This window comes from Misgurnus anguillicaudatus, chromosome 19 (genome assembly GCF_027580225.2).
Source record: "Misgurnus anguillicaudatus chromosome 19, ASM2758022v2, whole genome shotgun sequence".
NCBI lineage: Eukaryota > Metazoa > Chordata > Actinopteri > Cypriniformes > Cobitidae > Misgurnus > Misgurnus anguillicaudatus.
The window spans coordinates 538,177-610,265 of NC_073355.2; the positions used below are offsets into that span (position 1 = coordinate 538,177).

General features: G+C 39.1%; 4 protein-coding genes across 10 annotated transcripts in view; all 4 read left to right on the forward strand.

Annotated features, from left to right (window-relative positions):
- The first annotated feature begins 21,317 nt into the window (after positions 1–21,317).
- notum1a (notum, palmitoleoyl-protein carboxylesterase a) lies at positions 21,318–35,411 on the forward strand. Its single transcript, XM_073856783.1, has 11 exons — positions 21,318–22,018; positions 24,732–24,784; positions 24,938–25,033; positions 27,430–27,490; positions 27,576–27,634; positions 28,036–28,138; positions 28,225–28,411; positions 28,858–28,960; positions 29,041–29,188; positions 29,267–29,314; positions 33,362–35,411. The coding sequence occupies exons 1-11, from the start codon at positions 21,690–21,692 to the stop codon at positions 33,663–33,665; spliced, it is 1,491 nt and encodes a 496-aa protein (XP_073712884.1). The 5' UTR covers positions 21,318–21,689; the 3' UTR covers positions 33,666–35,411.
- A 2,099-nt stretch (positions 35,412–37,510) lies between these two features.
- On the forward strand, positions 37,511–59,646 carry pycr1a (pyrroline-5-carboxylate reductase 1a). 4 transcript variants are annotated; one of them, XM_073856789.1, is made up of 8 exons: positions 37,511–37,787; positions 44,018–44,090; positions 54,478–54,548; positions 54,644–54,823; positions 56,244–56,461; positions 56,545–56,641; positions 56,732–56,895; positions 59,292–59,646. In XM_073856789.1, the coding sequence occupies exons 2-8, from the start codon at positions 44,024–44,026 to the stop codon at positions 59,455–59,457; spliced, it is 963 nt and encodes a 320-aa protein (XP_073712890.1). In that variant the 5' UTR covers positions 37,511–37,787; positions 44,018–44,023; the 3' UTR covers positions 59,458–59,646. The 4 variants fall into 4 exon arrangements, with proteins under 4 accessions (XP_073712890.1, XP_073712891.1, XP_073712889.1 ...); XM_073856788.1 differs by lacking the exon at positions 37,511–37,787 and adding an exon at positions 43,692–43,921; XM_073856787.1 differs by lacking the exon at positions 37,511–37,787 and adding an exon at positions 43,695–43,925.
- LOC129426661 (myeloid-associated differentiation marker-like protein 2) lies at positions 37,794–39,554 on the forward strand. Its single transcript, XM_055183114.2, has one exon. The coding sequence runs from the start codon at positions 38,111–38,113 to the stop codon at positions 39,020–39,022; it is 912 nt and encodes a 303-aa protein (XP_055039089.1). The 5' UTR covers positions 37,794–38,110; the 3' UTR covers positions 39,023–39,554.
- Positions 59,647–65,845: 6,199 nt separating the features above from the next.
- Positions 65,846–72,089, forward strand: part of iqck (IQ motif containing K) — a 12,271-nt gene continuing 6,027 nt past the window's right edge. The window contains exons 1-6 of one of the 4 annotated variants that reach the window (XM_055183133.2): positions 65,846–65,897; positions 66,870–66,929; positions 67,050–67,147; positions 69,291–69,343; positions 69,444–69,521; positions 69,595–69,679. In XM_055183133.2, coding sequence (XP_055039108.1) covers positions 66,872–66,929; positions 67,050–67,147; positions 69,291–69,343; positions 69,444–69,521; positions 69,595–69,679 — 372 coding nt within the window. In that variant the 5' untranslated portion in view covers positions 65,846–65,897; positions 66,870–66,871. Of the gene's footprint in view, positions 65,898–65,930; positions 66,380–66,869; positions 66,930–67,049; positions 67,153–69,290; positions 69,344–69,443; positions 69,522–69,594; positions 69,680–72,089 lie in introns of those variants that run through there. The other 3 variants (XM_055183134.2, XM_055183132.2, XM_055183135.2) reach the window with 3 other exon arrangements.

Consider the following 72,089-nt stretch of genomic DNA (forward strand, 5'->3'; position numbering starts at 1 on the left):
AGTGGCTGTCTTTAAAAAGACACAGAGCTCTCACGTATCATTCTTTAGGGAAATCACTCTTTAGGTGCTCAGCTGATGATGTGCACAGGGAGAGACAACGCACACACTAAACTCAAAACAAAAAATATGCAGAGCAGTGGAATACTGCGAGCGTCCACTGTGTTAGTACTGCTTGTCAATCAACTTCAGCAACCGTTCCCAGAAGAGCAGAGAGTAGCTTCTCAGTAGCAGATAATGCCGGCTTTCGAAGCGAAAAAGCTAATTTCCATATTTGCACCTGTGGCTTATATACGCACCTGGCGGGGTGGCGCCAGCATTATGCAAATATCTCAATGCCAAGTTCATTGGCGTTTTAGTAGAGTACGAAGCAGATTGGTCTCTCTAAGCGAGTTCCCAATTCGTCGGTCACGACGTGACGTCGTAGTGACAGACTGAAAGGGAACTGAGTCTGTTTAATTTTAAAACAAAAACGGATTTTACTTGCGAAAATAAAGATTATAACAGCAGCACTCATCATAAGACCTCCTGCAGGGGGAAGTTAGGAAACTCCACTGTTCGACTTCAAGCTGTGCTGCAAGAACGACAGGCTGATGACATCAAAGTACCGCGAGGGTAAGTCGAGAGATTTTGGAAGAGTTTGCTTTCGAACCGCTCTCGCGGCATGTTGATGTCATCCGCTTGTTGGTTCCTATGTTATAGCATAAAGTCGAACACACGTGTAAATTATCCCTATTAGTGATGTACCAATGTTCAGATATGTTCTACTGAAAATATTTAAAAGTATCTTTAATGAGCATCATTATAGCCTGTTGGTTTCTGGTGTTTTGCATGAATGCTAGGGTATGGCAACTGCTCTCTGTGCGCAAAGTGATGTTTGGAGCTCCATTAATCTGTGGGTGAACGAGGATAAGCTATTTTATTGGTTGTTGCGTTAAGTCTAACCCAGATACAACAGAGCTATTTTCTGATTGGCTATTGTGTCGCCTCTTTCTTTTTTTTTTTGATTGGCTGATAAGCGGCACTCTCGACTAGAACTCCAGGGGAGACGGCTAGAGCGGTGCGGCCAGAGACAATTTGGGCGTTGCGGTATATTAAATATATGATATATAGTTTTTCTGCGTAAGAAATACAATGTGTGGTGGGAGTGCAAAGTAAATTAATAAAGAAAACGAACAAAAGGGTTCATTAGGAATATTCTCTATTTATTTTAATCTGAATGATGTGATGATATTGGGGGGGTTATATTAGCTGGATTGGATTTTTAAGGGGGTCATAACCCCCGTAACCCCCGTGCAAATTACGCGCATGGCAGAGCTATACGCAGGTACGTCCGACAAGAACCTTTACATAGTACAAAAAGAGGATCTTGTTCCGGATCTTATCCCTTCCGAATGGGTTTTTAGCACAGGGGGAAACATTGGATGCGTCCAAATAACCACACTTGCTGTCTTTGCACTTGACCACTTGACTACTTACATTACATTTTCTTGTATTTGGCCTAAGTGTTCTAGTGGGCGTGAAGATTAAGCGTGCATGTAGATTTATTCACCCGATGGACGTTCACGCCGCCAGCGATTCTCTGTAATCCTCAAGCGGAGGTTTCCGCCATCTGATTGGTTGCCGCGTAACGTTTCCACCTTGCGATTGGTTGCCGCCAAACCACGTCATAGCTCATTACCACAAAGTAATGTCAATCCATGTGACAGCAATTTGCACAAACATTTATTAGTTTTTTTTATTTAGGCTACTTAAAAAGTATATTTTAATTTTTTTCTTCAAATAAAATGAATACATGACAGGTTTTTCATTAGCATGAATAAATTAAGTTCATCTAAAAACAAAACTAATCTGTATATCTGTATGTTAAACTATTTCTTTCTGTGTCTTTGTCATTGTTAGATGTTGCAGGTCCGTGAACATTAACTGAATTTAAAGATTATACACTAATCTGAAACTTTCACAATCATCATTAATTTGCACCTGTAAAAACTAATGTTAAACTAATGTTCAGGGTATAATGCACGTCTTTAACTCTTTCCCTGCCATTTGACGAGATATCTCGTCAATCAAGAGAAAACGCTTCCCCGCCAAAGACGAGTATTTCCGTCTTTCCGCAATACCGCTATTATCCACTAGGTGCAACTTTTTAAAACCGGAAGTATTGCCCTATGGCAAGCTGCTGCATGTCCGTGTCTGTTTTAAAGATCGCTCTAAATGGGATCTCTATGAAAAGTCCGTCACAAAAATGGAATTATCTCTGCTTTTTGCTCAAAATGTGGTGTTTTTGCAGAAACCTACCCATATTCAAAAGTTTGAAAGCAGAGGGTCTGTTCTTTCATTTGGTATATTATATGTTTATATATTTGAAGAAGAACATTTTCTGGAAGGCATTAAAATTTTGTGAAAATCATGAAAAACGCTGGCGCTGGCTGGCAACTTTTTAAAAAAACGCTGGTGGTGAAAGAGTTAAAATTAACAAAGTTCTTAAGAATCGTGAGAGAATCGTGATCTTTATTTCAAGCAAAAGAATCGTGATTCTCATTTTATACAGAATCGTGCAGCTCTACCCACCGGGGATAAAAATTATATACGCACATCTCGGAGCATGCTTACACACAGAATCTAGTTGTAGAATAGCGGGACTACACAGGATCATCCCCAGTGTGTAAAGAAGTGTGTATTTATTATCCACAAGCAGGTTTTAAAAACGATTAGTGTTAATATAATAACAGCAAACCAGTGTTGAAGTTAATGATTTATTTGTGAGTTGTCTTCAAATTGGTGTCTACGCCTATAAATTAAAGCTCCGACAAAATGCTTGCCACAGCGCAATGGCTTATCTTGTGTTATTGGAAGACTTGACAAATCATCCATTCCGCCTGGAGCGCAACATGATCTCACAATTTTTCAGTGGCATTCTCACGGATCTCCGCATTTTTCCGTGGCCCTGCCACGGATTGTCTTTTCTGTGACATTCTCACGGATTGGTTACTTAACTGCTTTTTCCTATTTTCAAACCATTGTCACAATTGTTGCACTGATTTCACGTCGGTGTGCTGTGAGTCGTTTTTTGGCTGATAATTTAATGTCAAACCACTTTTTTATTTCTGGAAGTGTTCTCTCCTCATACCGCACTAACATGTTCCCATGCAGATGTTTTCATTTGTTAGTCATTCCTCCCGCACTAAGTGAATCAAACAGTATGTGTTATTAGGATTCAACCTCATCCACCAGTAACTCGATTTCTTTGTCAGTAAAGTTCCTATTTTTCGCTATCTTTGCCATTATTGCGGTGAGTAAAAAGGCACAACTTATAAAGGGAGGTCTTGTCACCATATACTGTATGGTCCATAGCCAGACACTGTTTTTCTCTTGTGTGTGTATTGGGAGAAACATAACTGATGATGATTGGAGTGTGCGAGTTAAGGGGGTGGGACAACCACATAGCTGATGATGATTGGCTTAATTTCCATCATTAGCGAACCGGAGGCAAAGTTCACACACAAGCAGTCCGACCCCGAGCAGTGTAAAAAAGTCTGAGCAACTTGGTCACTTAGTCGCTAGATTTAGCAACTTTCTATCGCTTTAACGACTTAAATTCAAAAAAGCGACAAGGACAAATCTAGTGATTTTTTTCTGCCGTGGTCAGAGACTTTTGTAGACTGACATGAAAACACGCATCATTAACTCTTCTCAACGAGCAGCGGCTGCTGCTGTACCCCATCTCAAACGAAGCACTGACATGCAGCCCGGTCATCGCGCAGCAATCACTCAGAATACACCAGCGACAGGACGATGGCAAATACAACAAGCTTAAAGGTAGCAGTCGCAAACACAAAGTATAATAAGCACTACTTTTCCATTGTTGATGTGAAAGGCATGAATGTTTGTGTAATGTGCAACTTATGCCCAGGAAGAAAATTCTCTCCACGTCCGTAGCAAGTAATTCTGATCTAATAAAGCACCTCACATCGTCACATGCTGCCACAAAATTTGTGGTTTCTCTTTAGTATCAATTTTATTTATTTAACTTATTTAATTTTAAGGGGCATCCAAGTTATTTGACATATTTGATTTTTTTAAGTAACGCAGTAATTACTTTCCCTGGTAATTAGTTACTTTTATAATGATGTAATGCATTTACTAACTCTTAGTTACTATTTGTGAGAAGTAATGTGTGTGTGTGTATATATATATGTGTGTGTGTGTGTGTGTGTGTGTGTGTGTATATATGTGTGTGTGTGTGTGTGTGTGTGTGTGTGTGTGTGTGTGTGTGTGTGTGTGTGTATGTATATATGCATGTGTATATGAAGAGTTTCGTTGCAAAACGAGTTAAATCCATTTTTTAACATTTTTGTCAAAACATGTTTATTATGATGTTATCATGTTATTATTTTGTTTTATGGTGCTACTTATGCCGAGTTCAGACTGCACGATTTTAGCCCTGATTTTGACTCGCCGACAGGTTTTGAGAAATCGCAGACAAATGGCCGAAATCACAGGCAAATCGATGCTCGTGCACGCGAGTGACAATCACACAGCGTGAATTATAAAAGACGCGTTCTGAGAGGATCGCCGACAAGTCGCCGAAACCCGTGAGATATTTGGCATGCTAAATATCTGGACCGGTCGGCGATTTAAAATCATGCTGTGTGAAATGTGTTTTGACTGACAATAACATCGGCGATGACCTACATCCAATGAGAGAGCAACATACAGGACAGCTGGAAGTTCGGGGAGGAGTCTCTCCAAACATTTCCTACTTCGAATGAGCGCACATGCAATTTGTATGGTAAACTTCTTGCGAGTGACCATTTTTAATAATAATCCCAGTCTCATGTGAGAACTCCGGTCTTGCACGCGTGACCTCGCGTTGTTTCCTTCGCGTCACTTCTCGCGTGCGTTTGGTTGTGAGACGTAGTTTGCGGACCGGGAAAAAGTTATCGGCGATTCTTCTTAGGGTAAAGTCATGCAGTATGAAAACCCCTGTCGCCAATCCATCATGCAGTCTGAAACCGCAGCGACTGAACCCTTCCCCAGATAATCACGCAGTGTGAAACCACAGGTGACCCGACTAGTTTGAAAATCATACAGTCTGAACTCGGCATTAGCTGTATTTTCAAAGTTATGAAGGTTTAAATCAAAACAAACCAACTGCAGTTGCATTGAAATTAATTGGAATACAACCAAAAAACGAGATTTCTGAACAATTTAAAAAACGGTGGTTCTCGTTTTGCAACAAAACTCTTATATATATTTCACGAGTTCACACTTACAAATAAGTTAGATAGATTAAATTAGTAAACGTATTTGGCGTGCTGTCCGGGGAGAGGGCTCTGAGCTCGGAAATGGGCCCGAACGCAGAGTATCCCCCCCCCGGTTTAAGAAAATAACATGGTGAGTGAGAGGAGACGGGGTGGTGGAGGGATTCTGGAGACTGCAGAGGATCTATGGAGAGTTAAACTGTGACTTATATATGTCTTGCCTTTGTGCTAATTGGGTAGATAAGATGATTACTGATGGTACTAGAGTTGATTACTGATTATATTCAGCTGGAAGTACTTAAGTGGTTTATTTGACATGCTCCTCCCGAACTATGTTAATAAAACATCATTTCACGAGTTCACACTTACAAATAAGTTGGATAGATTAAATTAGTAAACGTATTTGGCGTGCTGTCCGGGGAGAGGGCTCTGAGCTTGGAAATGGGCCCGAACGCAGAGTATCCTGAACCAGGAGTGGTTTATGGGAAGATTAATTCTGAATAGTGAGGAACTGGCGTTGGGTTGGGGTCCGCTTCTGGAGCCAGCTGTCTGAATTTCTGGAAGGCAAAACGTGAGAGAGAGTCAGCGATTAGATTTTTTGATCCTGGTACATGTTTAGCTGTTATAATGAATTGGTCACAAGCTGCAATCCAAATAAGACGTCTTAATAGTGGCATCATTGAGGGTGCGTGAGATCGGGTTTTATTAATACAATGCACAGTTGCTTCGTTATCGCAGTAAACAATGATGTTATTTGTGGACCATTCTTTACCCCATAGAAATGCTGCTGCAACGAGAGGATAGAGTTCGAACAATGCTGAAGAGGCTGAGAAACGGGTTTTGTCTAGAAGCTGCGGTGGCCAGGTGGATGCGAACCAACGACCTTGGTAAAAACCCCCAAAGCCAATAGAGGGGGCAGCGTCGGTGTAGAGTTGGATGTCGGATGGCAGGGAAGCTAAAGTTTTGTAAAAGAAAGATAATCCGTTCCATTGTTTAAGGAAGGTTATCCATAATTTTAGCTCCTCACGGCATTGATTAGTTAGAGATATTTGGTCTTCTAACCTGACAACGGAGGAGGCGAGGGAGAGCAGATGTGAGATGAAAGGGCGGCCTTGTGGGATTATGCGCATTGCGAAGTTTAGATGGCCGAGCAGCGAAAGAAGTTCTCGCTTAGAGCAATTTGGGTTGTCTAAATGCGTGGATGAGACCAGAATTATTCGGTCGATTTTCTCTTTGGGTAGGGAAGCCTGGAATTTTATGGTGTCCAGATTGATGCCTAGGAATTCGATGGACGTGTCTGGGCCGTTGGTTTTTTCCTGGGCGATTGGAACGCCTAGCTTGGAAAAAACTTTTTGGACTGTAATGAGATGCGCTGCTGGAATAGCATCGGGAGGCGAAATGATTAAGAAGTCGTCGAGCAGGTGAATAAGGTAAGGAATTGCATAATTGTTGGAGAGAATCCAGCAAATTGCTTCTGATAGCATGTCGAAAATCTTGGGGCTGCTTTTGCATCCGAAGGTTAAACGGACAGCGAAGTAATATTTTTCGTGCCATCGGACGCCGAATAGATGCCACCAATCTGGGTGGATGGGCATGACTTTAAAAGCCGAAGTAATGTCGACTTTGGCGAGCCATGCGCCACGGCCGGCGTTTTTTATTAATGAAATTGCTTGGTCAATGTCGTGGTAGTGAAGAGAAAATTCATCTAGCGGGATGAGGCTGTTTATGCTTGGGTACGGGGAATTATGCGGGGCAGAGAGGTCGATTATTAGGCGTTTTTTACCGGAAAATTTTCTTGTAGCCACTCCAATAGGGCTGATGCGAAAGTGTTCGAAAGGGGGGGTATCGAAAGGTCCGATCATGAAGCCTGAGGCAACTTCTTTATTAATTAGGTTGTCTACTGTGTCTGGTTCTATGAGAGCAGATTGGAGATTATCACAAATCATATTTTGTGAGGGGATGCTTTCGAGACCTGGTTCGAAACCATGCTCGAGGCCAGACAGCAAATATTCAGTAAAATCAGGGTCTGGGTGCTGTGACAATTCTAATGACAAACGTAAAATATTCACAGGAGTCGACAAGTAATTATTTGAATTTTTATTGTTACTTTTCTTTACAGGGCATATGGTGCGGGCATGAGCGCCGCCACAGTAATTGCAAATATGGAGAAATCGGCAGCGTTGTCTTGAGCAGCCGCCTGTATTAAAGTGGTTGCAGACCTGGTGATTTTTGGAAAAGGCTGAGGCTCTTCCGAAGGAGTTGAAGTTTGCGGTGGCTGGTCGTGGAACGTAGCTGGTTGATCTATCTGGGTTAGGAACTGAAATTGGTGGAATGGATGGATTTACCTGAGGGCATGATGTGGTGGAATGAGCGACTGACCTACAGACTGCGCAAGAGATATTTCGAACACCCAAGAAAATTCTGTTATGGAGATCTATGTCTAGTGCTCCCCAATATGAGCATTGATTCCACTGAGTTAATCGGGCGGCGCATTTGGCTGCGAACAGCTTGTGATAAGTGTAAAAATGCTATCCCCCATAGGATAAAGCGAGCTCAGCCACTATCGCAAGATAATCATTGAGCTCGCGCCTCCTATGGGGAAAAACAGCGCAGATGATTTCTGTGTATCTAGCGAATGCTATGCTAAATTCTGTGAATGACAGAATTCGGGATGATGGGGTGTTTTGTTTTTTTTAAAGTTACTGAAATATCACCGCAATCAATCTGGCGATTAGAATCAGATGGGGGTAAAAGAGAAAGTAGAGATGATAAATCAATATCTGCACCTGATAAGATCTCCGCTCTGATATTGCTGGCTACGGGGGGTGGTTCCGAAGCAATGGCGTTTGGAGGTATAGGCATCTGGGTAGCTGTAAACAGGGAGAAAGGGGATTTTGCCTGGGGAATCGTGTTTTGGGGAAGATAATCCAGTGTTGACAACTGATGTGATCTTGTGTCTGTTACAGCTGTTGGAACCTGGGAGGCGATCGGCAAGGACAGAGAGTGCTGAGGTGGAAAATGGGTCGACTGGGTCTGCGCCGCTAGAGGAGGCGTCCTCGTGCTAGGGATTGCTGTAGGCCATTGCTGAAGAGAAGGGTTAGAGGGAGGCTGAGGAGAAAGACCAGGGAAAATTGTCCGAGCTCGCGGCTCATGCGGAGGCAGCCTCACGACAGGAGCCGCGGGCCACGAACCATGAAGATTAGCAACGGGTTGCGCCTCCCCTGCCAGCGGAGGCAGCCTCACGCTAGAGGGGAGACGGTCACCGCTGCTGGCTTGTGGATGTGAAGGGATAGCTTGGGTAGGAAGATTTCGGGAAAAAGTCCGGGCCCGCAGCTCAGGCGGAGGCAGCCTCACGACAGGAGCCGCGGGCCGCGAACGATGAATATTATCAATGGGTTGTGTCTCCCCCGCCAGCGGAGGCATCCTCACGCTAGAGGGGGGACGGTTGCTGCTGTTGACAGGTATATCCGAGTGGGGGACAATACTGGAAAGCCCTGCTGAATGATGATGGGCTGGAGGTTGTGGTGTAGCAGCAATGGCATCTGGAGACCGCCCCAGGCTTGCTGAAGGCGCATTGTCCTTACCGCTTGGTCGACGCAGGACTGGTCTTGCAGTGGATGGAACCTGTATTATGGAGGTAGGTGGTTTTTTACCTTTACTTGTCTTGCTTGTAGTCTTTTTGGAGGTTTTCGATGGAGATGGTGTTTTAAAGGGGGTGCATGTTGACTGAAGGTTTGTGTATAAATCATATAGTTGTGCTTTGTTCATTCGTCTGTGGTAGTTGATGTCCGCGTTGGTTAATGCTTGTTTAAGACCTTGCACTGTCCATTTCTGTATTGCTGGAATGGTTTGCTGGGCCAGTGAGTAAGAAGAGGATGATGATGATGATGATGATGCAGACGGGGATGAAGATTTGCTTCTCATTGGTGGGGGTGATCGCTGTCTTTTCCGTTTTTGAGTGGAGTTGTCGTCTCGGATTGGCTGGCGACCACGTGCTGGAGACTCGGTGGTACTACCTGCTGGTGTAGCGGCACTCATTGGGGTTGCAGGCATAGATGAAGCATCCTGTGAGTAAAGAGATTCATCGTCTGATGGGTAAAGTTCAATCTCTGACATGATGGCTTTCTATTAAGCAAACCTGTTCTGGAGACTGCAGAGGATCTTTGGAGAGTTAAACTGTGACTTATATATGGCTTGCCTTTGTGCTAATTGGGTAGATAAGATGATTACTGAGTGCAGACCGCTGATGGTACTAGAGTTGATTACTGATTATAGACAGCTGGAAGTACTTAAGTGGTTTATTTGACATGCTCCTCCCGAACTATGTTAATAAAACATCATGAAGAGTTTGGTTCCAAAACGCAATAATGCCATTTTTGAAAAAAATTAGTTACTGCCAGAATCAGTATTATATTAGGTCAGTATTTAAAAGTAAATTCTTAATTTTACGCAAAATCCAATATCCGCCGTGTTATTCTGTCATCTTTTCTCCCTTTTTTCCCAAAACGCAATAAACGCCACTCCCCCTTTTCCACAGAATGCAATAAATCCGCTCCACAAATTACACGCACCATTCCACGCAATGTAAAAAAACAATGGTGGCACGTTGAGTACACGCAATCTTAGTTTTCCTCATCTACTTTGTACTTCATGATCAACAAACAAACAAAAACAAAATATTACTTTAATGGCATTGATAAACCTGTGGTGGTTTTCTGTGACAGGAAAGAAACGTAAGCCATCAACATCTAATAATTTCCTCGAGAGGCACTCGGGAGCCGGTTGCTTGTTCTCACATGACAGCATCAAGCTTCTCTCGTGCTTACACACTGACTCCAGGGGATCTTATGAGAAACTTTACATTATTTTGCTCAAAGTCAACGAAACTCGAGCAGGACCAAAACATTTTACAGCTGATCGCTGTGAAAAATGTTAAGCGACGACGTCAAGTATAACCGCAGCAATGACAGTGTTCTTAATATAACAAAGTAAGTGTTTTGATCAATGCCATTAATGGTTTTTTTTTATTAGTGTGTACAACTAGTCAACTAAATGAATATAACATGGCAAAGATGAATGCACATTTATACATTGATTCAATAAATTTAAAGCATTTTGAAAAAAAACTTGTCATGGATTTATTGCATTTTGTGGAAAAAATCAGTTTTTATAATAAATCTTTGAAAATCAAATTATGGATTTGAATTTTTTATGTTTTTATAACTTAAAGATGCTATGTGAACATTTGTAACAGAAAATAATGGTTTTCATCATGTCACTTTCTTGGTATAGAAAACATGTTTTTACCGAAATTTGTCAAAATGGATTTATTGTGTTTTGGAACCAAACTCTTCATATATATATATATATAAACATATACATACACACATATACATACATAGACACATACATATATACACACATACTGCACATATGTAAACGAGTAAGGAGATTAAACGGATTCTTCCGGTGGTCGTTGGTCAGGCATCAGCTGGGCATCACGTAGAAGGACGACTAGTAAATCAGGGATGGTCCGACCTTCACATTTACCGGAACTGGGTCTGTTTGTCTCATTTTCCTCGGGGTCGAGGACGAGACAGGGAGAGAGAGAGAAACAAAATCCTATTAGCGTAGGGGCCGTTCACATGTAATGCATGTGTCACACAGTGATGTGGTTTAAGTCAGCTCGGTTCCAGACAGGCTAACTATTGCTGCTTAAGTGTATTACCCATAGTTGAGGATTTAGCAAGTTTGTGGGCCCAGGGCGAGTCTATGTATGGGGCCCCCCATCTGATCTTTAAAACAGAAATGTGTTTGTATGGAATTTACAAAATATCTTAACATATAATATCCTAATGGTTTTTGTCATAAAAGAAGAATTAATCATTTTGACCATATGCAATTGGCTTTTGCTACAAATATACCCATGCGACCTATGACTTTTTGTGGTCCAGGGTCACAAGTAATTTAACCTCCTAAGACCCGAGCTTTGGTTTGTCTTTTTTCAGATTTTGGGGTTAGGAAGAACCAATAAATATATTAACCAAATATTTTTTCTTTGAACTTGAAGCAGTCCATGTTTGTGTACAACAGGTTCCAGTTACACAGAATTAAGTATTATGGTGCAAACAACAAAAAAATCAGGTCTTAGGAGGTTAAAATATAAATCTACATTTACATTTAGTCATTTAGCAGACGCTTTTGTCCAAAGCGACTTACAAGTGAGGTAAACAATAGAAGCAATTAAAACAACACAAGAACAGCAATACATAAGTGCACTGGAAATAGTCTCATCAAGTCCAGCACAGTATACATAGACAAGGGATTGTTTGTAAAAAAAAAATATTTCTAAAATGAACCCCTTGATTTTAATGTAATCTTAGATCTCGTTGTATTATTTGACTGTTTCTGTATGAGCATATTTCAGATGAAGCTCAAGTAGAGAAGCTCAAACCAGACCATGAAAACAAGTAGGTCTACCTTTAATAGAAGTTAGTGAAGCACTAACATACACAAGGACTATCAGTAGCCTTTGAGAAGAAAAAAATAAAATAAATAATTGCTGTGATATTAACTCTTTCGCCGCCATTGACAAGATATCTTGTCAATTAAGAGAAAACGCTTCCCCGCCAATGACGAGATTTTCAGTTTTTCCGCTATTATCCACCAGGTGGCGCACTTCCGCAACTTATACAACCCGGAAGTAGTGCCTCACGTGAAAGAGAAAGAACTCTGTGTATGTTTTAAAGATCGCTATGCATCTGATCTCTATCAAAAGTCCTTCGCAAAAATGGAATTATCTCAGCCTTTTGCTCAAAATTGGGTGTTTTTGAAGAAACCTACCCATGTTTGAGAGATGAGAACAAGAGAACTAATGAAGGTAGGATGAAAGATTTTTTTTTTTAAAGCAGATGGTCTGTTCTTTCATTTGATACATTGTATGTTTATATATTTAAAGAAGAACATTTTCTGGAAGGCATTAAACTTTTGTGAAAATCATGAAAAATGCTGGCGCTGGCTGGCAACTTTTTTTAAAAAACGCTGGCGGGGAAAGAGTTAAATTACAATGCAGTTCAATGTAATGCAAATAATAAAATAGATTTTAAATAGTCACTGGATTACAGCAGTGTAGACGTTTCAAAAGCACAAACAGAGTTTAGAAAAATCATCTATGTAAGCAATAAAGTACGAGAGACTGCTGTATCGTGAATAAGTAATGGCTGAAGGGCATCGTTACAACACTTGCCTCGAGTACCTTATTGCTTTTATAAAAGAGTTACAACACAATAGAGCTGCAACTAACGACTATTTCTTCTGTCGACTAATCTAGCAATTATTTTTCAGATTAGTCGACTACCCTAACGACTATTTTTATTATTAATACAGTGTTCTTTTTTATTAGCCATTTAATCTGTTGGATAATCTGTTTTTCTACTCTCTGTCTGATCTGACAGTCATTGTTTGTTTTATTGTATTTTAACACAACTGAATGCTATTTTCACATATTATCTGTTCTGTTGTCAGACATATAGGGGCGGTTTCCCAGACAGGGATTAGACTAGTCCTAGACTAAAATAAATATAAGAGCTGTCCAAACTGAAAACATCTTGCACTGACATATCTCAAAATACATCAGTGCCCTTAGTTTGGCCTCAAAATGCACACAAGTAATGTTTTTAGTAAGGCATGTTTGTTTAAACTAATTATATTTCCTAATTAAACTAAGGTCTAGTCCTAATCTCTGTCCAGGAAACCACCCCAAAGACTATTAAAATAGTGACTAAACATAACCCAATAACCTTGTGTTTAATCCAACCAGCTGTTACTTTAACTACTAAGTTACTAAAATCTTGATTTATAAACGAGACATCGCAGACAATTCTGCGCAAATTAAAGAATTTCCATTACACAGAGTTACTACAGAAGGCATGCGCGGCCATAGGAGAGACCTTTCATGATAAACTCGAATCAGTCGTCTTCTCTGCCAGTAACATCCAACGTTTACGTGAAAATGCAAGTACACAGAAGAATCCGCATGGAAAACACAGCCAACTTTTAATTCTTTCACTCAGTGTCATGTATGAGAGGCGCTGTCTAGGGGCTTCACGCACAGAGAGAGAGAGAGAGAGAGAGAGAGAGCGTGCACAAGAGAGGCACCACCGAGCGCTCACAACAATAAATGAAGCCGTTTTAAATGAAAATAAAAATGTAAATGTTGCGGCCATTGTTGATTTTGTGGCGCACACAAACAAATCAATGTATGGATAACACTGCCAGGAGCAGAAGCCGCCATTACGCGAAATTAATGTAAACAGCGGCGCGTCGATTTTCATAGTCGTCGTTGCAGCACTACAACACAATATTAAAGTAAAAAAGTATTAATGCAACTTTCATGATGTTAAATCAATAAAAGCATTCCCTCCGCTAGAAAAAATTTTTCACTGACTGTGAACAACAACAACGTTCTAATGTATAATATGCATGAAAGCTCAAATAAAAAAAACAAAGCATTCTCAAACTGATACGTGTGATTGCTAAGAGCGCAGAGATAAATAGAACTGTTGGGTGAAGTGGTCATAGCCGTGTTCTTTTGTGAAAAAAGCACAGCTATTGACCAATCAGAATCAAGGATTGGAACTAACCGTTTTATAAAAAGTTATAAAATATCAATGAGCCATTCATTGTTTGAATTACATTACACAAGACAAAAGTGGGAGATCTGATAACACTATATATACACAAGAGTATGTGTGTTAGAAACACGCTGGTATTGTCAAATCCGACTGTTTCAATCAGAGGATGAAAATTTTGAAACTTAAATTTAAAATCAAACTTAAATTATGACCCCTTTAAGATTCGTTAAATTAAATATGTTCATGGAATCACTTAGACGTTTTTTTTTTATTTCCCTTAAGCTGCATGCAATGGTTAATATTTCTTAATTTTATTACAGATATGTGGGATTTAAAGTGGATTAAGAACATCAGTGGGCCAAGTACACAGCCTTGTTGGACCTAAGTTAATGTGCCCAGTGCATAACTCATATCATTTGGAGAGATTGAGTTCTTCACAAATATGAACACAGTTTGTCACAGATTTGTGAAACTCAAGATTTCCTATCTGAGCATTCTACACAAGTCCTAGTCCAGGCTCTTGTCCTGTCCAGACTGGACTATTGCAATGCGTTACTGGTTGGACTTCCAGCCTGCACAACCAAACCACTAGATGATCCAAAATGGAGTGGCAAGAGTGGTCTTCAGTGAGCCAAAGAGGGCGCATGTAACTCCTCTGTGTGCATAAGCAAATGTCTCAATTTGCTGTCTGTTTAATCCCTTGTTGTCTATAGTCTAAAGATTTCTTTAGTGATCATTCCTTGCTATGAGGACTCGTCAATAGGGGGAGATGCAAGACGATATATTGTTGTACCTTATACAGATGTTTTTAAAAAAGTAATTAAGAGGCTTTTTGATGGAGAGATGCCATGCCAAGATGAGATGAGATCACTGATGAAGAAAGAGTAACATCAAAGCGCTCGGATTTGCATGTTCTACGAAAACACAGATGCTTATGGAAGCTGGAAACATGGATGGAAAATAATCAGGCTATGGAATGATGTCGTCTGGATGAGGGACATATCATCAGGAAACTGGCTGGACCTGGCACAGATGGTACACACTGGGCTACATCATATTACAGCACAACATCAAAGCAGGTGGCAGACTCTTAGAAAGGCCTGCATGAACCAGAAGCATTTATGACTGACATCTAACTGGCACATGGGCTGTACTGTTATAAAAAAAGTATCAACATGATTATTTTCTCTAGGATTACTCCTAATGTCTATTAGAAGATCATTCACAGCACATCTGTGGTACAAGTTGAAAAGTGACCTTTGCATTTAACCCATCCAAGTGATTAGTGAACACATGCGGAGTAGTCAGCAGCTATCACTGCAGTGATGCTTGCATTCGTTTGTTCTTAAAAGATTAAAAACATCAGTGGATCGCAACCTTTTTAGCCCTAAGTACCCCCACAGCCCTATCAGTAAGGCTCAATTAACCCTTCATCGAACTAAAACAGAGTTGTGTTTTAAAGACAAATAATTAGTCAATTTATTCATTCATTAGTTTTAAACATTAAAGTAACAGGGACTGACTGATGAAGCATGTTTATTTTTCTTGAGGTTTGAAATCAGGGATAGAGCTTAGGTTATAGCTCAGTCTGACATTTTTATGAATTGTCATGCAGTCATTTAATATACATTGATCTGCAAATAAACAAACATGTTATTACCAAAACTTGTCAGGATATCAAAAATGAAGGACCATAATTTTGCCATTAAATAATGACTAAACTTTAAGACATGCAGTGGTTAATTAGCTCTGAAAGTGTTATTTTTGCGACCTTATGCATTTGTAGAAGGTTTCTATTCAGAAGCAACATTTATGGGAGAAGAGCATTTAAATTAAGATGGCCAGAGGAACATATTCATCATTTGCCAAGCCATGCTGTGTTTAATTTGCTGGAGAAATGAGGAGTCACAAGTCGTTGTCACATCAGGTGTTTCAAAACTTCTTGTAACCCTTCATCTTTTGTCCTCCGGTTCTTCTTAGTGTACTTTGTTAATTTGTATTTCACCCTCCGCATTTTCATTGTGATGTCCGTGGTGCTGATCTCAAGCACATTAACTGAGGAGCACCAACTTATTTGTGACCCTGTACTAATTTGCGCTGCTCTTAGTAGATTGCAATGGTCATTATGGAAATGTGCTTATGTCATTATTGTGCCTGTGTTATTTAATTTGCGCCTTTGTAGTAAATCACCCGCAGATATTTCCGCTAAAATCGGCGCTTGCTTGGAATTGCGCTCTCACACCAGCTAGCCTCGTTTAGTAAATCTGGCCCTAAATATACGAAAATCTCAATTGAAGTTACTGATGATTCAAGTGTAAAAAGAATTGAAATTATTTTATTCAAAATATAAAGAGAAACAAAATGCGTTAAGACGTTCACTATAAATACAAAAGACATCACACGGGACAAAACAAGTAAGCCCTTTTAAAAACAATGCAAATGTTTGTTTGCGTCATTTGAAACTATGCTATGACAGTGGAAATTAATATCATAATTTTAACATTTTTTATATTTAATAAATTTTGTTTTTAGAAACAATTCAGGTTTATTGAAAATAGTCAGATCGTTCTTGAATTGGACATCACTATTGCGTTTTGGAGCATGCAGCGCATTTACTCACCATGGCTTATAATATTAATAAGATTGTCATGACTCACGGAGAGGAACAGGACCCAAGTGCAGGGGAAAGTGAACTCAAAAAGGGTTTATTAACAAAAGAGCCCACGTGGGGGCAAAAGACAAAACATTCACAAGACTAGATGACACACTAAGACAAAACCTCACAGGACTGACTAGACTAGACTAGACTAGACTAGACTAGACTAGACTAGACTAGACTAGACTAGACTATGTCAAACACACCAAACATCCAAATGAAACAAAACGATTCAGCACAGGACAAGATACACTGGGGCCTTAAATAGGGAAAACTAAACAAGATAACGAGGGAAGTTCAGGTGCGGGGAGTTAACCAATAATGAATTATTAACGAGGAAACAAGGGGGCGGGGGCAGAGACAAGACACTGCAGCACACTACCCAAGCAAAAGGCCATGTGCTACAACACAAAACATGGGTACCGCCACGATCCTGCCACATGACCATGAACAACTATGAATAATTATGACAGACAGGCAGGATCATGACAAAGATGAAAATGACATTTAAAGTGGTTATTTTTACAAAGATTTCCTCACAAATCTTTTAGGTCAAAGAATGAGTAAAGAGAGACATTTTTATTAAAAGTAAACAAGATCATCATAATCTTTTCCCATACCCCCTTGAGGTACGCGTACCCCTGGTTGGGAATCACTGATGATATGAGATTTATCTGTAGATAATTTTTAAGGATGGTTGTTTTTTATTTGAATAATGTTTAACAGATTCCGTAATAATCTAACTTTTTTGTGGAGTTGGCAAATAAAGCAAGAAAATGTAAGAGTATGTCTCATTGCTTTTACCGGGAAAGCCCAAGAGTCGTTTTGAATGGACTCACACGGGTTTCTGTGAAACAGAACACACACAGAAACACACACACGCAGGCCAACCAAAACACTTTTAGCTAGAAAATACAGAGGAGTGTAGGACTGGTTTCACTACAGCAACACAGGAGCCCATTTGATGTGGCTTTACTTAGATATGTCAGAAAATAAGCGACTTGTGTGAAAAATGACAAATACAAACAGGCAAATGGTTAAATGAAAACAGGATCTGATCTGCTGCTCTGCCTGTTTATTCACCCTAGACGTAGATCAACCGAATGTGATTTCATTCTGAATACCCACATCCACACAAACAAATTACCCCATATTATCCATACAAACAAATTAGTCATCTCTCATTTGAACCGGTATACAAGCTGTCAACTCGACTGCTATAATCTTTCTATGCCAGGGTACCCAAAAGGAAAGCTGCACGGTCTTGAAGTAGTTAGTCTTCCTTCTTCAAATGGGGCATCATCTGCAACCAATAGAGACGCTCTGCTTACGAAAGGCGAGCCTGTTTGACAGATGTCTCCTGATTCTCTTTACTCTATTGAAGTCCACTTCCTAGATGGCACGTCGTGACTGATGTTTATGGTCAAGGTTGTTTACCCATTCGATAGCGAGCGTGCAGAACGCAGTAATGGGGCATCTGATTGCTTTTATGCTGTATCTACTTTCACAAGCTCTAATACTCTTCAAGACAATCGGGCCATGTTTTTATTTGTCCGCGAATGGTAGTTAGTGGGATTTAAATGTCTTTTAAAAATGGTCCTATTTAGTAGGTTGTTGATTTGGCTTCACTGCTGACCTTTAACACCATCAAATGAAGAGTGAAAAGTATGCGTGCTAGATGCGTTCAGGTATGCCAAACACCTTAACCATACCAAGACTTTATAGTGGATCCCCGGGGGTGCCCTCAGAATTGGGTGTCACTTTAAAGAAAATGAAAGAAAGTTCTTAAGGAATTAGAAAGGTTTTATAGATGGTGATCCCCGCTTTGATCTTGGAATGAAGACCTCCACCTGTTCTTGATGATGGGAGCTGGAGTCTGTTCCTTTAAAGAGTCTGATCCTTCTTGATCTCTTTGATGTAACTTGACATAACAGTTCTAGCGAGAGGAATTTGATGAGTCTGGATGGGCTTCTTTGCTTGTGTAGAGATGTATGAGGCAATATGAGTCTAAGCAACAATGAATACCAATAGACTTGTAATAAAAGTCATACACTGTATAAGAGCATTAACATCATCCATTTTACCTACAATATGTTTTCTGAGAAAACAAACAAGAGATTTATCAGCAAATAATGCAAATACACCGAACCATTAAAAAGGGAGAGAGATACTGATAGACACCAGAAAGATATACATGTAAATATACCAACAAGCACTTCATTATATTATAGTAACACCAGTACAGACTGATCTCGTGAGAAATGACTGTAGTGTGCTTAAACGTGAATCAACATTATCCTATTGAAACTAGCAGTTACTTTAATAAGGTCCTTAGCGTAATTCAAACCCTGCTTACACCAAAACTCGTTGATTCGTTGACTTTACAAATATAATCGTTTGTTAGCCCTGAAATCAAAATGGTCTTAACAGAAATTAATTTTCGAGTTGTTCTAGCTTAGTCCACTAGAGGACAGTAAAGAAATGTAAAAAAAATCAAAGACCTTTACTTTCTTAAAAATAAAGATGTAACACGTTGCCATCATAGAGGAACCATTATAGCCAGTGTGGTTTACCTTTAACATCCAGAGAGATTTGATGTTGCTCAGTCTAAAGGTTTTTTCTAGTGATAAATATTCTGCCAAGTAAGGAATAAAAATGCTTTTTCTGTTAAGATGCTGTGACTGAAGGGTTCTTTGGGTGCTTCTTCGAATAACCTTTTACAGCACACATATTCATATTTATGTACGTTAAGAGCTGGTTTCGGCTCTGTGTCAACATGTCATTTGTTGTGGCTCAAGAGCGATCAATCTTTTAACATTTACTGCTCAAAAACAAACATTTATTATCATTTCAGCAACTGGCATTAAGGCGAAAGGCAATGCTTACGGATTTCTCTAAGTAAAGACATTATGATTTTTGAATGTTGGATTCACACACTTTCGTCTATGATGTATGGGAACTTAAGTGTGACGCTCTTGTAAGCAGCTCTGGCAGGCAAGAGTTAAACCTTTGAATCTGTGAAGGGCACATGCAACAGATCTGAGATGAAAGAGTGCCTTTGACTGTCACAGAGGTTTGGCTATACAGTAGGCAAGTGAAGCACTTTCAAAACTCTCAATTGAGTCAACTGGACCAGCGTGAGATACTTAAACATCTAGAGAAGATCTCCGAGCAGTACGGCGATGTCAGAGTAATGTTATCCCCCTACTGATACAGCAAGAGCCACATGCATAAGAACTAGTAGCAGAGGTAAAGATCCATCTGCCAGTGATTTAAAGGCCACATTACCAGAGATGATTTGCGTAATAAAAAAAGGGAGGTTTGGGTGAAAGTGACTAGACTCGATCAGGGACGGGCCCTGAATCCAGCACACGCTCTATAATCTGTACTACAAACATCTGTTTGAAGTTCCTCAATGAATACCATCAGTCAGTCCTGCTGGTGTGACCTCATGGTTACCATATAGACAGATACTGACACTCATTTAATAAACTCTCACATTATTATAACAAAACTTTACTACAATCAACTTTTTAATTTTATAGAAACGTCATTGTCATATCTACTTAAAGCCTTAAAACAAGTTGATCCAAGGTCAGTATTACAAAATCAGCATTTTACACAGGTCAGCATGTTCTTGCATTCATATATCTTTTGCATTATATCTTTAAGGTTTTAAGTACTAAGAGTAAGTACAAACACTTAAACGGTAAACTATGAGACAGTAATTGTTGAATTATCTGACGTCACCTCATGGTTTACAATGAACACACACACACACACACACACTATTATCAATAATAACTACTGCCACTTAGCAATGGCATGCATACATTTTAAGTGGACTCTGAATGGTCAAGCAACTCTTCGGAGGCACTCACTGTAGATTAGATGGACATCATGTGTTTGAGGGTTGAATGGATCTGCGTCTGAATGGAGGATTGCTGCTTTATTCTTTGTGTGTTTAGCATCTGAAGAGAAGAGGACTGGCTGTAAGTGACTGAATGAAACCACGCTGATGGGCGAGTTCCCCCGCTTTCACAAGTGAGAGAAAAAACAACAGGCTTGTGTCAAATCAACTGTTCCCCCAAAACCCTTTAATCTCACCGCTCAATGGCCCATTAATGATCGCCATGCATATTACACATTAATGTGACGCTTAATGAAAACATCACTGGAGAGACAGAGAGAGAAATACATTTTATGTATGAACGGATTATTATGAGATGATTAAAGCGTGAAGAAAAGTAAATGATAGCTTTGCCCTTATTGCATTGAAAGAGGATTGCTGTATAATGTGCAGGTCTGACTGCAGTAAAGGAAAGGTTTCTAAGGGGTTTCATAAGGGTGGAGGGGTGAAGACTTTGATCTTTAGGGGCCTGTCTACAGTCTCCATAGATAAAGGGCGTCTCTAATATTAACAACCTGAAACCTCTTCTCAAGTCAGATGAAAGTCCTGATAGTTTTCCTTTCATTGTGAATAAAGGTGACAGAGCTATGTAGGCCTAGCATAATAGTATTAAATAAATAAATACAAAACCAATAATGCATAGAAATAAAGATTACAGGCCAGTATAAGAGCGTGGCATAAATGACACAACAACAATAATTGTAATAAAATGTTGTGTCTGTAGATCCTCACAGTATTTTCTTGAGTATAATGTTTTTCCAGTGTATGAAATGTCTTATTCTCACTCTATAAAATCGCGCGGATTAGGAAACAGGCATTTCAAAGCCAATGAAAACTTACCACATCAAGTCAAATATCGTAGATCAAACAGACCAAACTATGGGCATTTTTTCCCCAATACATTTAAAGGACAGACATCGGTCTGTCTAGACCACGCCCCCTGTAGTGCTCTTGACTGTGATTGGTTCATGAGACACCGTTAAATAGGCATAAGGTGTCGAGGAAAGGAGCACGGTGGAGAAGTTTAACTTTCACTCACTCCCTCTCTCAATCTTTCTCTCTCTGTCTCTCTCTCTCTCTCTCTCTTTCTTTCTCACCTGTTTGTTACGTACCCCTACTACCTAACCTATCCTAACCTGTTGTCATTTTTAATGTCGCGTAACCGCGTGCGTTAAGTGCAACAGGTATTGCGGTGACAGTTGTGGATTTTGAAGAGCGCGCACGTGATGAAGATGATGAGTGTCAGTCACTGGCTCGTGATGCTTGCGCTGCTTGAGTGCGGGGCGCGCGCTGACGCTCGGAGGTTTCGGGGAGGTCGGAACCCGCAACCGCGACGCCCGCAGCCGTCCACCCCTCACCGGGAGCGAGCGGAGACCACCGAGAGCTTCTCACTGGACTTCACGGCCGTGGAGGAGAACATGGACAGTTTCATGAGTCAGGTGAAGAACCTCGCGCAGTCTCTGTACCCGTGCTCGGCACAGAAGCTCGAGCACGACATGAAGCTTCATCACCTGGACAACACATCCGTCACGTGCAACGACGGGAGCGCGGCCGGGTAAGATCAGCACTACTCACCTGTGCACAGCTTACCCTGGTAACCATGGTTACACACTCCGTAACCAACTTGCGCAGATACGCGGCTCTGTATTATTAGACACAATCATCTTTATTTAGTGTATTATAGACGATCAGGACATATGAAATATTGTAAGTGTATTGATTAGACCTGTAGAGATAACGGTCGCCGTGATTTCAAGTAAGATATGATCCTGGATAAACATTTTTTGTTGATCCTGGGTCAACGTTTTAGTCAAAGATACCCCAACCTACCCTTAACTCAATGGTGTTGATCCAGGATCACATCTTACTTGGTGTTATCACGTTCACCAGAGATAACTGTGTGTGTGTGTGTGTGTGTGTGTGTGTGTGCGTGCGTGCGTGCGTGCGTGCGTGCGCGGTTAAATGATGGAGCTCTGCAAACATCAGAAGCTTTTTTTAGTATAAACGCTTAAAATTTAGTATAAATTATTTTGTTTGTTTGTTGTTTTGCACCCATTTAAAATACAACATGCCGTCAGTGATAATGTCATCATGAATCATGAGACACGAGGCACATCATTACAGAAAAACACAAACTAACTTAAACTTAAGCACTTAGGTTAATAGGGAACAAAATTTGACCATACAGTACCGCACTTATAAATCCTTACACTGCACACATATATCACATACTGTAAATGATGAAATGATTTGGACAGCTGACCTCACCTGCTCCAGTATTATCCTCAGAGACATATTTGTATGTGTCATGATTACATTGTCTAATAGGATTGTATTCATAGGTTTAAAAACTTTTTATAAATCGTCGATTGTGAAATTGCATTATCCGTTCATGATGAAAATGAAAGATATCTGCCAGTAAGAAACAGCTGGTCAGGTGTTTGTTTTACAGAAGTTTGAGATGTTGGGCTCAGTTTGTACAATAGCTGAATGCCCTCTTGTGGATACAGATGAGATTGCAAAAAGCCATAAAGAAAACTGACCAGTTGAGCAATAAATGATACAGAAGTTTACATAAAGATAAAAAGACACAATGACTAAACAAGCAGTAAACGGTGTTTCATTCATGTACAGTATATGGCAAAAGCAATCAAATGATTTGTTCAACATTGGTATCCAGCCTCATCCATGTAACCGACTTTAAACATTATTCATCATTTATTCATTCAGCATGTAGTTGTTACTAAAGGTCTGAATATCTGAAAACTCTTTATTTGTTTGTGACATTATAATATACTTTCTTTGTTTGTATCTAAGGTTTATTTAAACAATGAGTCGATCAATGTGACTTGCAGAGTGATGAAGTCCAATGAATGACTTGCAATGTTATCTTAGCACAGGAATTTTTAGGATTGCAGTCAAACTTATATTAAATTTATTCAATGACAAGAATTAAAAGAGAATTAATGTGTATTTTAAAACCATATTTCCGTTGAAAAATATTTTGGAGGGATTTGATATTGAGACCAGTGGCGGCTCCAGAGATTTTTTGATGCAGGTGCTATGGGGATGCTCAACACTTAAGAGAAGGTGCTTTAAATTTTGGGGCGTTTCATTAAGGAGGTCGCATCGGACCACCCTTTATACACGCGTACACGCCCGCATTAACTAACCTATACTTGTTCCACGACTATGTAAAAGTATTCAACACAAGGGCTATAGATACAACATACATAAGCCTGCCAATGTAAACCTCTGAAAGTAATATTTCACAGTTCTGTCACAGTCTAGCCCTGAATACAACGGAGCAGCAAACGCAGGAACAGACACTGTGCACGCTTCAGCTTAAAATGCTCAGATCACGAAATCACACAGCCAGTTACCAACACTAGTGATGAATCAGCATTGTTTCTATTGTTGGAGCATCATAGGGTGACCATACGTGCCACTCCTCCCTGACCCGGACGCGTCCTGTCAAGGATTTCGTGTGCATCTTCTGGAAGTCGTATTTGTCTGCCGCATACGTCATAGAGGATTATTATTATTATTACAGAAAAACAACCGTTACATTTTAAGGTAAGAATGAAACTACGATTGTATATCTTATGTTTTTAACTGAATGGCGTATGCGGTCAACAAATACGACTTCCGGAAGACCGAAATCCTGGACAGGACGCGTCCGGGAAGAATGACACGTATGGGCACCCTATAAATGTAACAATGCAGAGCCAAGATTTGTGCTTTAACCACCAAATTAATTTAATTTGTAATAGCCAACAGAGGGAAAATCAAGCACTTATCATAGACGTCTTCACAACAAAACAGCATCATCAATGATGTTGACGCAGTCAAGGGTCCTCGTTCTCAACGTATTTATAGCCAAAAGATTACAGATTACTGGTCCTAGTGTCTCCACTGCTGTTCCTCGGGTAGTTAAGGTCAAAAGTTCACCGGGCGCTGCACCTCTTGGCCAAAGAAGATCACCTGTTTGGGCGTCATGAATATATATTGAATATATAAAAATATATTTTTTTAAATTATTATTTAATTCCCTTTTTAACAACATGAAAACACTATTCAGACATGACATTAAAATATAAATATAAAAAATTACAGACATTTCTTGGGGGTGCTGGGCGGGTGCTATGGATATTATAGCCGGAGCTACAGCACCACCTAGCTCCTCCCTGGCGCCGCCACTGATTGAGACGTACATTACTGTAAGTGTTAAAGTAATGCAGCTTTAATGTTGCTCTCTTTTATTATAGGTATTATCTAAAGGAGTCGAAAGGAAGCAGAAGATGGTTGATATTTCTGGAAGGTAAGTGAGATGCTTTCAAACAGCAGCATTATTTTCTCACAGCTGATGTGCACAGTTCAACACATCTCTCTCTGTGTCTCTCTTTTTTTCTCTCTCTCTCTCTCTCTCTCTCTCTCTCTCTCTGTCTCTCTCTCTCTCTCTCTCTCTTTGAAGGTGGCTGGTACTGTTTTAACAAAGAGAACTGTGACAGTCGATATGAGACCATGAGGAGACTTATGAGCTCTTCCAAATGGCCACAAACCAAGACTGGTGAGAAAAGCACAGACAGACTTTACCAAAGGTTTCTTTACATGTGTGCCTTAGACAGATGCATTCACGCTTACATTAAAGTACATTTGATCAGTAAGAACACTACAGTATGAACTCGTTCACTTGTGTACTCCTGAAATAATCTGATCTTAGACCTAGACAAATTGCAAATACCTGTGTGTTTTTACTCACATTGGACTTAATGACCCACTGATGTTAAAGCTACAATCTGTTTCAACTAAAAATGAATCACTTCATGAGTAAATACATTAAAATCATCAGTGTTTAAAAGTGTCTTCTTGCTTTAGCTCCCCTACAGAACGCAAATAAAGATATTTTCAATGAAACCCAAGAGTTTTCTGCCCCCTGGTTTAATAGTAACATAAATAACATGTTTAAGGACCAGAAAGGCAGTAAAGACATTGTAAAAAAAAGTCCATGCAGTTCATTACTTGAAGCGTCGAGAATCATTTTTGTGAGCAAAAAGCCCATAAGAATGAATATATTCCACTTGATATATATTATTTCTCTTCTGTGTTAAGGGTGTTTAGTTCTTTTTCAATAGGAGACGTGCAGAAAACGGGGGCGGTTACAGAGGTGCAAGCTGTCCACACACCGTGCCTGTCCCCTCAAAAAACTCTCCCTTTTAAGGACACAGCTCTTCACGGCAGGCACCATTGAACATAACCACTAAATGCTGCCCAAAACGCTTCCACAACACAAGAAAAGATGTAGCTGCGTACTGTGTGAAATGGCCTTTAGGCTCTGACAGATAGACTTAAGGAACTGAGTAAAAGCTCAGCATTACAAATCATGTTGTAAAAAGCATATATCTATTTGAATGATCTTTATTTTATGGGCACAGTTTGTAATTTTCGCCACTAGAGGTCACTAAACAACAACAATGCCGTAGCTTGAACGATGAGAGATATAGTTTTCACCTTCACTGTTGATAGGAATCAATCTGAAAGGAATCATGTTCATGGATGACGTAATGAAATACGTTTTATGACTTTTACATTTTAATGTAAGATCACAGTGTGAATTGATAGAAAGCAACGTGCTAGATGTACACATGTGAACACATAATAAGTAAGGAAAAATTGATGACGGGCTGTTGAATTATAAGTAAATAATGCACACCCAAGGTGGTTATGTCGTGGGTGTACATTATTTTCTTATAATTCAAAGGACCAGAGTCAATTATTCCTCTTTTATACCACGGGTCTGTTGAATGCTGTATTCTGATTGGCTAAGAAATGTTCCGTGGGCATGCATTAATTTCTGATAACCGCACACCTTACTTGTCAAATGTCTTAAAAATAGGCACCAGAGCGATGTTTGTGGTAACCGTGGTATAAGAGGAATAATTGACTCCGGTCCTTTGAATTATTTGAAAATAATGATGCACACCCGCATTGTAACGGCATGACGCAAATTGCACCTTGGGTGTGCATTATTTTCTTATACTTCAATGGCCCGTCGTCAATTATTCCTTACATACCACAGTTACCAAAAATATATCTCTGGTGCCTATTTTTAAGACATTTTTACAGGTTAGGTGTGCGGTTATTGAAAAATAATCAACACCCATGGAACATTTCTCAACCAATCAGAATAAAGCATTCAACAGCCCATATTGTGGAAATGACCGATCCACCCTGTTAGTATAGCCTAATGATGATGGGGTGGACATGTTGAGGTCAAATTTGCCCCTACAGAGTCTGTGAATGACATTTAGCAAATATATATGAATGATTGTCATTTTTTATTTAATTTTCCATTTTTTAGATCAGATTTACTTCCCTCTATAACCCCCTAACAGAGTAAACATTTGGTGCTTGACTAACCTATATGAAAAGTTCATGAGTTTTTATATATGCTCCTCTAAACAGAAATTAATTTCTATTTGAATAAAAGTAAAAAAACATGAAGAAAGCGTTCCTTTTTAAATAAAAAAAAGTTTTAGACTTGAAATCGAGTGACATTTACTATTATTAATATTATAACTTATACCAGAGACTTGTGTTACTGAATGGAGAGCCACAGGACTGATTTATTTGTGTATGAGTTTGTATTTTAGCACTTCTAGTTCACAGGTTTTTTGAATAGGGTTTTTATTAAACATGATAATGTTTTATTAAATATGATCATGGGTTAACATAAGCCCAAGATAGTTTAACAGTTTACCAGTCGTTTTAAGAGCGGTTGCTAACATAGTTGCTACATAGTTGGACTCTGCGACTGTGATGCCTAATGTCAACTTTTTTCTTGACTTTAAAATTGATAAAAGTTGTGTCCAATAAATTGAAATGTACTGCAGACTTTTGTACCCTATAGCATAGAGAAACCTTTGAGACATTAAAGAGATGCCATGTCTGATCCTCTCTCTTCAGGTACAGGAATTCTGTCTTCACTTCCAGAGGAAAATCCACACTGGTGGAACGCCAACATGGTGTGAGTGTTTATATCTGAAGATCATGTTAAACTTTAGGAGACTTTCATATCATGTTGAGCACAAATCTTTATGTATTGTTTTCAGGTTTATCCCGTATTGCTCGAGTGATGTCTGGAGTGGAGCCTCACCAAAAACAGATCAAAGTAAGACTCAATATGAGTTATATTTTTATTTCTCTTGTGATATTGACTTGTTAAAATCATGTTGTTTGATGTGTCAGTAATATTCACTAATACAGTGATTTTCACCTGTACTAGACTACTAATAAATGATTTTGATTTATTTTTCATTTGACAAACCGCGTCGTGTCACATATTAAATTGAAAGACACTGGCGGTTATCTGCCCGCTGTGATTCCCTCCTTTAGTGCTCAGGGTTTTGTTATGCAGGGTACTTTCAGTTGTTCGGCTTATGCGCCACTTAAAGACGCCTTTAATTTTTTGCATGTGTGTACAAGCAGAAATCATTTTTAATACATCCACCGAAAAATGAAGTGTCAGGTCAGTCCAGTATGGCTCTTATGAGCTGTTTTTAATGTGCACAGATGGCTATGCGTTCATGGGCTCACTCATCATAAAGGAAGTCATCAAAGAGCTGCTGAGCAAAGGTCTGGACGGTGCCAAGATACTGCTGTTAGCCGGAAGCAGGTAAATTCATATGTAGCACTTAAACAACGTCTTGTGATTTTGTGACTGATATATGGACTGAACACGTGCGTATATATGATCTATAGTGCAGGCGGCACTGGAGTTTTGCTGAATGTGGACCCAGTTTCGGAGCTTCTGGAAGAGTTGGGTCACACGAGTATCCAAGTGAGGGGTCTGTCGGACTCCGGTTGGTTCTTGGACAACAAACAGTATCGCTGTACAGACTGTGTGGATGCCATCAGCTGTGCTCCTACAGAGGTCATCAAGAGAGGAATCAAGTAAGACTTCACAGAGTACAAGACTGATAAATAACACGTACAAAGTCGCTACTGTAAGTAAGGGACCGTGTACGTCCAGCTGGTTGTTATTGCACAATAAAGCCTGATATGATGATCAGGACCTGGCGAGATCTTTTATCAGGCCGTCATTTTACACTTACAAGCGTCTGCCTGTACCGGCACATTACTGTACATTATCCCACTTATTACACAACTAATTAGAAGACACAAAATAATAATTTGAAATACTTTATTAGCCCATTTGTAACAAATTCACTTGTGCATGTGGAGTGATAGATTATATCAAAATATAAATAAAACAAACCTTGTGTAAAGGGGTGAGTGACCATAAAAACATCCTCCTCTTTCCTCACCTCTCTTATACATGATATGAAGATGGAAACATGCTGAGCAACATTTAATCAATTTCAATGTCTCATCATCAAATACTGGGGTGGTGTCGTACCCGAGCGCTGCCGACAGGCTTACGAAGGAAAAGAATGGAATTGCTTTTTTGGATATAAAGTTTACCCGACCATTAAACGTGAGTAGTCATTGGTTACGTTGCCTTGACAATACATACAGACATGAGGGAAGTTTTTAACTGGTGTACCTTTACTACAGGTCCTGTGTTTATAGTTCAGTGGTTGTTTGATGAAGCTCAGCTAACAGTGGACAACATTCATCTGACCGGTCAGCCCGTCCAGGAAGGACAGTGGCGTTATATTCAGAATTTAGGAATTGAGTTGAGGAGCACTTTGAAGGATGTGCCGTGAGTATGGCCTCATATTAAAATATAATATCTCTTTTAAAACTGTTACTCAAACTAATCTGGCTTTCTCTTATCCAGTGCCATGTTTGCCCCGGCCTGTCTTTCACATGAATTCATAACAAGAAGGTGAGCGATCTCTTTATTACTCATCGTTCAAAGACAAAAACGGATAATGTTGTCAATGTCTAGTTTACCATGAGTGGAAAATATGGGCTGAAATAAGGCTCAAAATGATTAACAAATACATGCATGTGTATCTGTGAACTTGAAGCATGTTACAAATGTATTTTACTATCCACAAGCAAGTTTTGAGATTTGAATATGTGAAATTTAGAGTTTAAATGAATGTGTATCCATTTGTACAAATAAAATTGTTTTATTTTGTATTCAATTATCAAAATTTGCGCATGCAAAAAAGGAGATGTGCATTTGTGGATCAGGTGACACGCGTGCGTTAATCCCGTTTTGTTCATTCTTTTATTGAGACTTTCAATATAATAGCCTACAAACAACTACCAATGAATGAACCAAACGGATGTCTTTCATTTTGTGTCCGCGAATTTTAATATTTATGTGAATCTGCATTGATTTGTACAAACAGAGACATGTTTGTGAATTCAGTTGGCATATTTCGTATCATTATTTCACAATTTCTGCACGCCACAAAGAGAATGTGCATTTGTGGATCAGGCGATGCGCGTGCATTCATCCTGTTCTGTTCATGCGAGTTTTGAGACTTTAGTTGCGTGGTTTGCATTGAAAGATCCATGAGCACAGCTGTGCTAAGAAAACAGTCACCACTAGGTGGCAGTCTTACAGAGTTTTACACACGGCGGTGAATTATGTTCCCTGTGTTTCCCTCTGTTACGTTTATTATCTATATATTTTAAAAGTTTTAAAGGCGGAGTCCATGATGTTTGAAAGCCAATGTTGATATTTGAAATCACCTAAACAAACACGCCCCTACTCCAATAGAATCTGGACCTTCTGTTGATAGACCCGCCCCACACATACGCAACCCGGCAAGGATGTCGGTTGTAGACACAGGGAACTACACTAACCTTTTCCACTGGTGGCACTTGCGCTACCAACTTTTTCAGTTACTGGCGCAAAATATGATTTGGTCGCACATATTTTTTTCAAGTTATATTAAGGCGCTCTGGATAATAATGAACAATAATGAAACTGTATTGCATACAGATATGCTTTTCATTTTACTTGCCATCTTTTAAACCACATGCCTTCTTGTTTTCTTAAGCGTTGGTTTCTTGGCTCTGTTTGCCACAGATCTGAAATTTACTTGAGGTGGTAGCCTGTCATTACCCACTGACAAATAATGGTCTACTATACATGTGACGAAGAACTCATAATGTGTGTCACAACACAATACTTTGATTTATTAATCATATTAATAATAATAATGATTAATAATTATATTAATTTCACATTATATTTCATGAATCTAACCACCCCAACCTTTTTTGCCACTAACAAAGCTGACACTGTTTGTCAAAGCACCACGAAAACACTTACTGATTTTGCACTGATATATGAAGCGATTAGACCCCTTTTATTAAACTCAATATAATACAATACTATGTATAGTATATTAATAGACAGTGCAGGTCTATAGATTATAAATGTGACTGATGTTATAATGGTTATCATTTCTATAAGATAGGCACTTTTACTGCTTCTGCTCTATCCTTCTATTTCTCTCTTGCCGATTAAAAAAGCTTATTACACGGCTCTCTGGAATTCTTGATTCTGATTGGTCAGTTGAGACATTTGCAGGTTCGTTGTTTTCAAATAATAACCGCTCCAAAGTAATAACGCATAGCCGGACTACTTGTATGTTTTAAATCCCTCCGCGCCAATAAAGATTACTGTTTGGCGCCATCTTGTGACAAACACTGGACAATCACAATTAAGAATGGAACATTTTGACATTAATTTTAACATGTACGGAAAAAACAAAACATTTAAACAGTGGATAGAAGAACGAACAACGACAAGACACAGAGAGATTACTGAGACTGAACTTGACAAAATAGAGCATGACAGCTACGAAGCCAACACACAAAAAAATACAGAATGGGCGTTAAAACTTCTCAAAGACTGGCTAAAACAGAAAAAATTGAGATTTTATGCATCTGTGCAAAGTTTCGCGGAAGGATAAAAATGTTAATTTAAAACAAATATGCCAATAAAATGTTTCAAATTCATATTCATGTCCAGTTTTTTTCTTATGTGGCAAGTAGCCGTGTAATAAGCGGGATAATGTAGAGGCAGCCGGTAGTTATTGGGAAATAAGCCCCTTCAGTGTGATACAAGACCCTCCGCTTCGGGTCCTGATCACACTGTCGGGGCTTATTTCCCAATAACTACCGGCTGCCTCTACATTATCCCTTACTTAATCCACTCATTATTTCAGATTTAAAAGTCTACTTGCTGTCCCGATGACAGACTTTACATTGCTTTGCGTCTTTTATATCCCGAGTCAGCTTAAGCTTTGCTCGTTCAGTGCAATGGGCTTGACATTAGCACTGCTTTTTTTGCTACAATCTCTGTGCAAACTTTGTAAATATGGATATGGTTTTAGAAAAGATATGGTTTATTAATAATAAGATTAATAAAAAAATGTGAGAAAGAAAATGCAGCGCGTGGTCGTAACAAGAACCATCGCCCATAGAAACCGTCGTTTTCCGATCGACTCGGGTTATAAACACAATATTAATCAGACTTGGGACCCAAAGTAATTCAACTAGGACCTAAGCGGACCCGACTGACCATTTAAAATATAAACCCGGAACCATACGGGTCCCGCGTCCTCAGTGAAGAAAGACCTCTGCTCAAGTTCAGAAACATGGAAGACACTGAGCTTGCTTCGCGTCGCACCAAATTCATTGAGAAACGAGAGCACGCGAACGCACACTCATAGGGAGAGACACGACGTGCTTTCACGCTAAATGAAGCCAACGTGTTGAAGGCTCAGAGCACGTTATAAAACGTATTCTTAAAATCCACATTTCTTTTTTAATAAATGCTCATAGTAAATCATAGCATATTGTCTAAAACATTAGGTAGCACATTTGCGACCCATTAAAAATTAGGGTCGCAACGGCAGTTCAAAAGAACGCATATGCGACCATTTTGGTCGCAGTGTAGTTCCCTGTAGACACGCTCCTTACTGCTGATTGGCTATAAGTGTGTTTTGGTAGTCGGCCCGTCTCCTTTTCCAAAGTGTTTTTCAAACATCGTGGACTTCGCCTTTAATGGCTTGGCTACTGAGATGTGTATATGTGCATGTATGTAATGTATCTTTATTCTTCTTTAATAATAAGTCAATTATTTAACAGTACAATTAAGTTTATATTAAAAAGTAATACTTTCATACAATACCATTTATTAAGTATTTCTTAATTTTCGTGTTTTCTATCATTTCTTTTTGTCTTATATGTATAAAATTAAGTGTTCTAAAATGATTGTGTTAACATACAAATTAATATGCACCGGCATGTTTATATATTAATAACATTTTTACATCATGGGTGTGTGCTATATTTATGTATTTATTAAGTATGCAAACATAATAATTTTAAAACAACCAGTAGAGACATAAGGAAAAAGACAGGCTATAAGATTAAAAGAAATACCATAATAGAAAACTGGAAAAAGTATGACATATTTAATAAACTTTATTATAGAATACATTAATGTAGCTAATGTGACTGGGGGGTCAGGTCTCAAAACTCGTATGAACAGAACAGGATGAATCGCCTGATCCACAAATGCACATCCTCTTTTTTGCATGCGCAAATTATGATATTTGAATACAAAATAAAAAAAATTATTTGTACAAATGGATACACATTCATTTAAACTCTGATTTTCACATATTTAAATCTCAAGACATTTGCTCGTGGATAGTAAAATACATTTGTAACATGCTTCAAGTTCACAGATACACGTGCATGTATTTGTTAATCATTTTGAGTCTAATTTCAGCCCATAGAAAACATCGCTCACTATCTGAACTGTTGACTGATACAAATATACCTGATATTGTAAAGGCCTGTCACGTGTCATTATGATTCCATGCGATTGAAATGTTTTCTGTCACATGGGAAGCGGAGTAATGACGTAACTCTGCCCTCTGGTGTCTGTTTGCAGTTACTGGACAGACGTTCAGGTTAAAGGCACATCTTTACCCCGAGCTCTCCACTGCTGGGATCGCAGCTTACACGACAGCAGCAGAAACAAATCTCCACCCAAAGGCTGTCCTGTGTACTTGATCGACAGCTGCCCGTGGCCTCACTGCAATCCCACGTGCCCGACCATCCGAGATCAGTCCACGGGCCAGGAGATGAACGTCATTCAGTTCCTCATGCACATGGGCTTTGACGTACAGAAGATGGCCCATCAACAGGGCATGGACCCGAGTAAGCTACTGGGCATGCTCAACAGCGGCAGCTAAATCCCATAGAGAAACTTCTCATTGTTCTTTCCCATCAGTCCGTTTGATACCTCCTTGAGCCCCTTTACCAGCCAAAAAAACTGAGCTGGCCGTCCCTCACCCAGAGCTCTGTGTCGACGGGACTACCTTGACTCCGACCCGTGTAGCTGATGTAGATCTCAATACGGAGATTTGGAACGGGACCCTGTATCTAATCCACATGAGGTAAACGAATGGGCTGCTGACTGTTGAACACAACAGAAGGACAAAATATCCAAGACACCTGCATCATTGCTCTTAATTTATCTTTTGGTTATAAAAGTTTCATCAGGAATGTAATCCAGTTTTACGGATCTTCTGCATTGTTGTGCTTATTAATTCAAATATTTAGTTTGATACGTCCATTTGAAGGAACAGATGAAATGATAGGGATTAAGAACAGGAATTAGGGACAGGCAGACACATTTGTGTTGAAAGCACTGGATCAGTTTCTCTGAACTCTTCATGAGTTTTAAAGATAATCGTTTTATTTAAAAGAAACAGTACAAGCAGAAATCGAAAAAATGACCCTGCCTTTGACTATAGGCCTATAGTAATTGTTTCTCGTGGGGACGTGAGGTCTTTTCATCATTCATATGGGGTTGTCAGTGATTTTATTGCCAGTGTTTTTCTCTGACCACCCGTGTAAAAATCCCCAGCCGAATTAACTACAGTTTTTTGACAAACACCAAGGTCGTGTGGTCATTTAATTGCCGTCTGAATCCACATCTCTGAGTTTATAAAAGAGGATCAATGCAGAAGTCATTCTGCACTTCCTTTTAGACTCCTGAAAAGCACCGTATGCTCATGCGCTTCTCATTTATTCTGCATCTTTGCCAACATTTTAAACATTTTCATGACTGAAATGATGAGAAGTATATGGGAACAAAGTTGGCATGCAAATATATTTTTACAGACATCCTCATAAGAAACAATTAGGGCTTATGTTGAAACAAATAAGAAAAATACATACAAATGCATATGTATGTGTATTTATTTACACACACACATATATATACATTTTTGTGTTTTATCACAAAAGAAAGTCATGCAGGTTTAAATTGTTGATTTGGGGATGAATTATTCCTTTAAGCTTCTGTTTATTCTGAATTTAAAAATGAGCAAACATATCCTGAGATCAATAGAGATCCAGACGTACATTGATCTGAAGATGACCTGGCCTGTTATTAAGCTCAGTCTCAATACATCACAGATTAACATTATTTACAAGACATGAAGTGTTTTCTTAAAAAAAACTTGTGTTTCTTTTGTGGTTAAATACAGTGAAATCTCTTTTCTAATATTAGTATCTGTCTGTACTGAGAGATGATGCTCTTCTGTTTATATTACAGATCTTTAATAAGCTGAGGTTTTATATTTTTAATCTGGTAGTCTAATGAGAAATAAAATAGAAATGTGAAGGTTTTTAACAGGAAACTCAATCTGCATATTTATTTTGTTATGTAAATCATATTTATAATGTTATTTTCACAGAGAAGTGATTCTTTGTCAATTGTAAATAATTCAGTTTTGTGTGATAACTGCATGTATGTGTCCCTGAGAGAAAACATTACAGTTAATGAAACCTTCAATCGTGCCTTTTCATTTTCTTCTTATCAGCTTATTGTTTTTATAGGGGCTTTACGATGATTCAAGACAAGCAATAACACTTTTTTTGACTGATTTGTCTGATGTATATCTGTGTGAATATTCTGTGTGTGTGTGACTTTATATTATCAGTCAAGATAAATGCATTAAACTCATGCAAGTCTACATCAGACTGAAGACAGGTGCTTATTATAGAGGCAAAACAAGAACAAAATTGAAAGTCATTTCAGAAGTTATTACAATACTGATGTAATGAACATTTTGTGCACAACAGGAGCACTGTGGTGCGCATAGTCTATTTCTGATTTTGTCAGTCATCTCATCTCTCATGCTGTGTCTTATGATCCTGTCCTGTCCTACACTCTCAGAAATAAAGGTACAAAAGTTGTCACTGGGACAGTACCCTTTCAAAAAGGTACACATTTGTACCCAAAGAGTGCATATTAGTACTTTGAACTGCCAAAATGTACCTTTAAAGGTACATATTTGTACCTAAATGGTACATATTAGGACCTTTTTTAAAGGGTACTGCCCCAGTGACAGCTTCGTACCTTTATTTTTGACAGTGTATGCATTGTAGCCTGCTTGTGGACATTGTGTCATCACACATGCTGTAGTAGAGGGCCCACCTTGATAATCCTGCTTAGGGGACCGGTGTTGGCTCGTTATGCTGCTGAGGAACAGAAATGTTTCTTTTTTAAACACAATCACTGGGTAGCACTGCTGCCCACGGCCCGGAACAGGAAGTCTTTCTGTGTAAAGTTTGTATCTTCTCTCCGTGTCAGCGTGGGTTTACTCTCACAGGCCAAAAACAGGCAAGTTAGGTGAACTGAAGATGATAATGTGCCCCTTTCATTGACATGAATATAGTCATAGATTCTGGAATGGCATTGAGAATAAATAAACAAGTAAACACAATCAAGAGCTGAGCTCTAAAGCTTAAAGCAACACCAAAGAGTGTTTTTTACCTTAAAATAATGTTTCCAAAAAAGTTCAGTCGTTCATCCACAGGAAACAGGGTGAACGGCACTTTCACATTCGCTTTGCAGCCCTCTATCGGCCAAAACCGCACTAAAGAAGTTTCCAAAAATCAGGTCGCGGTCCTGTAGTTCCAGTGAAAACTACAAAAACTTGCTTTACGACAGACCTACAATCCAATCAGAGCCAGCTTTGCTTCAGTATTTACGACAGTGGTAATGGACGCTTCTTACCTGTAGGGGGAGCTAAGAGCAAAAACTCTTTAGTGTTGCTTTAAAGGTCCCCCCTTACGAATATTAACCATGTTTTTTGTGGTAAAAGTGTAGTAACCATCGTTTTTTTGGTGTTACCATGGTATAACTATGGTTTTTGATTGTGTTTACAGTGTGCAATATAACGTGTTAATGTTTCATGTGTAAAAAAAACAGTATTTTTCACACAACTTAATTATCTGTATAGCGCTGTTTTCACTGTCCTATAAACGGTCTGATGTCTTCCTTATTCTATGAAGTCCCTCCTTCAGAAATACGTAATGAGTTCTGATTGTGTAGTTTGTTTAGCGTGTTGGGATTTGATAGCAGGTTAGCTTGCCGTTAGCTTAGCTGGCGACTGACGTATATTCCTGTGGGCGGAGTTTAGTCAAAAAACTGTTCTAGTGACGTCATTAAAGCACGAATTAGAGAGCTGTAGTACAAACCGGCCGTTCACTGTAGGCTTTGAAAGAGGAATTCTGTTAAAGAAAATATATCGCCTGCCAGTGAACTTTGACCTTTATCATTTTACAGGTATTATTTATGCTATTATAGCAACATTACACACTAACTAGGGTTTAAAAAATGGGACCAGGAAGAACGTGACCTTTAATAATAACAGGAATAATAAAATAAGAAAGAATGTGCCATGGTTCCTTGCTTTGCTTTTCTAGAAAACATCATTTTAAAAATAATGAAGTGACTATTTCGTGCACATTTACATAAGAAAATTGCTGTGTAATACTGCGGTGAATGTTTTGTAAATGTCTGTCAGACAGACACATGTGGTGTAGGGTCCAGATCTCCTCCCTGTCCTGTCTAACAGCACACATACACACAGATGTTTGAGAGCGTATGAAACACGACTCCATGCACTGTTGCTTGACGCAGGATTGCCAGCCCATTCCACTGTGAATATAGAGCACTATTTATAGTCTTCACAGTACACACTCGCTCATATAAAACTCAACTCAGCTCAGCTCGTGTGTGTGTGTGTGACTGGACACTGTGTTAGACAAGAGTACCTGTTGAAATAAGACAACGTTTGAAGAGATACATATATCACATCTTGACTGGGAGAAGTTTGAAGAATTTGCATGTTTTGGACCATTGCTGTCACGTGTGCTGTGGATCTGTTTAATGAAGAGACACAACACCAACAAGATCGTGGAGGTGACACTGGACTCGCAAGGGACTTTCTGCTTTTTATATTAATAATCAACAGTGACACACCACCAAACTCAAGACCTGCGAGGGACTCTCAGCTGTAAGGTCAAGACTTAACCTTATCCACTGATTGGAATTGAAAGCTTGAACATAATAGCAGCGATGTTTGCAATGTAACATATATTTCGTTGTGCTCATTTTTGCTATCCAGACTACAGCAAAGTTAAAATCCACCGTTCATACGTCTTTTGAGTGTAATCTGATCCCACAAGCTCTCCAGTAATTACAAAGCAGGACTGGAAAGCAGTAAAGGAGATTTGTCATTACGTCTGCCCAAATATAAAGGGAGGCGAAGGGCGAGGTCTGTGGATTCAGCCGCAGAGGTACCGTTACACCCTTTAAGGATTCATCTGGGAACCGCTCATGGACCCTCAGGGAGGTCATTATCTGAACAAGGCAGCGGTGCTGTCTGGACTCGGTGCCGCCCGTATGTGCCAGCTAATGTTAGGGTGCACCACCATGGCCTTGGTGGCTCACAGCGCGGGCTTCAGCGCCACGTACGGCACGTACTGCATGTTCGTCTGGTGCTTCTGCTTTGCCGTCTCTTTGGTGGTCTTCACCCTGGATGTGACCAGGCTGCACGGATGTATGCCCATCTCCTGGGACAATTTCACGGTGGCCTTCGCCATGCTGGCCACTCTCATGTACGTCACGGCGTCCGTGGTGTACCCCGTCTACTTCCTCAGGTCCGAGTGCCCGTCCGAGGGCTGCGAGGTGCGCAACTACCGCATCGCCGTCACCGTGTGCTCCAGCGTCTGCTGCTTCGCTTACGGGGCCGAGGTGTTCATCACACGGGCCAAGCCGGGGCACGTGGTGGGCTATATGGCCACTGTGTCGGGTTTGCTCAAAGTGGTTCAGGCCTTTATAGCCTGTATCATTTTCGGCGCTTTGGCCAATGACAGCGAATACAACCGGCATGTCCCCACACAGTACTGCGTAGTGGTGTACAGCCTTTGCTTTGCCCTGACAGTCGTAGTGGTGGCTCTCACTGTTTCGGGGAGGACGTCCGCCCTTCGCTTCCCTTTCGATCGCTTCGTGGTCGTCTACACCTTTCTGGCCGTGCTGCTGTATCTGAGCGCTGCTGTGGTCTGGCCCGTGTTTAGTTTCGATAAGAAGTACGGTACGCCGGGGCGACCCGAGGACTGCCCGAGGGGAAAGTGTCCGTGGGACAGCAAACTGGTGATTGCGGTGTTCACTTTTGTCAATCTGGTGCTGTACCTCACTGACCTGGTCTACTCTCAAAGAATACGATTTGTCTCACATTCAGTTGCGTAGCACCTCCAGTCCAGTGGACAGAACAGCTTTGGACTTTGGAAAAACAACAACTATATACTTATTCTCTAATATATTTCAAAATATAATTTTACAGTTTTGTTGTTGTTAAAAGTTGTTACTTTCCTTTGTTGTTATCCTTAAATGAAATTTATGTAAATTCAGTTTCAAAGCATTCAAAGTGTCCAGAATATTCTGAAAGGGCTCTCTGTGATGTACTGACACATTTTGTCAACCTAAAAAACAATTATCCAGATTATAAACTCAAAAATAGTTCGGATTAGAGCATCACTTATTTTATGTCTAAATACATAAAATATATTTCTTTATATAAGAATGAATTGTTACTGGTTCAAATCGACATGGCATTACTATTATTCAATTACTAGTATGACTGGATTATGACTTTCACTTCTTACCAAAATGACGTGTACTCAGGGCCTAATGCTACGGTAACATGACTTGTTTTTTTTTTTCTAAAATGTATTAGTATTCATATTTTGAAGATATTTAAATAAATCAAAATATACCCATATGATTTAAATGAGGTATCTTTTTGTTTTTGTCGAAGAGTCAGAATAGAGTTATTGTTATTTTAGCCATATACAACATGTATGTATGCATATATATATATAACAAATCAACGCAAGCAGCTCAACAGACAGCGGATTTGTGTACAATGAAATGTCACAAATAAAAAGTCCCGACTGTAAAGTACCGCATGTATAAAACCGCAGAGTAATTCAAATTTAAAGCACTTTAGATTGACTGACGATTCTCCTAATAAATGCACATTATACTTTCTCTAAGGGAATATCGATCGTAAGAAATGCGCGTTGGTACTTCCTCCTTTGAATTACCATAAAATCAGACATCGCGTGTGTGACATTAAGGGACCTCTTATAGTCCCTTAAAGGTTCTCTAAGCGAATTCACGCGTTTTAGACCATAAAACATTTTTTGTTACATACAGCAAACATCTCCTCACTATCTGCTTGCTGCCTGTCCGCTGATCAAACTGTAAAAAAACGCGATCTCTGTAGACAGCCCAGGCTCTACAAACTTCAATATAAATACAGTGGCCAAACCTAGCACCACGAAACAAAACAAAGTGTTCCAGCCAATAAACCCTTACATCTAAGGGATTTCTTAGCTTAAGTACTTTGATGCAACCGGGCATTATCTGTCACAAATCACGAGGAGAAAGACACATTTCTCTGAACACTTCTCATCTATATGGGTGCTTACGTGTGTAAAGTTAAATAATCCATCATAACCTTGAGGTAATGTCAAAGTAATTCATCTGGGGCCTTATTTATAAAGCATGTGTATGAACAAAACGGGGCTGAAAACATGCCTACATCACTTTCCACGCAAAGGTTGTGATATATAAAAAAAACTTGAAGGCAGAATGTGCGCACCTGCAAAGCAAACTCTGACCCATACGTACGTACATTCTGGAGACAATTAATGGGAATTGGCGAGACAGATGGCAAGAAAGTGAATTATAAGTATTGATAACACATACACATTTAATTGTGTGTTAGTCATACGTTACATCCACGTTGTCATGACGATGAAATCCAGCAGTTTTTTGTCACTTGTACTGATTGATAATTGTTTCATGTACATCTTGTAAAATTCAATATTAAATCAAAAATCATTCGGACTGCATGGAATAACCTACAATACAGCATACATCAAATACACATACATTAGATAACTGCAGAACACAGTGTAAATAACCAAATATTTTCCTTAATTACTCTGCATTTTTATCATCAAATGTCAAAGTGTGGAAATACAGAATATCCCAGTTATCGTTATAATAGTCATAGTTGTGATTTTCAAACCACTAAACACTAAAATAAATATTTACTCACATGTGTATGAGTTAATGCAAGTCTGTTAGGTAAAAGGAAATTTAATTATTATTTTTTTACATGTCTGCAGTTTGTATAGCAGAGGAGAACGCTCGTGCTGCTGGAGAACAGTCTGCATATATCAGACGCGTGCACTAAAGGTGCAGAAAACACATTTATTTTATTTTAGTGATACCTCTCATTTATACTGTGATTTTGGCAAGGTGTACAATATAATTGCTGGAAACATATATAAATGCTGCGGTGACCCCTGTAATGCTGCGTGATTGCAATGCTGGAGGATTACGACAATGGCTTGCGTTTATTGGCTGGGCGCATATAGCTTACGAACTAACTACGCCAGATACATATAATACGTATATATGTATCTGGCAACTTTATATTTGGCCATCTGCTAACGTCTTCTATCCAATCCACTATAGTACACGAATCTGGTAGTTGTGTAGAAAAAGTTTATAAAGTCAACTTTTTAAAATAACTTTGTCTGTCTGTGTTGGTGCTGATTCTCGCCATACTTCCGTTGCAAAGATGCGCACGCATACGTTGCCACGTCATCATTGTGTACAAACAGTAAAAGGGTCTATCACTGCATGAAAAGAGGTGTATCCATACTAGGAAACTCCTGTAAACACCACTGATTTTCGGAAGTATCTACTAGTTCCACTGAGGGTAAACTTCTAATTACACCAAGTTGCTTGCTGGTGTGGGTACGCATTGTTATATAAATCTGAATATTTTTTGCGTACGCTATTTTCGGCTTTTGTGCATATGTAGACTTTTAGTTTTTATAAATAAGGCCCCTGGAGATTTCATGTAGAGGGTATGCATTGACGTCACTTTTCCACATGACCACTCCAGAACTCGCCCTGTGTAATAAAAGTTTTTTTTAGAAGGGATAAGTACAAGCCATCTTAAGGGCTAAGGTTATAATATATTGTTTTGTGGAAAACACTTTAAAAGAAATTCGGGCTAGTTTCGGCTTAGTGTACAGTTTAAGCTGGCGTGATTCTGGCACTGGGCTGGCAGTGTCGGCTGACTTTTAGCACCCGGACATGGGCCAGTGTACTTGGGAAAATTCTGGGGCGTCATTCATCCCAGATTTGGCCCTTGTCTGGCAGCCGGAAGTAGGCCGTGGTTTTTTTCTGGCCTGCCGGATTTGGGCCATTATTGGGCCAAACTGTTTTGGCTACCTGGGAAACGTTCACCAAAATGGCTGGTTTTCATAGCGGGTGCTGTGTAAATGCCAGTAAAACTGACTATTATTAGTTTAAATTGAATTTAGTTGGACTTGGATATCAGAGGTGGACAATACTTAGTTACATTTTCCAAGCATCTGTGCTTTATTAGGGTGTTGGGAAAAACATTACTTCACTACATTCTAAAGCATATAATCATGCTGTGTATTCTTTAATATTGCATATTAAAATTTATTTAATACCTAATTACATTTAAATTGTGTATATTTTGCGTAAAAATACGTTAATGAACTTAAGTATTAAATGTAAAACAAACACGTGTATTTATGAAATGTAACAGAATACAAATTATGATAATATGCTTTGGAATGTATGTTTTCCAAAGAAAAACACGGATAAAATACAAATACTAGAAAAATACTTTTAAGTAGAAAGTAAAACCTCTTCTTGATAGTGACCCTAGCAACTTATCAACCCACCTGTGGTCTGTGGACGTTGGAATGAACGATCCAATTACTTCTCCTTTCGGTGTTTTTTTGGCAGTCTGTAAAACGACAGCTCCGAATTCTTGTTAATCTGTTAGTACAGTCTATCACACAACAGCTTTTTCCCATATATGCGTTTTCACCGTGTTTTCGCTGATTTCACACTGTACCCAAATGCTGCCGCTCTGTCTTTTGCCACTCAGTGGGCGTAACCGCAGTCCCTCGCCGACGGTGATACCCATAGATATAAAGGCTAGATGGCTCGTCCGCGTTGCTGGCCAATTGAGTGCAACGTCCGCATTTTGGCGGCCATCTTAGGACAGGGCGCTCGCTCACTCGTAGCATTGAGTTTTAATGATGCAGGTACTTTTAAATGACCATAACTTGCTTAATTTTTTACCGATTTTCAAACGGTTTGGTTTGTTATAAACGTCAAAGATGTACCTATGACACTGCATACCTATACTAAAAATAAAAAATAAATTCATGAAACATGTTAAAGCATCCATAATTATAGCCACGTTAATAACGTTTGTAAAAACCCAAACCGTTTGAAAATCGGTAGAAAATTGAGCAAGTTATGGTCATTTAAAAGTACCTGCACCATTAAACTCAATGCTACGAGTGATCGAGCGCCCTGTCCTAAGATGGCCGCCAGGTGATGCCGTTAGGGACTCCGCCTTGAGCCATCTAGCCTTTATACATATCTATGGTGATACCATGATGTGCATACCCGATGCCATGATGTGCATACCCGATGCCAGTCTCATTAATATGAGGATCAGCATTCATGAGGTGATTTGCATTGACTATTTATGGTTAGAAATAGGCGTGTATAAGGCGGGAGGCAGATTCACGTACGCACACTTTCAGGTTATCTGCGTACGCATTGTTTTATAAATCAGATTTTTTTTGCGTACGCTATTTTTGGCTTTTGTGCGTACGTAGACTTTTAGTATGCACACAGTTTTATAAATGAGGCCCCTGGAGATTTCGTATTAAAGTTTTGGATTGTTGACACTTGACCACGTGCTCATATGAAATGATGACGCAACAGCAGCAGAACAGGATTCGCTACGCACCGAGTAGCGCTGTGATTGGCTTGTGGCACAGCAGCGCTTTACTATGATTGGTCGAATCCTGTCACTCAACATCCATCAGTAATGACAGTGAAAGCAAACTTCCTGGAGATAACCTACTGGATTAATGTTAACTAATCTAAATAAATGTGATCGAGCGGATCGTGTGTGTGTATACAGTAGTTAGAGAACTCACAGTTTCTGTGTGTGGAGCTTGCTGGAAAGTTTTAACTCGTTTTCATCGCGATCAGGAAATAGACGTCAGTGAGTAACTTACAGTCATTTCATCTGTGTGTATTCAAAGCGACTTACAGATGAGATGTTGATGTTGTGTTGTTGTGATGTTGTGTTATCAGGTGAAGATGAGTGTCGGGTTCATTGGAGCGGGTCAGTTGGCTCACGCGCTCGTGAAGGGTTTCGGGGCGGCAGGTAAACAGCAGCAGCTCATCATAATCATGCACATATAGAGAGCGCTTACCTTACGAAAACTAATCATGGTTTTATTGTGGTAAAAGTGTAGTAACCATAGTTTTTTGGTGTATTGATTACTATCGGCAAAACCATGGTTTTACTACACCAACCCTATGGTTTTTGAAAACCATGGTCATTTTGTAGTAACTATTGTAGTACTGGTTTTACTACAGTAACCATGTTTTTTTTTTGTTTTTTTTAACTGTAGTAAAACCATGGTTAATTTTCGTAAGGTTACCATACTTTCAAGTGTTGTCTTTTATAGAGAGATTTATTTTTTCAAATAAAACCATAGTACACGTCGTTTGAAAAGACATAAAATATCATGAACACATTAAAAATGCTGCACAACAGTGAAAGAGAAAAATGAAGAGTTTGGTTCCAAAACGCAATAAATCCATTTTGACAAATTTCGGTAAAAACGTGTTTTCTATACCAAGAAAGTGACAAGATGAAAACCACTATTTTCTGTTACAAACTTTCACATAGCATCTTTAGGTTATAAAAACATAAAAAATTCAAATCCATAACTTGATTTTTAAAGATTTATTATAAAAACGAATTATTTTTTCCACAAAATGCAATAAATCCATGACAGTTTTTTATTTCAAAATGCTATAAATCTATTAAATCAATGTATAAATGTGCATTCATCTTTACCATTTTATATTTATTTAGTTGACTAGTGGTATACAATTATTAAAAAATAAACATTAATGGCATTAACCAAAACACTTACTTTGTTATATTAAGAACACAATGTTTTAGCATGAGAAGCTTGATGCTGTCTGGAGAACAAGCAACCGAGTGCCTCTCGCGGAAATATTAGCTGTTGATGGCTTACGTTTCTTTCCCGTCACAGAAAACCATCACAGGTTTGGCAATGCTATTAAAGTATTATTTTGTTTTGTTTGTTGATCACGAAGTACAAAGTAGATGAGGAAAACTAGGACTCCGTGTACTCAGCGCGCCGCCATGTTTGTTTACATTGCGTGACTGGTGCGCTGTAATATCAGAAATGGATTTATTGCGGTCTGTAAAAAATGAGCAGTGGCGTTTGTCGCATTTTGGGAAAAAAGGGAGAAAAGATGACAGAATATCACGGCGAGTATTGGATTTTGCGTAAAATTAATTATTTACTTTTAACTACTGACCTGATATAATACTGATTTTGGCAGTAACTCATTTTTTTCAAAAATGGCGTTTATCGCGTTTTGGAACCAAACTCTTCAAATATACTTCTCAATTGCACAAATCCTTCATTAGAACATTTGAAAAACACGCTAAAGAGAATCCAGCTATTGCAATTACAATAGGAAACAATCCCCACCTCCAACATTGCCAAAAGACCATGAACACAATTCTGCACAAAATATGACATAATGAATGACATGAATAATATACAAGTACAATATAGAATAAATCGTTTAAATAGCACATCTTCTTTATCACACAAATGTGAAAACACACTATTTTAGACTAAATTACACCACAATTAAATCACACTAAGAACAGAAAACACAAACAAAATTTAAAACCTGACCTCAGCAGATCTTGTGTTTGTTGTTGTTTAAGCATAGCAAGCATCTTAGCAAAAAGGCTAACAAACTTAAGAGTTATCGGTTATATACCAATTAATATTAGCCCTTTATTCATGACATGGATATCGTAGTCATACAGAGAGAACATAGTTACATACCTTTATCATTTGCTTGTTTCTTCTCTTTATAAATTAAACACCTGATGATTTTGATATTTTTCTGTCCATCTCTGTGTTTATTTGACACTCCATAATCAACAGATCACAGTCCTGCACGGGTCCATTTTTGGAGACCCGCTCCCGCCCGTACCTGCAAAGTTCAGCACCAGATCCGACCCGTCACCCGTGATAATATCACAATTAAATCCACACCTGTGACCTGGCCGGTCCCGTTAATATTTGGCTCGTTACCCGACCCGCACACGCATAAATCACACACGTTACAATCATTCCAATTAAAGTGCTTTATTTTTTATCTCGTACCTCTCTTAACATCACAACAGCGTCATGAATGGGCTAATGAAGCAGGCTAAAGTACGCTTTGTTTTGCGCCATTCAAGTAGCCTACCATCGGCACAAATGGAACCTGATAACAATACACAAAAAGACCTATTGATGAAAAAAAGAACAAGGAAAAATACAACCTACCTACAAAACCCCTACTGTGCTCCTAAGTCTCGTCTAGACATGCTATCTAAGAGAAGACTGTCCCAGCTTACGGCTATCAACGGGAAAAGTTTATGCAACTCCTGTAATGCTCGGTCCAACTAGGCTACGAGCAGAAGTGTTAAGAGTAGCTGAAAGCCATACTTGAGTAAAAGTACAGATACCTTACTGTAAAAATGACTCCACTACAAGTTACAAGTCACCAATTTAAATACGACTTGAGTAAAAGTATTATAGTAACCCAATTTAAAAGTACTTAATATTTTCACTCGTTCTGAATGTTGGCTCAAAGATGCACTAGTCCTCAACACAAAGAGACATTGTAGGTCAGTGAAAACTAAGAAAGTTTATTTATGAGGTTTTACTTCCTAATATATAAAAGAAATCAAACACCTCAAAATGTTGACCTGCCAGAACAAACACAGATTAAACATAGTCATAGTCTTTTGACTAAAATTTTATTAAGTTTTAGTCATATTTTTGTCATCTGAATTGATTTAGTTTTAGTCTAATTTTATTCTTCTAAATGCCATGAGATTTTAGTCTAGAAATCTACATTAAATTGAATTTAAACCTATTTAATTTTAGTCTAGTGTCATTGTGTACTTGAATGTGTCATGCTGACAAATATATAGCCTAACTTTGTGATATAAATATGGTAACACTTTACAATAAGGTTCATTAGTTAACATTAGTTAGCAACATTAGTTAACATGAACTGATAATGAACTGCACTTATACAGCATTTATTATTAATCTTTGTTAATTTCAACAATTACTAATACTTTATTAAAATCTTGTTAACATTAGTTAATGCACTCTGAACTAACATGAACAAACAATTAAAGCTTAAATTTGTATTAACTAACATTAACAAAGATGAATAAATACTGTAACAAATGTATTGCTCATGGTTTGTTCAAGTTAGTTAATACATAATGTTAACTAATAAACCTTATATTGTAAAGTGTTACCAAATATTCTTATATAGGCCTATCGTAAAAAATATATAATCTAAATTTCAAAAATTCCAGTATTAGAGTCCAGTAGGTTGTTACAGTTAATATACAGTAACAGAAATATGATAATGCATATTAAAAATGTGAAGTTGTTCAATTGAAAGATTAATTGAAAACACATGTAGTAGACGTAACACCACTATCTCACATTAAGTGCACTACATTTCTTCAGTCATGCATCCCTTTTTACAGTAAATACATTACAGCATACTTGATTAATGAGGAAAATTGTACACTTATTATCAATCTTATGACTTAAGTTACTCACGCAATCAGTACAGGACATCGCTGGTTTATTTAGGCTTATATAGTAAGTTATATCAAGTTATGTAGCTGATAAACATCAGTATATAAAACATTTGTGCTTGCCTTTGAGTTGCGGGATGACCCTCCTGCGATCGCGCTTCACTTTTGTTTTGATTGTTGTAGCATTACAAGTTTAACAAACTCAATTATATAAAATACTATGTACAGTATATTAATAGACAGTGCAGGTCTATAGATTATAAATGTGACTGATGCTATAATGTTAATAATTTCTATTAGTTAGGCACTTTTACTGCTTCTGCTTTCTATTTCTCTTTTGCAGATTAAAAAAGCTTAATCCACTCATTATTTCAGATTTAAAAGTCTACTTGCTGTCCCGATGACAGGCTTTACATTACAGCTTTGCGTTTTTTATATCCTGAGTCAGCTAGAGCTTTGCTCATTCAGTATTAGCACTGCTTTTTGCTACAATCTCTGTGCAAACTGTTTAGATTTTAGTAAAGATATGGTCTATTAATTGTAAGATTATAAAAAAATGGGATAAAGAAAAAAAGAAGCGGCGCGTGGTCGTGACAAGAGCTGTTATCGCCAAAGAAACCGGAGGCACGCTGAAACAGCACTCGAGCTTTGCGCTAGCGGCCGTTCTCCGATCGACTCGGGTTTTACACACAATATTAATCAGACTTGGGACCCGAAGTAATGAACTAGGACCGACCTGGACCCGACTGACCATTTAAAAAATATGAACCCGGAGCCGTACAGGTCCCGCGTCCTCCGTGAAGACCTGTAATGGTAAAACACTCCTCAAGTTCAGAAACATGGAAGAATAAATGTGACACTGAGGTTGCTTGGCGTCGCACCCAATTCATTGAGAAACAGAGAGCACGTGAACGGACACTCAACGGGAGAGACACACAACGTGCTTGCACGCAAAATGAAGCCAACTTGGATGCTATAAGCACATATGCACATAAGCATATGCGATCATTTTGGTCGCAATGTAGTTCCCTGGCTGCTCAGTTACCTCAGTATGTGCTGCAGTTGATCCAGTTTGCCGCGCTGGATGATGAGTTTATGACGCGTGCATCATCTTCACCTTTCTATCTCTCGCGCGCTCTCTCTCTCGCTCTCTCCAAAACACGGGTCATCCAGTCGAGTTCAGAAAATACGGAAATTCGTAAAGTGATTTTTTTTTACCTGGGCGGGTCGCAATTTACCTGGGCGCACCGCCCAAGTAGAGCCTATGTATGGGAAACACTGTTGTCACAGTAGCAGTGTCCAAAAATATGAAAAAGTTTAAGAGAAAATAGCAAACATACAGGAGCTTGAGTGATCTTGAAGCATGCGGTAGAGCTGAAGGTTTAAAAATGGGGTCCTCAGGAATGCAGTTGACCCTGTAGTTGTCTGATTTCATTGCTTTTTATAAATATCTGACGGTGGTGACGAATATGTGGGACACATTTTGAGCATTCACAAAATAATAGTAAATATTGTTCAAAACTCACTGTTTGTAGTTTTTAATACATATTACAATGTACCCTTTCATGCGGTAAATATATTATTCAATTCAATTATTACTTTTGGCTTTTTTAATCAAGTTGAAATATTTATCTCTTAACCGAGGACAGCTGATTTTGTAGGCAATGGGCAAGCATATAATCATTAAATTAATAAAAAATCTAAATAAACCTATAAAAAACCTTACATATGTGCAAAGGACCCCCTGATTATAACATTGATTCTTTTTCTTCATCAAATGTTATTAATTTCCAACAGAATTAGCCCTTTTCTTAGTGGGACATGTTTTTGCCAAAGTTTCAAGAATCAGTGATAATTCAGAAAAAAACTAAAATGTGCAGAAACTATATGCTTGTATTTATAATATTAGGAATAAAATATGTGTTATTTGGAAGAAAGTCAACATTTTTCCACTATACAGTGGATTCCCTGTTTACCCCCTCATCCGTTCCATGTGGGAGAGACCCAGGGGCTGTTTACACTTGGTATTAAGATGTGTTTTCATAGATCGGATCACAAGTGGACGAGAGAGACACATTACGTTTACACCTGGTATTTAAATCCGTCTCTTTTGTCCACTTTTGACCGCTTCTGTGTCGAATACTGTGAGGGGGTGGTCTGTGAGATGGTGGGCGAGTCTCTCTGCTGTCATTCAAACCCGAGCGGGAGTAATTATGAGTTTCTATGGACGCAAACTAATATTATGTCGGAGTCCACTGCTTGTTTAGCAAGTAAACAAGCTGCACAGAGTTTTGTACGTGTGTATGTAAGAGCTTTCTCTGAATTTTCAGCGCAATTGATGAAATAGGATCACGCAACTTTCACACGCTTTCAAAACAGTTTGTTGAGCCACGCGTGCGATAAGCAGAGGCTCATGGCGCAAGGCGCGAGTATAATAGAAAACCACTTTGTGGCCATGCGGAGGATTTTTTTGAATTGCTTGTGCCGCCTCCCATGTTTCATGAAAAAATGCTGCCCCGGGCTGCTGCACGATTCGTCCATCCCCAAAAGCGCTACTGTATCCGAAGGGTGGGCTTAGAGTAGGGTTGTGACGATAGTAACGTGTATCGACGATCGTCAGACATAGTAGGCTTTCATGACAATAGTTGGCGATGGTTACTATTATTATTATCATAGTTTCAGATTAACATGTGCATTGTGTGCTTAACATGCGCATTGTGTGCTTTTCCTCACATGAGAGGGTTTGTGGGTTTTTCTTTGCGTGAGAGAGCTTGTAACGCTCGCAGATTCCTTCTCACACGCATCTGGACTTCAAGAGTCTTGGACTCTTGCTCAGACCTGAATGCGCGAGGCATGGACTTCTGTCATGTGGATGATTCGGACTCTTCCTCGCACATGAGCTTGTAATAAATGTGGCTCTTACATTTGCTAGTACTAGAAAGGTTGCTAGTCTGCAGAGGGTTGAAACCAGCGAGTGTGTTAATAATAATAATAGTAATAATAAACTTTATTTTGTATAGCGCCTTTAAAAGTAGCATCTCAAAGGGCTTGACATAAAAGATGAAATTAAAAAGATACACATAACATTACAGGCACTAAAACTAGCCATTCAAAAAATAAAAAGCCAATAAATAACAAAGAAAATAATCACATAAAAGCTGAAAATCATATTTTAACATAAAAATCAGTTTTAAGGTAAAACACCCAGGGACTCTGCATTTCTAATCTCTGAGGGTAGGGAGTCCACAATTTAAGAGCCAAAAAAGAAAAAGCCGGATCACCCGTAGTTTTTAGCCGTGTTGTTTGGACAGTTAAAAGACCAGCTTCAGAAGAGCGTAGAGCACATGTAGGAGTGTAGGGGGTTAACAGCTCACACAAATATTCACACTTAAGGTTGTGGACTCTGCTTTATGCAACTGATGAGGTGAACCAATAAGCATCACCTCAGTCTTGTCACTGTTCAGAGAAAGAAAGTTGTCAGACATCCATTACTTAATATCAGTAAAGCATTGAGAAAGGAAAGACACAGGCATATTTACATCTGGTTTTGAATGTATATAGATCTGAGTGTCATCAGCATAAAAGTGAAAGTTAAGACCAAGTGATCTTAAAAGCTGGCCAAATGGAAAAATGCAAATACTAAAAAAAGTAATGGGCCCAAAACTGATCCTTGAGGAACACCAGATTGCACCACACCGACCTCAGACTTGCAGTCACCCATCACAACAAACTGCTTACTATCAGAAAGGTACGACTTAAACCATTCAATAGTGTTGTTCCTGCTCCCTGGCACACAGGAAATTTTAGCGGCCCTGGGCTTTTCCGCGCTGGGATTAATTGCATTAGTTTTAAGAAGGTTTGCGGTCATGACAGTGTTGCCCTTGCTGCTTTTTTGTCCATCTATCAAGTGACTTGTCATAAATGAGTAAAAAATGAACAAATAAATAAATGAGTAAACTACTGCCCAGCCCCTGATACTATCGTGTATCAGCGATCTCACAGGCAAACGATAGGACAATCTCAAAATGAGGCATATCGCGCAACACTAGCTCAGAGCTCAGAATATTAGCCCGAAACCAGAGTACCCCCCCACACACTTTAACTGGTACAACTGAGAGTGAGGGAGAGACGCTGCAAAAACTGTAACGGGACAGAGGTGAGTGAAGGCTATATATAGACACCTCTTTGCGCTGATTGGTTGGATTACATGACCATGCTCCTACTGAACTTCTATTTTTTTGTAATAAACAAACCTCTAACTTAATCATCAATATTACGCAAATAGTATATTTAATAGCCATTTTCTTATCTGATTAAATGCAAAATCATTTAAATGTAAAGCTGTTCTTGGACAGGGAAATGAAAATAAAAAGTATAAGACTACCATGCAAAAACCTTTGTTTATTCAATAGATTTTAATTTTCCAAGTGTCTCTACCCATTCATGGATCTGGTTTGCGTGTACGTGTGAAACTGTGACAGATGCTTTGCAAAAGACAAACTAACCTCTTGACTTCCTTTTGAGACACCAATGAATTTTAAAGGCAGTAACTTTAATGTAACTTAAATACACTTCAAATTCAGTGAGCAAAAGTTGCTGTGGAGTTTAGTAATCAATAATAAATCTCTATTAAATGATCCCAGTAATTTTTCTTCCATTTTTGTGTGCCATATCATCACCATTCATACAGTGGCAAGAAAAAAGTATGTGAACCCCTAGGAATAAACTGGTTTTCTACTGTGATTTGCCATAAAATGTGATCTGATCCTCATCTAGGTCACAACAATAGACAAACACAATGCGCATAAGGTGACAACACATAAATAATTCTAGTTTCTTGTGTCTTTTTTGAGAACCCCCATTAAACATTCATAGTGCTGGAGGAAAATGTAAGTAAGTGAACCCTTTTTTCATTTAAGAGCTTGTTGAGCCTCATTTGGCAGCAAATACTTCAAGCAAGCACTTTCAGTAGTTCTGAATCAGACCTGCGCATCGTTCAGAAGCAATGCTCATTCCCCTTTACAACACCACTTTAACTCAGACACATTTGTAGGATGTCTGTTGTGAACCGCTCTCTTGAGATCATTCCACAGGTTAAGGTCTGGGCTTTGACTAGGCCACTCCAAATGGCGCATTTTGTTTATCTTAAGCCAGTCTGTAGTGGATTTACTACAATGCTTAAGGTCATTGTCCTGTTGCATCAACTAACTTCTACTGAGCTTCAACTGGTGGACAGCCACCCTGACATTATCCTGTAGGATTTAATAATTCATTATACCCTCGATGATGGCAAGTGGTCCAGGCCATGAGGCAGCAAAGCAAGCCCAAATCATGATGTTCCCTCCACCATACTTCACTGTTGGGATGATGTTTTGATGTTGGTAAGCTGTGCCCATTTTGCCCCATAACATTTTTCCCAAAAAATTCAACTTTTGTTTTCATCAATCCATAAAATATTTTCCCAGTAGCACTGGGGTTTGCCAAGGTGCTCTTTTGCAAACTTCAGGCTCACAGCAATGTTTTTCGGGAGGGCAGCGGCTTCCTCCGTGGTGTGCTGTCATAAACACCGTGCCTGTCCAAAGACTTGCGTATGGTAGACCCAGGAACAGAGCTGTGTGCCCGTTCCAATGATGTCTTCAAGCCTTTAGCTGTTACTTGTGGGTTCTTCTTTACTTCATTGAGTATTCTGCATGGTGTCTTAGAAGTCATCTTGACTGTGCGGCCACTTCTAGGAAGGGTAGCTACAGTATTTAACTGTCTCCATTTATAGACAATTTCTCTAAGTGTAGACTGTTGAAGGTCTAAACATTTTGAGATTGTTTCGTATCCCTTTTCAGCCTTATGTAGTGCAACATCTCTTGATCAGATATCTTTATAAGAGCATGGTTCAGAAGAGCTGATGCTTCTTAAGGACAGCAATCTTAAAATGTGTGAGTGTATTAATATCAATCAAAGTTGCACTAAACCACACATTTAAACTCATTTTATTAATTTGACTTCAGTTTGCCAGCTTCTGACAAAAAAAAGCTTTCAATAAAGTAATTAGTCCATGGGCTCACTTGCGTTTTCCTCCAGCACTGTGAATGTTTAAAGGTGCAGTGTGTAATTTTTAGAAGGACCTCTTGACAGAAATGCAAAATAATATACAAAACTATATTATCAGGGGTGTATAAAGACCTTTTTATAATGAACTTTTTTATTACTTTAGAATGAGACATTTTTATCTACATGCACAGAGGGTCCCCTTATGTGGAAGTCGCCATTTTGTGCCGCCGTGTTTCTACAGAAGCCCTTAACGGACAAACTTTTTTTTACTAATTTGTCTCCGTCAATTACATGTTTTTCCGGTGGCGACTACCATAGCTTCTCTATGCATTTCAAAAGCAAGGGGTGAGCAGTGGACTGAGCCGTTGGTTACAATTCGCAACTAAAATTTACACACTGCACCTTTAATGGGTGTTTCCTGGAAAGACACAAGAAACGGGAATTGTTTGTGTCTTGTGGGCTTATGAACATCGTGTTTGTTTATTGTCGTGACCTAGATGAGGATCAGATAACATTTTATGGCAAATCACTGTAGAAAACCAGTTCATTCCTATGGGTTCACATGCTTTTTCTTGCCACTGTATATGCAAGCAAAGGTTTTACTAATAGAGCACAACAGTGTTTACAAGAGCAACAAATCAACAAAAGTTTTCATTTCACATTGCTATTGACTATGTTTACATGCACTCTCATACTGCATCATTTGTACTTTGGAGTAAAAGTAGTAAAAGGCAACCATTGCAAATATGAGTGCGGCCCATATCATCATTCTCATCATTACTCCGATGACATCATCACCTTTACATTACTTTATTTTATCATCCATTAGGTATAATTGCCACTCACAGGATAACAGCGAGCTCTCCAGACACAGACCTGCCTACTGTCATTGGGCTTAAAGTGAGTGTGTGACGAGATAAATCCACATAAATCAACTCTGAAATCACAATTGTTAAAAATGGCTAATTCAGGATATTTCTGTCTCTGTTCTTCAGAAAATGGGAGCATACTTCACCACCAGTAACAAAGAGACTGTAAACAAGAGTGATGTTCTCTTTCTTGCGGTAAAGCCACATATTATTCCATTTGTTTTGGATGAGATTGGACCAGATATTGAAGACCGGCATCTGATTGTGTCCTGTGCAGCTGGGGTCACTATCAGCTCAATAGAGAAGGTCAGGATGTATCTGCTACTTAGTTTTTGGTGGTAATGTTTTATCCTATCATCCTACCGGTGATGGGTGGGTGGACTATTACTCATGTGACTCATTTTATTTCATGGTAATAGTGCCTGTCCATATATTTCATTTAGTTATTAAGTATAAAAAATTGAAAATGAAAAGAACTTCATATCATTTTATTATGGCCACTGACTATTTTTTTTATATAATAAAACTAATTATTATGGTCACTAACTATTTTTTTTAACAATAAAACTAACTATTATGGTCACTAACTATTTTTTTTAAACAATAAAACTAACTATTATGGTCACTAACTATTTTTTTTTTAAATAATAAAACTAACTATTATTGTCACTAACTATTTTTTAAAATGGCAATTACAAGAATGTTTATATCAAAAGAATCATAATTATGTATTAGTGCAAAACAGCTTCATATTATGTATACTTACAGTGGATGATTCATGTTTGAAGCTGTTGTAAAATAGCAGTATAGAGTTGAACAGTGTTGTGTCGTCAGCTGGGGGCGTGAGGCAGAGTCGGTGTGGGGAAAACAATTCATTCCCCCTCATTGGAAATAAATGGTGTAAACACCTATAGCCTACATATAATCACTTTGTCTGCTCGACAAAACAAGATATAAAGAAGGATTGAGCCGTATTGGGTCAGATTGTTTGTACACTATCTGTGACTAGACAAACAACCCAACCCAATGTCACCTCATTAAGGCGTTCCCAGTCGTTCCCAGTCATGCCTGCCCACCAAGTCTATATGCATACAGTACCTGTGACATACCAAGTTCAGTCATGAAACTCACGCAGCTGGTAGCGCAGCCAATTGATCTTCCCTTTCTATCAGCATGACCTGTTTAATTCTATTCTGTCCTGGTTCATTTCAATGCAGCGTGCCATGGGATTATTCCTAGCCCTCATCCTCCCCAGCACCACCTGCCTAGAGCTGCTACTGGGGGCTTCTCCTTATTTCCTTACAGCAGCATGTAGCCCTGTCCTCTGTTATTATGAAGATGATTCAGCAAAAGCCATCACTCATGATGCCAGCAGCGTAGCAGATCTAGACCATCAGGACAAAGCTTAGCAGTACACTCCATGCTACATTAAAATGCTAAAGATACTTTCTGAGGGTTGTCACAATTAAAATGAGTTCATTTCTATATTTAAGAGTTTGCTGTGCAAATGAAAACAACTAATCTTCCCTCCCCTAATGGGCGAGTTTGCCCATAATGAAATGTCTGTCACCCTTTACTCACTCTTGTTGTTTCAAGCCTCCATGACATACTGTATTCAAGGGAACACGTATATAAGAACGTCACATAAGATAATAGAATTGTAATCTTTAGATGAACTGTTTCTTTGATAACAAGTTTGTTGTTTTATGACGTACATGGATTTCAGAAACTGCTGCAGTACAGGCCAGCACCTAAAGTAATCCGCTGTATGACAAACACCCCAGTGGTGGTGCGAGAAGGGGCTACAGTGTACGCCACAGGCACTCATGCCGAGGTGGAGGATGGCAAGCTTCTGGAGCAGCTAATGGCCAGTGTGGGCTACTGTACCGAGGTGGAAGAGGACCTGATTGATGCCGTCACGGGTCTTAGCGGCAGCGGACCGGCTTATGTGAGACACAGCCGAGCAATATAGATTTAAACTTTAACATCCGAGCGTATGTAAAGAAATATCAATGGCCTCTTCTTTTTTATGCGTTCATGGCGGTTGATGCTCTTGCTGATGGCGGGGTTAAGATGGGATTGCCCAGAAGACTTGCTGTGCGCCTGGGAGCTCAGGCCCTGCTTGTTAGTGCTGGACAGTCACTAAAACATTCATGAGAATGATAATCAGTTCGTCTGTTCCCTGTCTTATAGTGTTATGATGCTTTTTGTTAGGGGGCAGCAAAAATGCTTCTGGACTCTGAGCAACATCCCGGACAGTTAAAGGACAACGTGGCTTCTCCTGGTGGCGCCACAATCCACGCTCTGCACGTAATGGAAAGTGGCGGCTTCCGAAGCCTCCTGATAAACGCTGTGGAGGCGTCGTGTATTAGAACCAGGTACAGCAAAAACAAAGATCCCTATTTTTAAAGGAAATTAATGATTAATTAATTAGCTTTTCCTTAACTTTGCTAGTTAAAAGATAAACATTATTTAACTATTCATTAAGTACATATATCAGTGTTCAGTATCGGTGCATCCCTCGTTTTAGATTTAGTCCGAGAGCTTTCTTCATTGAAAATGTACGTACGGTATACTATCCATGTCCAGAAAGGTAAGAAAAACATCATCAAAGTAGTCCATGGGACATCAGTGGGTCAGTTAGAATTTGTCAAAGCATCGAAAATACATTTTGGTCCAAAAATAACAAAAACTACGACTTTATTCAGCATTGTCTTCTCTTCCGTGTCTTCAACAAATTCTAACTGACCCACTGATATCACATGGACTACTTAGATGATGTTCTTAGGCATGTGAGAGGGCTGTGTATCAATGCGCACCAAACAACCCAGAATATAAAACAGACTTAACATTACTATGAACTCCAGTGTTAAGAGAGCGCTTTACTTCCTGTTTTCTTCAGATAAAGTGCATTCTAATAATAAAAGTGTGCCCGAGCTCGTATAGCTCACAGTAACAGTTCGAGTGCGTGCTTCTGGGAGAGTACGGTGGGGTATGATATGAGTGCACCTTTAGACAGGATAACTACAAGGAAATGTAAAGACAGCACGCAAATGCCAACTGAGTTTATGTTTTCTTGCACTTGAGCAGACCTAACACAAAAGTATCTCAAAATGCTGTGATTATAGTAGTACAGAGACTTTTACCTTGCTCAAGAGCACCTAAGTCACAACCTGAGACTCGCAGTGAGACTCGGACAGCAACTCTCGCGTTCTAACCAGGGTTCTAAATTAACACCCGCCAAATGCGGGTTAAAATTCATTTTGGCGGGTGTTAATTAAAACTTACCCACCAGTTTGGCCGGTGATGCATGAGGCATTGCATGAATGATACATAAAGCTCTGTTCTCGGACATTTTATCCCTCTGGCAGTACTTCCTACATTTCCCATCAACACTGTGCCGTAATGCTATGTGATGATGATGTGATCCATGTCCGCGCGCGTCTTTGCGTTCATGCATGCACAACCGCATTCAAAAGGTGACGCCACGCGATTGAGTAAACAGCTTATGAAAACATGACGAAACTAAAGTAAGTTTCTAAATAATAATGATAATCTTAAACTCGATCACTATTGGCTTCTGTAGATGGACATCTGAAATGTTTTGTGCAAAGCAGTAAAAGGGAAGCAGAAAGGAGATGATGAGTTTAAGGGAGGTAAGACAAATTACATCCTTACTCAGTCAGGTCTCAAACATTAGAGGAAAAATCTCAGAAAAACCTCTTGTCAAGTCTTTAGGATTGCATTGTTGCTGAGAAAATTAACACATTTATGTCTTACACTGTTCTGTGTTTTCAGATATGAAACTAATATTTAGTTTACTAATATTTAACTCAGGACACTATAAACACTTAGCAGTAACTATGACTAAGATTATTTTAGTATAGCAGTTATAAAATGACGGGTTGCTTAAAATATTGTAAAAATATTCTTGTAAAAATAAGTTATTAATCATTGGTATCATTGTATAATGTTGAAAATATTTCTCTGCTGTCATTATTTCCAAATGTTTTATGCCATTTATGCCTTCAAATATGTTAATAATGTTAGGTATGATGAAGATGAGGGAGACTTTTGGGAGCGAGAGGAGGCAAGGAATCAAGGATATAGATAGAGAAACAAAGAAAGCTTGTGTTTGATCACAAAAATGTCGTCATGTTTTGTCAGGATTGTCGCATGTATGCGAAAGTAAAAATGAAATGAACAATTTCGTGGTGGGAATAATAATTTTAAAGTTAAGGCAGTAAAGGACCATGAGAGTGGCCGAAGTCATCAGAGAGCCTAACGTTTATTAAAACTGCCAAGACAAGTCGTATTGAAGAGAGCCTTGTTGGGAGAAGACTTACATTTATGTATGATTTCACGCCAACAATGTTAATAAAATTATTAAATGCATTCAGTGGCACTCATAACTTCTCTTATTTTCACCGGAAAAAATTGGGCTAGTGGAAATGCTGATTGGCTGGTAACTTTAGAAATTACCAGCCACATTGGCTGGTGATCAAAAAAGTTAATTTAGAACCCTGGTTCTAACCATTAAGCCACGACTGACCCATTACCTATCACTAGTTGGTGTCAGGTGATATTAGGGGAAGGGACATTTTTACATTAGAGAGGATTTGTAAATGCTTATGCAAGATTCATAATTAATGTTCATCAGCTTGTAGGACTACACTACTTTGCAAGGCATATGTATTCTAACAGTTGTTAAATATTCAAGAGAAACAGTTCTGTCTGCCAATAGAAAATTTCATGCTAATTTAATTTTTGACAGGGAGCTTCAGCACTTAGCTGACCAGGAGAAGATTTCTGCAGCAGCCATAAAGAAGACGACTTTGGATAAAGTTCTGCAACAGCCGGGCGTGACCGCAGCAGGTGTCGGGGTCCGGACAGGTCTCAGCCTCTTTAACAGCAACCCTCCTAAACACAAGAAATACTAAATCACATCACTCAAAGAATCACTCAGTTCAACACTGGTTGGTTAGCAAGTTTTCTACACCATCTTTAGTTTAACACCTCTTTAAAGTTAAATCAAACATAATAATACACACACACAGTGGCCTTGAAAAATGTAAGTTTTGCTCTCTATTCAAAGATTTTTTCAAAGAAGCATTAAAAAAATTATTGTATTCATGTTGCATTGGTGTGTTTGGATTATAAACTGACGCTCAGCTTGTTGAAGAATTTTAAAAGGCTTGGCAAAAAAATGACAACACATGTAAAGAACAATGACTACGAAATATTACCAGGATAAACTAATATTATTAACAGATAAAATTATAGTCAATGTATGCTTAAGTTCCTGGGATGTGTTAATAGCTGTTAATAACAGTTGAGAAACTTTCAAAGGGCAAATGAACATTGGCAAGCAGTGGCACCGTCCCGCTGTACGAGTATAAAGCGAGAGGCAGGTGCAATGCATAATCAGGTTTTTTCACTTTGAAAGCCGGCAGTCGGATGCTGTTGAGGGGTTCTCTCTTTTGCTCAGGAAGTGCGCTGTTTGCTGAGGTTGGTTGGCGTTAAGGCACCTCAGCGGAGGCTCGCAGTTTTCCACTTCTCTTCCTTTATTTTGAGTTTGAATGTGTGCGTTGCTGTTTTCCCTGTGTGTTTCATCACACCTAGCACCTAAAAGGTGCTACATTAAGTGACCCTCGGTATGTGAACAGCATGAAGGGACCTCAGATTCTTCTGACTCCAACGGAAAAGTTGACGGGCGAGAAGCGACAGGTGACGAGAGTGTAACCGACCTTGGTTAACATACGCAACAGTCGCGGTGTTGTCGGTGCAGACTAATACATCATTTCTTCTAAGCTTGTTGACGAGTCGATCGAGTGTAAGATATACAGCCCACAACTCGAGGCAGTTGATGTGCCAGTGCAGCTGGGGTGCCTTCCACACCCCTGAGACTGCAAGACCGTGGTACATGCCCCCCCACCCCGTGGCAGAGGCATCTATGCATACAACAGCATGCCTGGAGACCTGTTTCAGGGTTACACCAGCCTGGAGAAACGATGGGTCTGACCACAGAGTGAAAGTGTGACAGCACGCTGGTGTAATGGTTACACTGTGCAGGCCGACTGTACACATGCTTCTGTTAGACATGCCGTTAGTTCGACCGAATCCAGTTACATACTGAAAAAAGAGATGATCTGCATGGGGCAGAGCTTGCTCTTCTCCCAGTTGACCCAAAGACCCAAACAAGTGAGGTGCCTGAGCACTAAGTCTCTGTGTTCGCAAAGCATCTGCCGAGATTGAGCTATTATAAGCCAGTCTTTGAGGTAAGCTAGGATGCGTACACCACTCTCCCAAGTGGTACGACTTTGTACTGATATGCCCACCCCTGGAACGCAAAGCGGAGAAACAGCATGTGTCAGTGGAGAATCATGAAAGTACGCATCCTTAAGGTCTATGGCTGCAAACCAATCTTGGGGATGGATGCATTGAAAAATGTTTTTGAACATCTTGAATGGCATCTTGTGAAGTTCACAGTTCAACAAGCGAAAATCCAAGATCGATCATAACCCACCGCTTTTCTTTGGTACTATGAAGTAAGGGCTGTAAAACCCCAAGCTCATCTTGGCTAGAGGAATTGGCTCTAAAGACCTGGACGAAGGAAGGGGAAATCACTATTTTGGTGGATATGAAGGTGCCGGCTGAAAAGGCGGCGGAACAAAAATAACGGAAACCAAGCATTCTCCACCCGGCCCTCCTCTAGGGGAAACGTGGTGCCTTCACCATCTCCCAAAGAGTGATCCCCTCCATCTCCAGGTCACCCATCTCAGGGCCGCTTGCTCTTGAGGTGCTGACGTCGAAGGATTAGGGGCAGCTTTCTTCCGATTGTTGGACAAAGTTCTCGACGGTCTCTGCAGAAATGCCATAAGGTGCTTGCTGCTTGCACTTCTTCTGCCTGTTGATCAGGGTGCTGAGAGTCGGAGGACGTACCAGCAAACCAGTTCAGCATCTTGATGCGGAGATCGTCCTTCCAGAGCTTTTGACCCATGTATTTGCCACATCCAGAACTGCACAGATGGGATGACATCTTTAAAAAGACCCATTCCCCGTGACGTGAGAAAATGGCTCTTTTAGGGAAATGCTCTTTGCAGTGCTGAGTTGATGAAGCACGCAGGAGAGTGACAATGCACATACTGATCTCGAGTTCAAAGTCTGAGAGAAAATAAAGATGTGGAGGTCTGCGAGCCTCCGCTGTGGTGCCATAGCAGTTGACTGCCGGCTTTCGAAGCAAAAAGCTGATTCTCGTTTTATACTTGTGGGGCGGCCCCAGCAGATGCAAATACCTGCATGCCGAGTTTATTGGCGTTTTAGAAGTTTCTTTAAGTTGATTGGTCCCGCGAAGCACGTTCCCAATACGTTGGTCACGATGTGAAGTTGTAGTGACCGACTGAAAGGGAACTGTTTATGTAGCACTGATTTTGTCTGTATTTGACTATGATGTATGGCAGGGCTATTCGGGTCTTGCCTTGGAGGACTGGAGCACTGCAGGGTTTGGCTCCAACCCTGATTAAACACACCTGATTAAGCTAATCAAGGTCTTCATGATCATTAGACAATCACAGGTGGGTACGTTTGATTAGGGTTGGAGCCACTCGGTAGTGCTCCGGCCCTCCAGGATGGGATTTGAATAGCCCTGATGTATGAATCAACTTAAAAAACTTGTTGGAAAAACATAATAAAAATTCAAGCTCAAACTATGAGACTGTTGTGGAGCAGTGAAGACAACACCCATTCCAGCTTTACAAGTCTTGTTAGGAGAGATGCCGTTAGAAATGAAAAAGAAACTATTCGTTTTGGGTGGAGTAGTAAAATATATGCAGAAGAAATACAGGTAAATAGTATCAAGATAAGCCCAACGCTTTTAATTTCAGAATATGAATTACGGGTATATGTGACACCTCAAATAGATTTGCATTTGTTGAAAGTCAAAAAGCTGAAAAATAAAACATGTCTTCTGCATTTTCAGTGTATGTCAGAAAGTAATATTCCCAATAGATACAAATATATATACGATAGATCAAAAGATCCAGAGTGTCAAATAACTAGGACAGCTTTTTTGGTTCCAGGCAGTGGAAACTTCAGACATCTGTCAGTCTATACAACAGAAATCATTGCAATACTCTTGACACTACAGTGGGCGGAGGAACATAATCCTTGGAATGTTTTCATTTGTTCTGACCCAGTATCAGTTTTAAAAAGTTTAAATCTAGCTACGAAGTTATTTGTTTAGTATTTTACACTCTAGAATTGTTCAAAATAACAGTCAGTTTTATATTCCTGTGCACATAGGAATAAAGGGAATTAAAGAAGTGAATAAATTAGCGAAACAGGCATTACAGAAAGAAACCATAGAGATTCAAGTTACATTAAGTAAATCCGAGATGAAGGCTGTAATTTGGAGTAAAGTGATTGAAGAATGGCAAGTAAAGTGGAATAATGGGCAAAAAGGTAGATTTCTTTACCGCTTAATGAATAAAGTAAATCAAAAGATAAGATGTATTGGTAAACAAGGAAAGAAGGTTATTTACAAAAGAATAATGTTACGTGATTCAAATTTAAATAGCACACTTAAAGTTATAGGGAAACTTCCAGACGGTTATATTAACAGTGTAAGGTTGCAAAATCAATACCTCATGTGGTTCTTGAAAATAGTATGAGCAGGAAAGGAACAATAAGATAGAAGAAATAAAGAAAAGTGGAGTTTAAGAATTAAACTTTAAGGTTTGAATTAAATGGTCAAATGAAATGAATAGTAAAGTTTTCATTTTCAATTTTATTAGGGAGACGGGGTTGACAAATGTAATATACGGTACATCTGTCTGTTCCACACTCCGGAGCAGAAGGTGGCAGTAATGCATACACTGGTTGCCAGCCGCCGTTAAAAACCAAGAAGAAGAAGAGAGACGCATCTGTGCACGTGGAGTGATGCACTGTATTGTACTAAACTGTCCAGGGCTGGATTTCCTAATAACGATTGAACTTAGCACTTAAGATCGCTTTCTACGAGCTACCTAAGGAACATTCATTGTTCATTTACGTGCGCCAACAAACATACCATTCAGATAGAGATATGAACTCTGAACATCACAAAGTAAGCTACTAATAAGTCAAAACAAAACAACTGGAAAAAAGTAGAGAATAGTAAAAATAGAGTCATGAAGTTTACTGTCATCGTTGTTGAGATTTGTACTTGTTAATGTCTGTGTGTCTAACCGTTGATTTGTTTAAGCTTTAAATCATAGCTTTTGTCACATTATAGATCAACCTAAACATAATTAACATAAACACATATTTGTGGTTTAAGATTGTAATGATGTTTATAAAGTTGTTTAATTCTCTGTGTTTATCTGTTATTTACACTTTTAAAGTGAAGTGTAGCCCATACTCGAAAGCCCAGTACACACTTACTGTAAGTCACAAACACACCCAGAGCAATGACCAGCTATTTGGCAAAGGGTGCCTTGCTCAAGGGCACCACAGTCACAACCTGTCGACATTGAGAGTCAAACTGGCGACCTTTGTGTTGCAAGCCCGACTTTCTAACCATTAGACCCAGTTGTGGTTTATTTGAAGCTGTGTGACTGTATTGAAGTTGTTTTTTTTCTGTTGTTCAGTGAGTGTGTTGTTCATTCATTACTAGTGTGCACTCATATAGACACTTTAACACCTGGGATGTTACTTTGTATCTTAAAGGCAGGGTATCCCATTTGATCCAGAAACATGTTTAATTATGCTGGTTAAAAGTCTCCTCACATTCTGATAGCAATCACTATGTTAAGTTCATCTGTGAAAGGCGTAGGACCAAAAAATGTTCAACCAATCATAGATCTCAGTTCGCAGAAGACACCGAAATGAAAACTAACAAGTTGTTGTCTACAAGTAAGCCAGAGAAATATTGCTACTTTTGCTAGAGAAACACGGTTTTATTTTGCTATGTACAAGCTTTATAGAGACCTAACAATAAAGACACCCTGACCTTGAACAAAATGTATATCAATCACAAATCATAATTCATTTGGTTTTTGTTATAGTTTGTGTTTCCCCAAATAAAGGAAAGTAAATTTCATTTAAACATTTGACTTATAAGAAACCCACTGCTGAAATGATATGTAGTTACAGTAGGAAACACTACAAAATCTATGTGGGAGGAGGAAAATGTTTAGTTTTGAACTTTTGGGGTTGATGGACCCCCTTATAATTATTATAGTTAAGCTATTAAACAAGCTTACCAAAAGTAGTAAATAAAAACACATGTTAACATCAGTTATGTGCTGGTAATTTTGTTTAAAATGTTCAAGTTCTCGTTAAGTTATGTTAATGTTAAAAGTTAAACCAACAATGAAACTTTTGTCATCATTGACTCATCCGCATGTTTTATTAAACATGTATGAGATTTCTTTTGTCAAAAGAAGATATTTTGATAAATGATGGTAAGCACCCACTGACTTCCATAGTATTTGTTTTTCCTATTATGGAAGTCAATGGGTACCGTCAGCTGCTGTGTGTTTACCATCAGTATTCTTGTATAATTGATAATCTACTATAATATAGGCTTAGTGTGATTTGTGTAATAATTTTCTCATCTGTTAACAGTGGGAAAGATTGTTGTTGTGTTTTTTTTTGGTGGTGGTGGTGTTGTTTTTGTAGTTTTTTTTATTATTTAAGTGGTTTATGACCGTTGGTGTTGTGATTCGTCACATTCATTAGTTAAATCCACGTGCAAATATGCCAATTGTTAATAATACAGTAGAATGTATTTCACTCGTTACACTGTACTTTATACTTTACACACGGTCGTTTTTCAATAAAAAAAAAAAAAAAAAATATATATATATATATATATATATATACCAAAAATAAAATAGAAATAATACACAAATGATGTATGATAATTAGCATTAATATTAATAAATAATGTTAAAAAAAGTATTGTTTATATAAAACATTAAAATCAAACATTTTAATTTAATAAAATAATAAATGATCTATAATAATTAGCATTACTATTAACATTAATATTAAGACTTATTATAATGTAGAACAATAAACGTATAACATATATAAAACATTACATTCAAACAAAAATGTAATAAACTTAATAAATGTATAATAATTCACATTAATTGATATTTATAAATAATGTATAATAATTAATCTATTATATATAATAACTATTAACATTAATAAATGATGTATAGTATAGTTCTGTGTTAAGGACGACGATGACACGAGATATTCAAACACATATATCTTTAATCACAATAAAATGGGTTAATCCACAACACGCTATCATCACTATAAACGAGAGCTGACAATAGACGGAGCAGGAGGATGGCAGGCACGTAAGGATGTTTACAGACACAAACAGGTGAGAGAGCGTGGAGGATTATGGGAAATGTTGTCCAGATGAACGGGAGGAAAACAAGGAGGAGGAACAGGCAGACAGACAGGGACTGTGACAAACATACAAACATTGCATTTTGTATGCAATATACAACTTCTCGGATGTGTCTTTAACGTCGTCTTTAGATCCGTTTTGACCGTTTCCACCAGCACCCATACAATACATGTGCTGTACGCGTGCGGCTGTCTCGACCGCAATCTCTGCTGCTGCTGAATTAAATCCTCCAACTGTTAGTATTCACATCATCATTAATTAGGTTGCTTGTGGTTGTCAGCTCAACAATATTTGACTAATATTTATATTGTTGGAAACGTTAGCTATAAAAGTCAGAATATTGACGTGGATGTGGTAGTAAATGGTTAACACGGTCCTTTACTTCCTGGTTACCGTCACTTGGTGACTAAAAACAAACTTTAGCTGTGATGAACGCGTTTATTGCTGCTCAGGTGAGAACACGACCACGTTTGTTTGTTTCTTTGTTTGTTTGTTTGAGCACACTTTATATTCACACTGAACTGTCAAACAAAACATTCAATATTTAGAGACGATATAAAATAGCAATTTATACAAAGTAAAGTTATTGTACCTGATATAAATACAGAGGTTACTGCTGATCCCTTACGAAAAATTACCATGGTTTTATAGTGGTAAAAGTGTAGTAACCATGGTTTTTTGATGTATTGATTACTATCAGCAAAACTATTGTTTTACTACACTAACCATAGTTTAACTATGGTTTTTGAAAACCATAGTTGTCAAAACCATGGTTATTTTGTGGTTACCATAGTTTTACTTCAGTAACCATGTTTTTTTGGTTTTAACTGTAGTAAAACCATGGATAATTTTTGTAAGGGATTGATGATGTCTATAAGAAGAATATGAGAAATTGATTAATCAGATGTAAATCTAAACTGAACTTCTGATATGGTTTTGCAGATATGAATGAAAGTCATCTCATGTGCTCTTCATTAGATCTCAAACAGAGGATGGATACAAGTAAACTCTTACTTCTTTATTCATGCTTGACATTTGCATTATTGAGAGTTTCATTTTTATTTCCTCTGAAGTAGAATGTGCTGCCAAACTTAAAAAGACAAATAAACTTTTATTGTGAAGGTCCCAGCACAGATTATTTAGAGAAAGATGTGCTGCCTTTACTAACATCTGGACTGGAGGCTCTGTTGAAGGAAGCACAGACGCATCGCTGCACAGAGGTCAGGTGAAGTGTAATGACCTCACATTTAATATAATACTGATACTGCATTCAGACCCCTGTCACTTTGTCGATTTTCTTATGTTGCAGTCTGATACTACAATCCTTTACATTCATTTTGCTCTCATTAAAGAACCAGTAAGATGACAATTTTAAGCGTCCTATCACCGTTTTTAAGTCCCGGACAACAGGTTTAAATGCATGCAAGGTCAAAAAACACTGTCATTTTCTCAAAATATACATTTAAAATTACCCCATTTCTCAGAGATCCACAAACGATTCGTGTGAAGCCGTTCAACGAATCAGTCTTCCTAACTCCCACCTTTCAGTAAACTACTCTGCTCTGATTGGTCAACTGACACACAGTCTCCACACAGACCACAGATCAGTGGCACAGACCAACAATAGTGCAACATGTATTGACCTAGTGCTAACATGATTTACTGTGAAGACATTATCAACATCAATACACAACATTCATCATTAATTCAAGCAATAAAAACGACGACAGACACTTGCTGACAGTATATTAAGAGTTTAAACACCGACATCAATACACATCATTCATCATCAGTACAAGTTATAAAAACGACAACAGACATTAACATTTTACACTCATTTAAGCGTTTATGTAAGCTAACCGGGTCATAGCAAAACCGTAAGTGTGCATGAGTTAGCCGCTTGCTAACATGACTCTTTCACAGTATATTAAGAGTTTAAATAACGACATCATTCATAATTAATCCAAGCAATAAAAACGACGATAGAAACTAACAATTTTACACTCATTTAAGCATTTATGTAAGCTAATAGAAACTAACATTTTAAACTACAACACTAGAAATTGAGCTCAGATGCCTCTCATTCCTCTTGACACCTTGATTGGACTTCACCTGTGGTAAATTAAATTGATTGGAGATGATTTGGAAAGCCACAGACCTCTCTGTTAAAGTCCTTACAGCTGACAACACATATCAGTGCAAAACCAAACCGTGAGGTGAATGAACTTCCTGCAGTTCAGGCACAGACAACATTTCTGCTACACTGAAGGTTCACAGGAGCACCGTGGTGTCTGTTATTCTCAAATGAAAGAAGTTTGGCACAATCAGGACTCCTTCGAAACCTCATCACCCAGCCAAACCGAGCAGTCAGTGGAGAAGAGAGATGACCAAGAGCCCTGTGTGGATTTGGGACAAAGTACCAGATGGACCACCATCACTGAGTCCTCCACCCATCTGAACGTCTCCTCTCCTCTGATGCAACACTAAAGAGTTTTTTTTACCTTAAAATAACGTTTCCAAAAAAGTTTCAGTCGTTCATCCACCCGAAACAGGGTGAACGGCACTTTCACATTCGCTTTGCAGCCCTCTATCAGCCAAAACCGCACTAAAGAAGTTTCCAACCGACGGGTCGCGGCCCTGTAGTTTGAGTGAAAACTACAAAAACTTGCTTTACGGCAGACCTACAATCCAATCAGAGCCAGCTTTGCTGCAGAAGGCTAAATTATTTACGACAGTGGTAATGGACAATTCCGCTTCCAACCTGTAGGGGGAGCAAAGAGCAAAAACTCTTTAGTGTTGCTTTAACACATGAAGCCCTGTTTGAAGTTTGCACAGAAGCACCTGAAGGACTCTCAGACTGTGATGAACAAGACTCTCTGCTCTGAGGAAACCAAGAATGAAATCTTTGACCTCAATTCTAAACGTTATGTTTGAAGGAAACCAGGTATCATCATCACTTGCCCAATACCATCCCAGTGATCAAGCATTATACTGTGAAGGTGTTTTCAGCTTTAACTAAGTACTGAGTAAAGAGTATGAATATTTATGCAGATGTAATACTTCAGTTCTTTCTTTTGAATAAATTAACAGACAATTCTAAAATTCTGTTTTCACTTTGTCATTATGGGGAACAATGTCAGAAGAAATGATCCATAGCTGTCATAGAGCACCCTTTAAAAAGTACCCAAAAGGGTTCATATTAGGACCTCAGAAGCACACATTGATATAAAATGTATTGATATCTGTGCCTTATAAAGGGGAATGCCCCAGTGATATCTGCTATTACATTCGTTTTTTTAATGATTGACCACCCTACTTACTCTAAATATAAAATATTTTTTTTCACGTTTGTGTTTAACCCAGAAAAGGATGATTGCATTTAATGGCTGTGACTTTTTGACTGAATGGCTATACAAGTGAGTAGGATGTGGTGAATTGTGGTCTGTCTATATACATCTGCAGTATGAGAGATTATTTAAATATTTTCTTTTCTTGTTAATTCTGTCTGTCCTTCAGCAAAAATCCTTGTCGGACCGAACACATACACCTGAATTTTCATGAAATTCCCTTTGTGCAAGACTGGCTTCTTATACAGTAAGCATACAGTATAGTACTGTACTATAGCGTCATGAACGTGTGTGTAATGCACATTTTGTTGTTATGTCAGTCCTAGGAAAAGCATCCCAGTTTTCCTGCTTCTGACAGATGAGCAGGCTGCATTGCTGATACAGGCTTACTGGAGAGGCTATAAGGTAGGAATCGCTTAAAAACCCAACCCATGTTATATCTTTGGACATTTAGTATGGTGCTGTGCTAATGCAGGTTTGAGTTGTGAGAGCAGTGATGGAGTGCACATTGATTTTTGTCAGTTATTATTACCTTTACTGCAGATGATCATGGACATCAGAGTTTAAGGCAGAATATTAAAAGTTGTGATTATATATCTACACACAGATCAAAATTTCTATGTCATAATGTCAGATCTCAAAGGAAATATACATTGCCAGGGAAAAGCCTTTCCAGTCAACACAACCATCTCTCTTGTCTAACTTGAATGCACCGATAATGCAAGCCAACCACATAAATGTATATTTAAATGCTTAGGTTTGAAAATCCAAATAGAAATGGACCACTAGCACATATAGCCTCATGACGTACTTTCAATTTGAAATAATATAGCTCACTAGTTTCCGGTTGTACAGTATGTATTTACAATGGGCTGTTGCTGCCTATGATACTTAAACTGTTTAAAATAAGATTTGTAAGTACATACACATTATTAGTGACATGTGAAAATAGGATCATTTTCCAGCTCCCCTAGAGTTAAAAACATTAGATTTTTACCATTTTGGAATCCATTCAGCCAATCTCCGGGTCTGACGCTACCACTTTTAGCATAGATTAGCATAATCCATTGAATCTGATTAGACCATTAGCATTGCGCTCAAAAATGACCAGCGTTTCAATATTTTTCCTATTTAAAACTTGACTCTTCTGTAGTTACATCATGTACTAAAACCGACGGAAAATTAAAAGATTTGATTTTCTAGGCAGATACGGTTAGGAACAATACTCTCATTTCGCCGTAATAATTAAGGACTTTGCTGCGGTACCATGGCTGCAGCAGGGGCAATGATATTACGCAGTGCCCGAAAATAGTCCCCTGCTATTGAAAGTTACCAAGGGGACTACACAGCTCAAAAAAATAAAGGGGAACACTAAAATAACACATCCTAGATCTGAATGAATGAAATAATTGTATTAATTACTTTTTTCTTTACATAGTTAAAAGTGCTGACAACAAAATCCCCCAAACATTATCAATGGAAATTTAATTTATCAACCCATAGTGGTCTGGATTTGGAGTCACACTTAAAATTGAAGTGGAAAACCCCACACTAGGCTGATCCAACTTGGATGTAATGTCTAACCCTAACCCTAAAACAAGTCAAAATGAGGCTCAGAAGTGTGTGTGTGTGTGTGGCCTCCACGTGCCTGTATGACCTTCCTACAACGCCTGGCCATGCTCCTGATGAGGTGGCGGATGGTCTCCTGAGGGATCTCCTCCCAGACCTGGACTAAAGCATCCACCAACTCCTGGACAAGTCTGTGGTGCAACGTGGTGGTGTTGGTGGATGATGTCCCAGATGTGCTCAATTGAATTCAGGTCTGGGGAATGGGCGAGCCAGTCCATAGCATCAATGCCTCCCTCTTGCAGGTACTGCTGACACACTCCAGCCACATGAGGTCTAGCGTTGTCTTGCATTAGGAGGAACCCAGGGCCAACTGCACCAGCATATGGTCTCACAAGGGTCTGAGGATCTCATCTCCATACCTAATGGCAGTCAGGCTACCTCTGGCGGGCACATGGAGGGCTGTGTGGCCCCCCCAAAAAAAGCCACCCCACACCATTACTGATCCACTGCCAAACCGGTCATGCTGGAGGATATTGCAAACGTTCTCCACGGCATCTCCAGACTCTGTCACATCTGTCACGTGCTCAGTGTGAACCTGCTTTCATCTGTGAAGAGCACAGGGTGCCAGTGGAAAATTTGCCAATCTTGGTGTTCTCTAGCAAATGCCAAACATCCTGCACGGTGTTGGGCTGTAAGCACAACCCCCGCCTGTGGGCGTCGGTCCCTCATACCACCCTCATAAAGTATGTTTCTGACCGTTTGAGCAGACACATGCAAATTTGTGGCCTGCTGGAGGTCATTTTGCAGGGCACTGGCAGTACTCCTCCTTGCACAAAGGATAGGTAGCGGACCTGCCGCTGGGTTGTTGCCCTCCTACGGCCTCCTCCACGTCTCCTGATGTACTGGCCTGTCTCCTGGTAGCACCTCCATGCTCTGGACACTACGCTGACAGACACAGCAAACCTTCTTGCCACAGCTCGCATTGATGTGCCATCCTGGATGAGCTGCACTACCTGAGTCATTTGTGTGGGTTGTAGACTCATGCTACCAATAGAGTGAAAGCACCGCCAGCATTCAAAAGTGACCAAAACATCAGAACCACTAATTTACTGGGGATGTCTTGCTAATTGCCTATAATTTCCACCTGTTGTTTTTTCCATTTGCAAAACAGCATGAAAAATTTATTGTCAACCAGTGTTGCTTCCTAAGTGGACAGTTTCATTTCACAGAAGTGTGATTGACTTGG

Excerpts from the sequence above, each read along its gene's own strand:
- notum1a (XM_073856783.1), top strand. The coding sequence starts at position 21,690 with ATGAAGATGATGAGTGTCAGTCACTGGCTCGTGATGCTTGCGCTGCTT. Across the intron at positions 28,412-28,857 it reads CAGAGGTCATCAAGAGAGGA|ATCAAATACTGGGGTGGTGT; the intron begins ATCAAGTAAGAC and ends CAATGTCTCATC. Across the intron at positions 29,315-33,361 it reads CATGAATTCATAACAAGAAG|TTACTGGACAGACGTTCAGG; the intron begins GTGAGCGATCTC and ends GTCTGTTTGCAG.
- LOC129426661 (XM_055183114.2), top strand. The coding sequence starts at position 38,111 with ATGGACCCTCAGGGAGGTCATTATCTGAACAAGGCAGCGGTGCTGTCT.
- pycr1a (XM_073856789.1), top strand. The coding sequence starts at position 44,024 with ATGAGTGTCGGGTTCATTGGAGCGGGTCAGTTGGCTCACGCGCTCGTG. Across the intron at positions 44,091-54,477 it reads GAAGGGTTTCGGGGCGGCAG|GTATAATTGCCACTCACAGG; the intron begins GTAAACAGCAGC and ends ATCATCCATTAG. Across the intron at positions 56,642-56,731 it reads TGGGAGCTCAGGCCCTGCTT|GGGGCAGCAAAAATGCTTCT; the intron begins GTTAGTGCTGGA and ends GCTTTTTGTTAG.